Source organism: Ixodes scapularis, unplaced genomic scaffold (genome assembly GCF_016920785.2).
Source record: "Ixodes scapularis isolate PalLabHiFi unplaced genomic scaffold, ASM1692078v2 PGA_scaffold0__279_contigs__length_252992795, whole genome shotgun sequence".
NCBI lineage: Eukaryota > Metazoa > Arthropoda > Arachnida > Ixodida > Ixodidae > Ixodes > Ixodes scapularis.
Window position 1 is genome coordinate 149074920 of NW_024609835.1, and position 72089 is coordinate 149147008.

General features: G+C 45.8%; 2 pseudogenes; both read right to left on the reverse strand.

Annotated features, from left to right (window-relative positions):
• Positions 1-1862: 1862 nt before the first annotated feature.
• On the reverse strand, positions 1863-15948 carry LOC120848826 (annotated as a pseudogene).
• A 2522-nt stretch (positions 15949-18470) lies between these two features.
• On the reverse strand, positions 18471-19806 carry LOC115320442 (annotated as a pseudogene).
• Positions 19807-72089: the final 52283 nt, after the last annotated feature.

The following is a 72089-nucleotide window of genomic DNA, read 5'->3' on the forward strand; positions in this document are numbered from 1 at the left end:
ATGATTAACTTTTTGTCGTTGATTTGTTTTTGTGAAATTTGCTAAAATTATGTGGACATAAAGTATCATGAAGTAGTATTAGCTAAGTATGAAGTTTTAAGGCAAGTTCCGTAATTGTCCATTCTCTTCCCTTTCCGGCTTTTGTTATTGCCGAATCTCCTGGGGAAACTCAGAAGTCGGTGAAAGGATACCAGCAAAGGAAGTGCAGAAATACTCCCTACACTCACAAGAAAGCATCGAACACGCAGAAGAAAACTACAAAATGAGAGCAAGAATTAGCTTTCATTTTCATTTATTTTGTGCATTGGCTTTTTTTTCTCTTCAACCTGATTAGCGATTATTATTTTAGATTTTATTTAACAAGTGCATTAAATTTTTATTAATTTTACTTCAGTCATGTAGGTGATGTTACTTCAGTCATGGTAGATGATAAATATTTTCGGTTTTATTTTAACAGGCGCCATACTGTTTTTACTCGTTTTTTTGAGCATGATAGTTTGTAATTTTTTTTACTTCTAATAAGAACATGTTTAAAGCTTTAAGTGCATCTGTGATATTTGTATGCCAGTTAAAGTCATATGTTTTTTGTTCCATCGTAAGTGTGTTCGTTGGAGGCAACATGTGTCTGTTTTTTTCAAAAATATATTTGTTTAATAAAAACTTCTTACTTTAATTTGTCGTCACATTGAAGTCTTCGTCCACATTAAAGCCTGTAACGTAATGCATTTTAGTTTCGATACGTGCAAACTACGGCAATTGCTAAGACAATATAATTTTCTATATATCCTATCTGGAATTTGTCAGGAATAAATTGGTGAAATGCTTTAAAAGTTCTACTAAGTGTACCCCGGATTATATTTGAAAGCCTTCTTCCAAGCTTAATCTGGGGTACACTTCATAATATTAAAGGCCTGCGTAAAAAGCATACTAAAATTCTGCTCAGAAGTGTGCTGAAAGATTGCCTAAATGGATACTAAAACGCCGCTTACAAGAATGCTAGAAGTATCCTAAAAGGATGGCAAAATGTTACTTTCGAAGTGCGTAGGAAGTATACTAAAACGCCTCTTACAGGTGTGCTTCGAAGTATCCTGAAAGGATGGTGAAATGTTACTTTTCAAGTGTGTCAGAAGTATGCTAAAATCCGGCCAATTTAGAGCATCAAGCATACTTTTGGAAGTGCAAAAAAAAGTATACTTTAAGAACCATGTTGAATTAACCTGAGACTGGGGTAGAGAAGAAACATCAAAACGTAGAAGGGACAGAAAATAGACAGGACGACGTCTCAAACTCAGATAACTCGTTTATTTAGTCCACATCCTTATAGAGTCTTATATTATATTCAACATGGTTAATATTCACCAACTCGCCTGCATCCTTACGAGTTTTTCTATACTTTAAGAGCCGCGGATTTTGCTAAGGGGTCTCTTTACGCTTTCCCGCCAAAAAGCTCTCTCTGCTTCTCGTAAATTCAAACGAGCTGACGCTACAAACACGAACGTATTTCCTGAACGACGCTTTCATTTCAGGTGCCTGCCTGCATTACATGTTCGTTTAAAGCGTCGAGCTCGCTCGCGTGAATCTCATTTGCTCGCACTTACGGTGGTGCGAGCAAAGGAAGCCTGCAAAGCGGTTACTTTTGTTCATGCTGTTTTTGTGCTTACAATAGGTGTTCATTACTCAATCATCTTGTTAACTTTTTTTTTAATTTCAAATACTGCCAACCCTTTCGGGTTATTGCAGGAGGGGGTAGAAATAAAATACACAAAGACACGTACACAGTCATATACATTTGATAATCATAAATGCACTGCTGCTGAGAGTGACAATAAAGAGATGGAGCTAATCATCAGTAAACCAATCCATCAACCTTCCCTCAAATGTTTCAACAGAAGAGACGTCGGAAAGATCACTTGATGCAGCGTATTCAATTCTTCAATGGTCTTCACAAGGAACAAGCATTTATAGATGTCAGTTCTGTGTATACAAGGATCAACTGAAAATTCATTGTTTAAGCGTCGGGACCGTCTACCAGGAGGTCTTATGTAGTTTTGCGTGGCGATAATACAATGGTTAAAATACCGCAAATAAAACAAATTTTAGTCGTGCAATTTTCCGCCTTAATGCTAAAGGGGATAACTGGGCATCTCTTAACAGTGCCGAAACAGACTCGTGTCTATTATATCTAGAAAATATAAACCTGTCAGCAAGCCTTTGAATACGCTCCAACTTGTTTATTTGGGTTCGTGTGTCTTCCGCACGAAACCAAATAAACAATTTGGGCGCATTAAGGTTTTATAAACTTTGGTTCTGACATCGGAGTTTCAAAAACAGTTGCTGACACAAAGTTTCAAAAACACTGTTTTTTGAAACTTTGTTTTAAAAAACAAAGTATTCTATACGCAGAATCACATACATTTCCAATGTGCGTGTTCCAGTTGAGATCACCTTATATTGTAACACCGAGATACTTAAAAATGTTAGAACGCTGCAGGTTTATACCACTTATCTCGTACAAACACCTTAAAGGAGACTTCATTTTAGTTATACTTGCGGCAGTTTCTTATCAAAATTGATGCGCAAATTTTACCTCTCACACCATCGCAAAATAGTCAACAAGAACAAGAAACGACTGAACAAGATTTGATCGTCCGCACTTTCCACAATAATGTAAACCAAACAATCGTACTTCCACAGCCGAATCAATATTTTGAGCGATATCGTTAACATAAATTAAAAACAAAACCGACCCCAAAACAAAACCCTGGGGTACGCCAGACAAGACAGTCAAAATAGATGACGCATGACCGTCTATTTCAACATACTGCCTCCGATCACAAAGATATGACCTGATCCAAGAAACGAAGTTCTTATCAACACCGAGACGCAGTAATTTCTCCAGTAACTTGCTATTTATGACTCTGTCGAATGCCTTAGATATGTCGATAGACACAACATCGACTTGGCCACGTGCGTTTAGTACATCACCAAACTGATGCGTTGATTCAAATAGCTGAGTAATAGTCGAGAGCTTCCTGCAGAAACCGTGCTGTTTGTTGTAGAAAAGATTTTTGTTTTCAATGAAATCTACGAGCCGTTTACAAATAATGTGCCCGAGCAATTTGCATGAATTTGATGTCCACGATATCGTTCTGTAGTTTTCGACGCTAAGAAGGTTGCCCGATTTGTGAATTGGTACAACTTTGGCGGTTAGCCATTCATTTTGTCTCCTTTCTTTGTTTAGTGACGCGGTTTTTATTTTATATTACATTTTGTGCGGGCTTCCCATTTGCTCTAGTTACGAATTTACACGTGCGTTTGAGCAATGAATTACTAGCTGAAATATATATACTTCTTAGTCATTGCAGACTAGGTGGCGCAAAAATACCGCATAATAAGAACGGAATCACTGATATTAATCATCCACCGATTCCAATAGCAGACACCTCCGTCTCTAGACATGTAATGACATGTAAAAACTTAAACTCGACTATCAACTCTGTTAAGAAATGGTGTGAAAAATGGAGTATGAAAATTAATCCAGATAAAACTGTATCCGCCAGAATCACTAGCAAAAAAGCGAACATCCTACCCTACACATATCGGGTTGGAGACGATCACATAGCCCTAGTTGATCACTTTAAGTACTTAGGAGTTACGATATCAACCGACCTCACATGGAATCGCCACATCGACATTGTGTGCATTACAGCTCGCAAAAAGTTGGGATTTTTGAAGCGAAACCTAGGCAAAACCACAAGTCAGGTGAAATTGACTGCATACACAACATTTATACGGCCCACCTTAGAATATGCCCGCGCGGTGTGGGATCCGTACTGACACAATCTAATAAAACAATTGGAATAAATACAAAGACAGGCTGCTCGCTTCATCCTTTCGAGATACCGTCGAATGGACTCCGTTAGTAACATGCTTGAACAGCTCAGTCTCCAACCTCTTCACACCCGCCGAGAGATAGCAAGGCTAAAGGTTATTTATATGTTTTCAAAGGACTTACTAAATATGGACACATCGGATTTTCGACAACCACATATTACTAGACCAGTAAGGGGGGTACACAATAAGGCTATGCAAGTTCCGCGAATTAATAATGACACATACAAGTATTCATTTTTTGTTAGAACAGTTGAAAGGTGGAACAAGCTTCCTGAAAGTGCTGTGAATTGTGACTCATTAGCTTTATTCGAGAAATGTTTACTTGACTTATAGTAAACTCTCCATTTCTGTTTATGAATGTGTAAAAGAAGTGTTATTTTCTTGGTTAGATTCATTGATAGCTTGTGTAACGTGATGTGTACCATTGCGGTTTTGCAAATTCATATGAAATATAAAATGTGTTAAGGAATGTATACAACATTGCATGATATAAAACTGACGTTCTACTCCTGTAAAGCGCCCAGAAGGGCGCACAGTATTTACAAATAAATAAATAAAATGAACGGAAGCGCCAAAACAGGACCCGAAACAAACTTCACTACAGCTGCTAGGTGCAATAACAGTCCAGTTGGCCGCTGAGGCATATATGGCTGCGGCCACTCTTTACGTTATATTATATTGCCGCGCGCAGCCTCACGGACTTGTAGAAGGCTCTCGTTTATTCTTGCTTAACACATAACTTCTGTCGTATATCCCTGCTTTTGTTGTTCTAGAAAGCGCGTGTTCACTCTCGCCCCGAGCGCGCTACGCGCGAACCTTCCCCGCCGAATCTTCGAGATAGTGACTCACTCTTAGATAAGAGGCCGCCCGCTACCTTGTCGAGTGAGTTTCGCCTCAGCATTCTACTCTGCTGTCACGCCGACTTCGACGCCCGCGACGCTTTGCTTTCTTCTGTCCCCTTTTTATTTTTGGGCGCAAGTTCGTCCCATTAAACATTTGTTTTCCCCAGTTATTCGTTGTTTCGGCTTGTCATTCGTGACAATATTACCCTATTAGCCTAGGACATAGGTGCCGTTGTTGCCTGGTCGGATGCGGCGCGTCAGCTTCGCAACGCTGTCCGTGCCCAGCTGAACTGCAAGAGATACGGTCGAAGTTGAAATTGAAGTGAGAGAAGTAGCAGTGACCCACCAAACATATCTTCCGGCCGTAGATCGTTTAACTTTCACTACCGATCGCGACAAACTCGAACCGACGCTGCCCACTGCCGATGCTACCGATTGCCGCTTCCGCAGACGGAGCAGTTGCTATAACGGCTAGATAAGCAAGGCTGCTCTGGAGCCTCTCTCGGTTGGTCGGTCTCGGTTAGGTGGGTGGTGCGGCCGGTGCTGCTCCGACTCTGGATTTCAACTCGACGGCGTATCCCGAACTGCATGCAACGGTGTCGACAGGTAAGCCATAACAGGCACAGAAGCAACGATTTGGGACCATAATTTGTCACCAAACTGAGTGGAGCTGAAGCTGATAAGAACAATCTGGATGGACTCAAGGTATGCCAGAACCGTTTGGAAAATATTTGACAGGAATTCCAGGTACACCGAGACCAACCAAGATTGCTGGAGGCAGTAGGGGACTGCATTTGCTTCAAACCAATCGATAAATAAACTTGTTTCCACTCTAATCAACAAACCATGTGCCTGTCAGAGTTAATTCATAGTTGTGTTTTAGTGTCGCACGCATGCACCAAAGTTGTCTGCGCTCGTGTTAAGACCGACATAAAATTTTCACCTGGTGAGCTTTTGTCCAGGATTCAAGTCTAATATATGTCAAGAGTAGACTTAGCATTTGTTCCTGTTAAGTTTGATTGCAATTGTGCTTGCCATTTCTTTTTTTACCGCAATTTACTCACTTATCAAGTCCTTAACTCCCTCTTTAGGAAGCTTTCCCTTCATTGCCGACCCAGTAAGGCAGCAGTTTGTCAGGGCCTCGGTTCAAAACACCATGACTGCATGTTCCTGGGCATAAATGGACGGCTGCTTCGTGTCGACATGCTTCAACTGCAGTTCAGGAACCGCAGTGTCATCAAAGGTTATCTGAAACATAATAATGGAACCAAATATAGTGAATATATCAATGTGAACGCCTTTTAGATGGGCGCATGCGCACGAAGGGCCGTGACATGCTGGTGATAAGGAAGTGTTTGATGAACATAGCTAGCTAATAGTAAAGTGGTTCATTAGGATAGTTCGTTAATTTTATTAAAGGCTTAAAGGCACCAAAAACAACAACGACAAAGACGAAGGTAGACAACACAAGGTACATTCGCAACTGTTGTTTATTTGGAAAGCACATTCACTATATAGGGTCCATCAGCCAGCCCAACCATCATCACTTCGGCGCAAAGCATTTTTGTTTAATAGGGCGATTGATGCCTCACTTACACACTCTTTCTTTTTTTCCGAATTTCATATGCCTCATGCAGTTCTTTGCTTGTTTTGTCAATGTATCTGCGGGAATCTGAACATAATGGTTACAAAAGCCCAGCTGACAAAAAAAAAAGTTTCTGAAGCAACAAAAGAGTTGTGGCAATGTGCCACATGCACCATCGCGAAAACAAGAGGAAGTAACTCAAGTAAGTCAACGAATCTAGAAGAAGAAAAGCGAGGTGGTCAGATGGATGAAATCATAAAAAAGCTAGACTTAATCATGTCAATCAGGGAGAAAGTAGACTCTCTTCTTTTCATGATGGAAACAGTATATAAGATTGAGCAGTCCTTGCAAAGCATGTCCGATAGCTACGATGAAGTGCTTGCGGAGATAAAGAAACAAGATAAAGACATAAAAGAACTGAAGAAACGTGTAGAAAAGAAAACAGCGGAACGCAAAAAGAAATTGGGGACCTAAAACATGAAATAAATGAACTGCAACAGTACAGCCGAAGGCAGAACCCAGAGGTGCATGATCTTCCATGTTTCGCAAACGAAAACCTGCTGAACAGATTGAAGGAGGTGGCGAACCTGCTGGGTGTTACTGAGCTAACCGAGGGAGACATTGAGGCCTTACATAGACTGCCTGGCAAACGAGACAAGGTTCCTTCTGTGTGATTAGGTTTACTTCCCGACTCACAAGAGGTCGGTGGTTCGAGAAGAGGGCTGTGCTTAAGGAAAGCCCGTCGCATATCCGGATAATGGAGAACCTGACACCCCAAACGAAAAGGCTACTGTGGCTGACCAAAACAAAGGTGGCGAAGAAGCACTACCAGTTTGTTTGGCAGAAGGACAGAAAGACTTTTGTTAGGAAGCAAACGAATGACCGTCCCATCCGTATCAAGAATGAAAGTGACCTGGAAAAATCGAGTAAGCACTTGTAGCTACCCGGAGTATAATCATGGTGTGCGATTGTTATCCCACCACTTCTTTCAAACGTTGTCTACGTGATGTCATATCAGTTAAAAAACTTAAAATGTTTAACTTAAGCGCACCAAGTCTTCTAACTAACACTGAAAATACATGTCCACATCTTAATTTATTTTGTTGCATGTTCTACATTGTTTTATTACTGATACCTGGTATCCGAGAGAGCCAAACAATGTTCTGTTACAAAGTTATGAATGTGACCCGTGACGTACGTGCGGCGGGTTCCCCCTGCTTTTCCAGGACAAAAAATCTGTCACGCACTTCCTGCTTGTATTGTACAAAATAGACCAATAGCTAAGACTATTTTGCAGAGATACACTGAAGGTTTCAAACCAATCGGGATGTGTTATCTACGAAATGGAAGGATCCTCTATTGATAACTGTTATTATAACTGTGAATCCTTTAATAAACTAAAACGATGCGAAATCTTGATGAACAAATCAAACACATCTCTGTTTCATTTAAATGCGAGAAGCATTAGAAATAAAAGTGATGAGATTGAAATATCTTTAAGTTTACTAACTCATAGCTTTGATATTTTGGCATTCACGGAGACGTCTTTTACCGGAGACTGTGATGTTATTAACTTCAAAATTTCAAGAGCGAACAAATCTATCGTACAAACCGGAAAGGAAGTGGAGTGTCACTTTATTTGCGCAAAGGTCTGAAATATAAAATTATTCCAGACTTCACGGGTGTTGATTATATTTATGAATCATTAGTAGTTCAAAGTTCTAGAACCGTTATTGCTGCAATATACAGGCCACCGAACGGATCCTTTAGTATATTTTTTAGTTTCATTACAGGCTTACTGGAGTATGTTACTTCCATGAATTTTCAGATTGTCCTAGAAGGCGATTTTAATATAGACTTACTGTCTCATGAACCGCTGAAAGTTGAATTTCTTGAAAAAATACAGTCTTTTGGTTGTACAAACTTAGTCAACATGCGTTAGTCAACATAACGGAACTTAGTCAACATAACGGAACACATTCAAGCTTTCATTGATCTTTGTATAACCAATTATGAAACTCATGGCACAAAAGCAGGCGTGTTTTCGGTGGATCTAAGCAATCATTTTCCTATATTTTGTTTTATCTGCTGGAAGAACTCGGACAGTAAGCAAACTAGCGCACATGAAAAGCTGACTTATCGCCATACTAGTCACCAAAAAAATATTGAACAGTTTACCATACTCATTTCGAACGATAACTGGAGCGATGTTCTAACCGAACTAGACCCTGATAAAGCGTATGATAAGTTCGTGGAAAGAATAGGAGAATGTTATGACTCAGCTTTTCCTTGGGTTCAATGTAAAAAGCACAACAAATCAAAGAAACCATGGGTTACTGCAGAGTTATACAAAAGAATAAAAGCAAGGAATAAGCTGTTCGATAAATTTATCAAAACTAGAGACCTTAACATATTGACTGCATACAAAAAGCAACGTAATAAACTGGCTGTGGATTTAAAAAAAAACGAAAGTTAGATATTATACAAATAAATTTGTATCTATAAAAAACAGCACAGAAAAAGTATGGAAGACTGGTAAAGACGTACAGTCGCCGGCCATATGAGCACCCCCGGCCGAACGCCGACTGAATCAGCGAAAATCCCCCACGCGGCGCGTCGAGCGTTGCCGCGTTTTGGGAGCCAGGCTATTGGGACCAAACCATTCCGTTATCAAAGGGGTGGACGCATAGCTTTTATCGTGATTCCAGCCTTTAGAAGTGTGAATCACAAAAGCATGGCCAATTAGAATTGCCGTCTTCGGGTGTTGGCCCCAAGTGTTCGGAGATGATATTACAACTGCTGATAAACTGGAGCTTGCTTTAGGCGTAGATAAAGCAGCAGTCTTCGATCGATGCTTACAAATGTAGAATTCCCTTTGTTTGATATGATATTAGGAATGAAAACAATGATCCCTCGGCCAGCGAGAAGTGGCCGACCAGGAAGCCATCTGCAAAATCATCGTGTAGAGAGTCACCCATGGCGAAGCAACACGCTACTGAGCGCAGAACAATAGGTTCTCCTCGATAAAACGCGTTCAAGAAAAGTGCCTGAATCTTCATTCTGCTTTGACACAAATCTTTTTTTTTATTTATAGCATATCCTTATAGATTAACAAAATTATTTCTAAATCGCTTGTCATTGTCTAGTCAAGGTTTAAGAAAGATTGTAAGAAAGGGGTGGCTTGTGCGGACGCTTACTCTTCGGGTAGGAACTATTTAAAATGACAAAACGGTTTCGAAAAAAAAATAGCATATAACACGTCAGAGATATTATGCAGTGAAGAATTTCGATAGGCCGTCTGCGTTTATCTTCAACCGGAAGGGGGATTGTAATCGGCCGTGCTTCAGATTCACGTTCCAAAACGCGGAATGCTATTAAACTTCCTGCGTCCACCCCTTTGATAGCGGAATAGTTTGGTCCCAATAGCCCGGCTCCCAGAACGCGGCAACGCTCGACGCGCCGCATGCGGGATTTGCGCTGCTCCGGTCGGCGTTCGGCCGGGGGAGCTCATATGGCCGGCGACTGTACTATCCCCTGTCCCTAATGTCATACCAAATGAACTCACAATAGACGATCAGACATATTCTCACGTGTCACTGGCCGAGAGGTTCAACTTGCATTTTTTGAATGCAGGTGGCAGCGTTCCCACATTAATGGACTACAGCAACCATGAAACGTACATAACCATTAACTTAGCTAACTCTATATTTTTTACTCACACCAATGAAACAGAAATTAATGATATAATTGCCTCGTTGAAGTGCAGCAGCGCCTCTGGATATGATGAATTGAAGGTAGCCCCCATCAAAGCAGTAAAAGACTGGATTTGTTCTCCTCTAGCTCATATAGTCAATAGAATTCTTGAAACATGTACATTTCCTAATAAAATAAAATTAGCTAGAGTTTCTATTATACACAAAGGCGGTACATTAACTAACCTAAACAACTACAGGCCCATATCAGTGCTTCCATTATTTTCAGAAATAGCAGAAAAGGTAATCAACAGTAGGTTTTCCAAATATGTTCTTTACAATAATGTTATAACATCTTGTCAGAATGGGTTTCAGAAAGGAAAATCTACAGAAAAAGCTCTGCTATGCATAAAAAACAAAATAATAAGTAACATAGAAAATCGACTTTACACACTCGGTATATTCCTAGATTTTCGGAAAGCTTTTGACTCTATGAAGCATGATATTCTTCTTGGAAAACTACAGCGATATGGTATAAGGGGTTAGCTCTCGCACTTATCAAGAATTACTTATCATCTCGACGATAATTCACATCTCTAAACGGTTTTAAATTACAAACTTCCCTGATACAATACGGCGTTCCTCAGGGTTCAATCCTCGGACCTTTCTTATTTTTGGCATATATAAATGACATAGTTAAAATACCGCGAACCCCCGATATTGCCCTGTACGCGGACGGCAACAACGTTTTCTTTTCCGGGACAAATCTCGATGAAATTGAACAGTGTGCAAATTGCTGGCTTAATGAGCTATCTCAGTGGTTGCGGTCTAACCAACTAGAGTTAAACACAGCGAAGAGAAAATATGTTATATTCAGGTCCAGAAATAAACTTGTTCAGCGTAAGCTGAATGTTACATTTTTAAACTCTAAGATAGAAAGCACTTCGGCTCATAAGTTCCTTGGGGTTTGGTTTGAGGAGTTCTTAAGTTGGACGAACCATGTAAATAAAATTAGATGTGATTTATCACGTTCAATTGGTATGCTGAATAAATCAAACATTTGTTACCAAACTGGCTTAAACTGCAGCTTTACTAAGCTCTTGTGTATTTCCGCCTACAGTATTGTCTTTTAGTTTGGGGAACCACGACAAAAACAAACATAGAAAAAGTTTTTCTTTTACAAAAGAAGGCCGTCAGGTTCATAGATAATTTAAGTTATATTCAATACATCGCCGACATTCGAAAAATACAAGCTATTACCCATCGGACATGTTTTTTCTATTAAATTAGCGAACATTATATTTGACGAGATAAAGCGGGATGGGACCTTTTCTTCAACGCCTACCATCATAAGCCTGCCGATTACACTCTTAGACACACCTTTTACTTCAAACAAAACGTCAGAACAAACTATGGAACTCAAACACTTCCTTATCAAATTGCTGACTAACTGAATAATCACGCAAATATAGTTCAAACGGTACACAACTCTAGCAATGTACAGATGTTTTGGAAAATGGTCAAATTATATTTTCAGTCAATCTAACAATACGCACCTGCCACTTGTGCCATTAGTTCAAATGTGCAAATGTGATCAATTATATTATGTGTAACAGTGTTTGTTCTTTTTCACTCAACTTTGCGACTCTTCAAATGTTTTCATCCGTAAACTTATTTTGATGTAAATTAGGTAATTGATGTTCATTTTTTTCGGTATCCTTAGAGGTACGTGCCGAGTGCGGTAATGGGAGCTGGTGGCCACGTCACAGGACTTCGCGTCTTCTTTTTCCGCAGCCTCCCAGACATATGCAAGTCGAAATAAACTTATTATTATTATTATTTTTATTATTATTAATACTATACCGGGGAACAGGGGCATTTGTTGCAGTGAATGGCGAGGTGGCCAAACAGGCTAGCTCGCGTGGCAGCCGCGTGCTCACGGCCACGGTCATTCACACACCTGCCCATCTGGCCAATATACACTGCTCCTCACAATAGTGGTATCTGATACACAACCCGCAAGGCACACCCAGCAATTTTATCCTTGTGTTTTATGCTGCAAGGCTAAGACGGCGTCCAGGGCCTGTCGGCTCTGTGGCAGAGCCGAGCTATCTTATTGTGTGCCGAGAACACCACAGTAATGCGGTACCACCGACCGGCTTCCTTGAATTGTGTGACACTAAGTATAACTATGGTGACACTAAGTATAAGATAAAATGACAAAACAAGCAGATAACTGCATAAGGAATATGATATTTGGGAAAAATGGAAAGAGTGTGTAAGTGAGGCATCAATCGCCCTAATAAACAAAAATAATTTGCGCCAAGTGATGATGGGCTGGCCGATGGGGCCTATATAGTAAATGTTCTATCCAAATAAACAACAGTTGCGAGTGGGCCAAGAACTAAGACGAAGGTAGACAATTGTCTAGCTTTGCCTTAGTTTTTGTGTTTTTTGGCGCTTTTACGCCTTTAATGGCTAATAGTTATGAATATCCCCAACAGCCATGCAAGTGTCCCCTTAAGAGAGCTTGCAAGTGGCCTGTAGTATGGGCCCCCAACTATAATTACGCTTCTCCACTCTGTGATTGCAGCCTCCGGAAGTTCTGAATTGATAATCTTGCAGCATGCAGCAGTCGACTGGGGAAGTATTATTGAAGCTGAACAAAACATCCGCTGTAGAGCACATTCCAGGCTTGATCTGCGACGTTTATTGAAGCAGTTTTCTGTTTATTTTTTTTTATTTCTGAAATGCCAGCACTCAAAGGCAACGCCCAGATTATCGGCTTAAAGGCTATTTAGAAGTCCTGCATATTATTATCCCATGAGGCTGAGCACCGTAATAGACCCATCTGACCAGCCAGTTCGACTACGCCACCGCTGCCGCAATGCATTGAGGGAACTTTAGTCTTTCTGCACGTGCGGAAACCTCCCTAAAACTCTGCGCGTGCGGAGCACGAGGCAGCACGAGCTTTCTCATGCACTGCCTTCGGCGTCATGGCGGCGTGACGCATGCGCCGAATGCCTAGTGAGATCAGTGTATTGTTGTTTTTCGGATAATCCAATGTTTTCGCGCAGTCTCCTGAAAGTCTTATAATTGAGGCACCACTATATCCTCGGGCTTTGAAAACGCCTCACCCAGTTAATTGCTACATGCCCTAAAGTGGCTGAATGAGAACTTCCGGTGGCCACATTCATGGAGTACGGCAGCATCACTCGGAAAAACATCGAAAGATAGTGAACCCAATACACTGGTTTCATCCAGTTCTCAGAATTCATAAGAGCAATGAGGGATATCTAAGTTGCAGAAATTGTTCACTGAGTTCTAACAGAATTTGATTAGGTTATGAAAATGATCAGCAGAAAGCATTCCTGACATTGTCGGGATGGCCTAAACTAGGATGAACAGACATATACAGTATTTAAGGGGGTACACTGGTCTTGGAGCTTTTTTTCTTATTCTCTGACCAAACCCAGTGAAACTGCATAAGCTTGTTCAGCTTTCTGTGCTGATTTCATATATCTGGTCGTTTTCTCAGTCAGGAGAATTGTCCTTAAGGTAATTAAAACTTGCCTGCCTTTGTTTGGAGGAACGATAGGAAAAAAACTGCTCAACAAAATATCCTTTTTGACACATGGCTAGATTACTAGAAAGTGTTGAGCCTACAATGTTGTAAGTACTTTTAAGATAAACCCACCATTAGTGATTGTACCACACATTGAAGTTCAGTGCTCAATGCATGGCTAACAAGTAATAAAACAAAAGATCAAATAGAAAATTTTCTAGACTTTTATTAAAAAATTTGCTCTCAACATTGTATCCTTCACACATTTAGCTACACATTTCCGGAAAGGTTATATTTCTATCTGCTCTGGATGCTGAGATTTTTCTGCAAATTTTTCACGAGTCCAAAAATTGTGTCTTGTGAAAGCAATGTTTTAGAGTCAACTTCAACTCACATTCAGCCTGCATAGACATTATTAGTTGATTTATAGCCCAAATATTCACCCACAAAATTAAAAGCCTGGGAATTTCAGAAGAACGTCAGCCATCGCCATTTTCAAAAGAATACAGTTTTAGGACGTTTTTGGCTCCAAGGACCCATGTTCCCCCTTAATAAAAAGAGAGGATCTTTTAAAGATCAAGGACGGGTCTGCTGAAACCTTGCAAACTATGAACAAAGCAAATCACTGAGATTTAAGAACACGACAGAAACAGACAACAAGGCACAAATCAGAAATAAAACCAACAATGCAGTTAGCACTGTTTCAAGAACCATTATCTATCCATGCATTAACATTGCTAAGCTTCTTCCATAAATTCCAATGCCTACCTCTTGGCACATCCTAGTGGAATATAGACGCTTAGACCTCACATTATAAGGGCAGTAAGTATATCTATGGTTCTAATAGTTGAACCTCTCTAAAAGACACATTTTTTACTAGAACTTGTGGCTCGTTCATACTTCTAAAAAGCAGACTCGCTGCCCACCGAATTTCCTCGCCAAAAAAAAAAGACTGAACTGTTCGGGCTTACTACCTCCTGCCGTGCCCGTATGATGTACCTGGGAAATCAGTTTCCCTAGTACAATCCTGCCGTGCCAATGCTCGTCGGCGGGAGAAGTTAGAGGTCAGCTTTTAACAAACACCATCAATTATTTCGAGTAGGTTACCTATGCGCATTGATTGCTCAGTGACAACCAAGAAATATGCGAGCATGGAACGGAAGCTGTCCACAGCACTGGGGTCCCATTTTCGTCTTGGCGAGAGTGAAAGAGCTAAAAGACTGTTTGCAAACATGTCGCCTGCCACTGCGAGAAAAAGAGTTTGCGGAGTCGACGCGCTGGATTTTCTGTGACCAAAAGGGGGACCGAGCAGAGCACAGATTTGAAGATTAAACATTAGTGAAGCATTATCGTTCAGGTGCGACTTGTGTTCTCACCCAATGGGCAGTCAGGGCTGACATGACACTCGTGTCCAATCCGCGCTTCGCACCGACTCATTTTAGGTGACATGGAAAATCGGAGCTAAGGCATCGAGTTCGTCTAGATTGTGTTGGTTTCGCTTGCCATGAAGTATCAATCAATGACGAAAACACAACAAAACAGACATTGATGTGTCGTCTGCTAAGCGAGTTTTAAAACGATTTGTGAACGTCTGCTACGTCACAAAGGATGCAATAGACATTTTTTTGAAGCTGCACCCGCCTCCCTTGGCACCAAAAGGCAGTGAGCTGTCGCAAACCGGCTGTGACTGACGACAGAAAAAGGTCGAGCAAGATAAGGGGGGCAAACGGCAAGGCCATTGCAAGCTGTGGAGGCACTAGACAGAGCCTTGCACGAGATTTCTTCGGGTCGCCGAAATCCGTTGTCCTGCTGAACATAAGCTGGCATTCCCTGGTGTGACATCTTGCACTACAATTCCTGCCTTCTGTTATAAATGAATAGTTTTCTCCTTCACAAAAAAAGGGAGAAAAGTCTGACCGATTTGCCACCGGATATTCCACAGATTTCAGACGCCCAGCGTCAAAAATCTGCGATTGTGCTTCGAGCATCAAAATAATCTGCTGAAAATTGGACGCCCGGCGTCAAAATTTGGTGTGAATAAGCCATTATAGGGTTAGGAAAAAGACAAGATAAAAAATTCACACCTTTAACCGCGATTTGAAGAAAAACAACTTACGCACCGTGTTCTCCACAACATCCTCTTGAACCACGGGGCCTGCCACTCCACGAGTCTCCGTAGCCGCAACAAGATGTGGCAGAACTGCCGGTAGGAAGCATTAAATTGTAGGAAAACAACTGGTTAACAACAGTCAACAAGACAAGATAAAAAATTCACACCTTTAACCGCGATGTGAAAAAAAAAATACTTACGTACCATGTTCTCCATAACATCCTCTTGAACCACGGGGCCTGCCACTCAGAGGTCGGCATTTTAGATCGCCCTCACTCACCCTCACCCTCACAGCCACACTCACCTAAACCCCTCACTCACCCTCACCCTCACAGCTACACTCACCTTCAGCCCCTCACTCACCCTCACCCTCACAGTCATACTCACCTTCAGCCCTTCACTCACCCTCACTGAACCTCATGGCCTTCACGCACTCACCGCCCTCACGGCCCTCACGCCCCTCACCGCCCTCACGGCCCTCTCGCCTCTCAGTCACTCATGTCCCTCACGCCACTCACCGCCCTCACGCCACTCGCCGCCCTCACGGCCCTCACGGCCCTCACCGCCCTCACGGCCCTCACGCACTCATTGCCCTCACGCACTCATAGCCCTCACGCCACTCACCGCCCTCACGCCCCTTACCGCCCTTGCGGCCCTCACACCCCTCACGCAGTCATGGCCCTCACGCCACTCAGGCCAGCTTTAGATGGGTCAATTTCGCCCAGAAACTTTACGTCGCAACACCAGCAACACGGGCCGCCCGCGATCACATGCAGCAACCAATTGCTGCAATTTGCCATCGTCATCATAAAATCTTATTTTTCTTGCACTATTTAGACGCAATTACGCGTTATAAACGTGTTTTTATGCATTTAAGTCTCGTGATGAATACTAATGCACCTTTCTGAAACAGGTTATTTCCAAAAAAATGATCGATTTCAAACCAGAACCAAGTCTTTCTGTGTCATCATCACCGGCACAAGGTATCACGTGAAAATTTTGCGTCCCTAATTGGATGCAGCCGCTTCAAACGTATTCGAATTGCTCCGAGTTGCTTGCTTATTTCGAGCCGAACCCGATCTCAGCAATTCGTGTCGATCTAGGGAAAGCTAGAGAACCCGCCACTAACACCAAAATTGCTGAGAAAGATGCTCGATCTGAAGGGGGCTTCACGCACTCACCGCCCTCACGCACTTATGACCCTCACACACCTCATGCACTCACCGCCCTCACGGCCATCACGCCTCTCATGCCACTGACTGCCCTCACGCACTCATGGCCCTCACACCCCTCACGCTCTCACCGCCCTCACACCAGTCACGCACTTATGGCCCTCACGCCACTCACCGCCCTCACGCCCCTCACGCACTCATGGCCCTCATACCCCTTACCGCCCTCACCGCCCTCATGGCCCTCATGGCCCTCACGGCCCTCACGGCCCTCACCTCCCTCACGGCCCTCACGGCCCTCACCGCCCTCACGGCCCTCACCGCCCTCACAGCCCTCACGGCCCTCACCGCCTTCGCGGCCCTCACTCACATTCACACTCATGAATTTTCCTGGTTCAGAAACTCACTCGCCCTCACCTCACCTGTGAAGATGAGGGTGAGTGAGGGCCCTCATGAGTGAGGTTTGCCGAGGTATGCTGCCACTGTACGAGTCTCCATAGCCGCAACAAGGGGTGGCAGACCTGCCGGTAGGAAGCATTAAATTGTAGGAAAACTACTGGTTAACAACAGACAACACTAGCATCATAGTGCTGGACATGTGTATGCTCACCATAAAGACACCGTTTGTGAAATTATTCGAGCCCTTTAACTTGCACGAGAAATATTTTTCTCCCTTCAGACTGCTTCGCACCCCAATACCCCTCAAATCTCATTCCCTGACGTTAGTCAGCTCAGTTCAGTGACTGCCACTTTTGCTTTCGAAATTGCTCCTCTAGAGCACATTCAGTGTTTCTGTGCATATTTTACTGCTTTCGACACGGGCACTTACTGTCAACATGCCGCTTCGCAAACAGCTCCCAAATCGAAACAGACTGCTGCTGCCACTCTTATCATACAATGAGTGGCCTTATTTCACCTATGTAGAGCTGCAACTTTAAAGAGCCATGCACATGCTATTTCTGTAAGCAAAACACCAAATTGAGGCATGAAAATTGACACTCTGTGTCAACATAGAGACAGTAAACCTCCAAACCCAAGCAGGGTCGGCTCTCGCACCGCAATTCAGTGTTTCACCGTCACAGATGTTGCCTACCCTGATTTCAAAAAAGCCTTTTCTGTATCAGCATTCATTTTAATTTAAAAAGAAAAAACTTATGGAATCACAAAGAATGGTAGTAGCAGTAGTACTTATTTCGGGATACGGAGAAGCTTGTTAACAATTTAACGCAAAAAATGAAAGCAATGTGTCCCTAAAAAAAATAATAATATTTTTTTTGTATACATCTTTCTAAGTACGGCCTATGGACGCAGCCATCTTGCTTGCCGTGGGGTACTTAGGTGCGCTGTGGGTCGCGCCATGATCAGACTACAACGCCGTCTCAAGGCATCGTAATTGGATTATGGTGCAGCTCGCGCACTCTCCAGCTAGGAAGATGGCGGCACCCAGAGGATGTACCTGCAAACCTGTATATAAAATCGATTACTAAAGTTATTTTTGGTGCAAATGATATCCTAAGTAAAAAATCTGTTATGTCTTGAATGTGCGACATCGAGCAGTTAGGCCTTGTCAAATAGGTTATACTGTTTCATCTTACGTCCGAATGCAAAGGACGCTACGTTACAGCCTCGACCTCCTGTGCTCTGGCCTCGGCAACCCTAGCGTCAGCGTCCCCCTGTCAGGTCCGTCCTGGTCTCAACCTGCTTCATCCTGCCTTCAGCCTCGGTGCCCTGGCTTCGGCCTCGTTGGCCCTGACTTCCACCTCATTGTCATGGCCCTGGCTTTAGCCTCGTTGACCCTGGCTTTGACCTTATCGGCACTGGCTTCGGCCCCAATCTCAGGCTCAGGCTCGCTGGCCCTAGTCTCGACATCGTTGACCCAGGTCTGGCCGTCCCTGGTCTTGCCCTCCTTTATCCGGGCCTCCTTGGACCTAGCTTTGGCCTCACCAGCAGAGGCCTGGGCGAGTACAGCGAAGAAGGGCCCTTGAGCTTGTGATGCAACGTCCTCAGGGTCCCCAGAAGATGCACCAAGCTACAAACAGCAAATATAAGCAGTAATGATAGATTATCAGGGTTGTACAACAAAGTGGGACATTGGAAGTCCAAAGCAACTGGTTAACAGCAGTGACCTCTGACAAACCTGCAAAGTTGCATTCCCGCTGTCCACCAACTTTGTCTAATGCTGACGAATATAACATATGTCATCTGCCCTCACAGTGCAACGGTTACTGAAGCAGTGTACCTAGTCTCCAATTACTTCAGTGGTATGAACAGCTTGCAGTTGATATGAATGAATAAATGATAAGTACACTTGAAAAATCAATGACATCGATAAAAAGATATCTACCCAAGCACCAAAATGGCAACATTATATGAATAATGATATGCTCTCCATAAAACTAACACTTTCTAACAAAAATGCTTTTATACACACCCTGTGACCTTTCAGCTCCTGGCAAAGCTTTTTGAGTCACTTGTCCTTCATAGTTTCTTGTTTTTTTTCTTGCGGACTGCTTCTTCTGCAACGAGTGATTTCAAGAAAAAAAATTAGGAAGTTTTTGCAAAATATCGCAAGACGTTGCGAGCGTCGCTGCTTGAAGCCGCGGGATCACAGCGTGGTTCATGTTCCGAAGTTCCTCAATTATAAGACTGCGCCATTGTGAGCTTTCCTTGACGTCACACTCGAGCAGAGGAAGTTCTTGTCGAAAAAATAATCAGCAACGGACTCACCCGGTTTGTGTCTGCCGGAGCATCATCTCGTAGAGTGCGAATTGTCGTCATCGGGGAACACCATCTGTAGTTCTGTTCATTTTGACCAGGTTTCCAGTCGCTTCCCGGTCCTTGGATGCCACTCGAGCCGTCCCGCTGGCCTTCGATGACGCAACAGCGAGTGTTATTCCACCGCTCCACTCGGACTGCACTGCGCCGCCACCGTGTTGATATGCGACACCCAGTCCCGCGCCGGTGGCAATCAGTTCGTCGAACGACGTTTCATGGACAAATCGTTTCGTCGACACTGCGACGTTTCATCGACAGGTCGTTTCATGGAGACGAGCACCCACTCATTTCATTGATAGACGTTGCGAGGTTTGGTCGACAGCTCGCTGTGCCAGCTCCGCCAGCTGCACATCCTCGCGGCCTCTGCGCCTGCGCGGCGCGCGGCCTTGTGCTGGATGGATGGATGAATGGATGAAACATGGCCGACTGGGCCAAGTAGGGCGAACAAGTGCGCAGCCATCTTACCTCACCGACTTGAACCACTTCAATTTTTTTCTTCTGCTTATTTTTTTTGTTTTTTGAGGGGGGGTGGGGGGGGCGGGGGGGGGGGATTGATTGCATCGATGTCGGAACTTCCGATTTGTATGGTTTCGCTCGTGTCTTTGCCCGAACCTTTAGGGAAGCGTTGTCAAAGCCGGAAAGTTTTGCTGTTGACCTCTGTCCTTTCTCAAATTTGATTCTTAAAAGATTCAACAATATGCGCTGCTCTTGAGGGCTTCGCGTTCGGCAGCATACATGATCGAGGTACCTGTACGTCATCGAATGCAACCCTTCACGGGCAAGCCGCCGACTGTTTTGACGAAGTGGCAGGGTCGTTTCCAGAGCAAGTGTATCTTTCCGCGCGTCGCATCTTTTGGTGGAGTCCCCATACTAGGCCTCTTCGCGGTGCACAAAGCCATTCTAGCGTTGAAAATGGCATAAAATCGGTTTTTAAGCTAATTGGCATCTGGTCTTGGCCGCTAGCACTAAACTTTAGAGGAGACTGAGCATTCGATTACGCGTAGTTTACTTTTACGGTGATGAAACACTGTTCTTTTTTCCTCCAAACACCGGGTATTCAGTGCACTGTACTTACCAGACCGCATACAATTTTTAGACTTTAGCATATTTAGATTCTGGATATTAAATAACACAATAGTTCTGCACATGTTATGTCTGTGCTGAAAATTTGCATGAACATAAACCAATGTGTGACCAAAGAACATTAGATTTGGAAACCGCTCTTTTATGCAAAGAGCTGGGTCACACACTCGTCCCTTGTATACGTCTGCTCGCATCGATAAAAAACAATTGAATGTCGCGCGTGGGGACCAGTCGGCTGCTGCTGACAGATCTCGTCTAGTGGTACTACCGCCTCCAAGGCGTTGGATGCGGCGGCTGCTTGAGAGAAGCTATATAATGCACTAAGTTTCAAATTTGATATCAACTATGGTTTATTTTGTGGAATAAGACTAAACTTGGGGTAATGTTTTATTTATCTATTACCGATTCTCGCGTGCTTTTTTTTTTGCGCTTTAGTATAGCGTTTTCTAGGTTTACTCGCGGGCACCGTGCTTGTGGGAGTGCGAGTGTCAATGTTTTCCGTGCTTTTGTTATTTATTTTTATTTGACTACGTTTAAAGCCCCCTTCTTATGCACTGTCCTTTTTAAACTGCCCTTAAGGATAGATGACGATGAAACGAATTCGAGTGAACAGTTACTTTCGCGTACAAGTCGTAGTAGCCAGTAAAACTTTGCATCACTTTTCCTTTTGCATAATTGAGGGTAATGTACATGTTTAATTTAAATTGACCTATTAGGATTGTAATGTAGCAATAAAATGCTGCAAGTTGTATTTCTTTCTAAAACTAACCAATTTGGAAAAAAAATTAGTGTCCACACCCTTTTTCGGAATCCACCATTGAATCAAAGTTTTGATTTGCGCCTACGCATATTTCTCTCGGCCACTTTTCTTCTTTCAGTAACTTTCGGTTGCATGAAAGGGCATCGGAATTTGCAAATATCCGAAAAGGCCGCGCGCGAAGTCCTGCGCGCTCTTGCTTATCCCACGTGACACGGATGAGACGAGAGGGCAGCGCAGTTGCTCACCTAAACGCTCCGCTCCTTGGAGAGCAACTGCGCTAGGGATCGTCTTTGTCATCTGTTACAACCGCTTCTAGCTTGAGTTTCCAACATTCCTTTCGCAGCCGCGGAAAAAAAAAAGAGAAAGAAAAAAAAAAGTTTGTCGACTAAACGTTTTAGGGTGGTGCTGTCCACGATACGATTTTCGACGAAACGTCACTAGGTTACTACCGCCTGCAAGGCCCCAGTCATCTAACATTTGTTTTATTGCGTTCAAGCCTACTAATAATTTTGGAAACTTGGATATTAACGGTGAATTATTTCTAATGTTGCGAATATGTCAAGTCTAAAAATAAGTAGGCTCCACTCCGTCAACAGTTGTGACTCCTGAAAGCTGGGCCGCGATGAAGCTTTAGTGGCCAGCCACCACTGATATCAACTATTAGCAACTCCAGCCCGCCGCTCGCCCTCTCGCGGACGAACGGAGAACCAATGGAGCGGGGACTCAGTGGCGGCGGCGGCGCGGCAACGGTGGCAGGGACTGGCGGCCATGATGAGTAAAGCCGTTTAACCGAAAAAACGTGAGCACGTTAAAATAGGAATTTCTGTGCTCCGTCTTGCAACAGCGTTGCACGAAGGTCCGGGATGTCTAATTTCATTAAGGACTTTTCGTATATCGCATACGCTGAGGACTTGTGATCTTGTGCATGGCCGCAAGCTCAATCTGTGCTCACCGTGACGGCAAACGCTCCCGCTAATAATGTAGAGCTCTATAGTGCGGTCTACAAAAAACCTATTCTTCGCCATAAGTAGGAGAAAACTCGTCGCGCATCGGCTATGTCGTGCAATACACATTGTGAATGGATTCGCGTTTTAAGGCCGTTACAAGAAACATAGCCATTTTTTCCAAACACTTTAAAAATACAGAATACCCGTACTTGATTTCAGGTAATTACAAAGCAAATAAAAAAATGCTCGAAGCATTTTAAGCACGTCTGTGTTAGATGGCCGTTCGTGAAGACAGCTTAGAACTGGCAGTTTCGGCGAGGGGGGCCGCAACACTGCAAATAACACTGTACAAAAATGTACGGTATATTAACATATTTATTTTTGATAGATCAATAAATAAAACCTTTAAACACACCGATTATGTTAATAGGCAGTTTTAGCATAGCATTCGACAGCCCTAAACTTCGGTTGGACGTACAGCGCACTGACGTTCAACCGACGCTACCAGCTTTCACGAGCGGCTTAATATTCGAGTTGTACAACTTATTAAGAAAGCTTAAGTAAGTATAAATGACTAAAAAAAAGTAATCGGGGTTTTCTTGGCCCTACTGAAAAACCTCGGTGTCTTTTCTCTTTTCTGTACTTTTTGATGCGTACTTTAGCTGTTTATATCTTATATCGCGCCTTCATCAAGTCTCTGGTAAAAGCTGGGGCCGTCAATTTGACGTAAGTGCGCTGCACGGTGAACTTAAGTTTTGTTGTGTCGTATATGTAAAAACGGATAAAAAATAGCTACTACCTTTTTTTCTTTTTTGAGTTTAGCACGGCAACGCTCTAGGCGCGCGCTGAAAATTGTGCTTCAAAGGCGCAGCGCGAGCTTCTGGTTGTAGTACGACACCGCACGCTAACCCGCGGTAACAAACTTTCTATCAAAAACCATAGAGAATCTTGATCACGTGTTGCAATACACTAAAATCGAGACAGTCAGCAGCGAGTTGTGAGTCTTTGACATGAAGTTATCAATACTGTGAACGCAGTTCTTCCGAAGCTTGACAGTCACTGCGCTCGGCTCACTTTCTAGAGCATGGCCAGGCAAAGCGAAAACATCATATCTTCATCACCCTCAAAAATATTCTGCGACAAACAGTGACGTTCCCGGTGCCTAACACGCACTCGCCCACCACAAAGCTCTGCAAATTGAGGTTTCTGCAACCTTAAAAAATCAGCATGCTCGTTTTCCTAAGGTGCATCAACATCTTTGTTACCTGTAATATGAAGCCTCCCAAAGCGCTCCGCATTTGTAGACAAATAAATCATTTTTAGCGCGCTGAATGGCATCAGCGAGTAGGCGCACTGGAAATCCTGGAGAAACTATCCCCGTCTCTTCCGCCATCTTGGAACTACCACCCCGCCACTTGTAGGCGTTGGAGTTGCGAATACGGGGGCTGGATGGTCGCATAGCTGCTCTCCGAGCATGGCTCAAGTGAAGCCACAGGAAGTTCGATGCTGTTCCCGGAAGTCGGGCGTATGCTGGGCTTCCTAGTGCATTTAGTCGATATTTTGGTCCATGTTTTTGTGTCTATTATTGGGTTTGAATACTCCCGTTCAGGAGAATATCCCGAGAATCATGCATTTGAACGGGGGACATACGCACACCTCATCAACTAGAATCTCGAAGTGTTCACATCGAATGGATTTCCAGGACACGTCTTGGGTCCGCATGCGCTGTTACTCCGCAACAAGCAGGCTCTCTTGGGATTACAAGAAAAAATCCAGCGCCCTGAGCGCTGTTCGATCTAGCACTCGGAATATTTGAAAATCCTGTCAAACGCTCACTTCCGGGACAAGCCGCTTACTTACGGTGGCTTCACACCAGTGTGCTCAATGCGCGATCTCTTCTCCTGTAGTGGATATCAGTGGTGGCCACTCTTTACGAATCACAACTTAAGTGTATGCTAGGCGTATACGCTCTTCACCGAACCGAAGACATCGAAGGGCCGAAGGCGACTTTCCCTAAAGTGGTAAGCGAGCTGCGTCCTTTTCGTTCTACTGTTACGTTAAGTAGACTTCAATATGAACAATTGCGTCAAGTGTTCGTGTCAAATTTGAGCTAGAATGGTTCTATTAAATCACAGTTTTTGTCCAAACAGACCGTAACGATATCATGAAATGAACTGAAACTACTGGTTATACTCGCAGAACCGAGGACCGGTGCTCGCAAGATTTGTGAAGGCTTTTTTTCTTCTTTCTCTTGACTACAATTAGACCTTTGTAGATAAAATAAGGCTTGATCGTAATCTTTATTTGCACGAGGAACGCGGAATCTGAGGGTGCACGTGGCTGGCGAAGCGCACTCTCACATGGGTAGACCCGGTGCGGCGGCCGATGCAAGGGAGCCCATCGTCGTTGGTAACGACGCGAAGTTTCGCAACTGTTGTTTGGCGCAATTTCGACGTTTTTGCAAAACAGTCGCTGTATTCGCCGAGGAGGTCTTTAAGTTGTCGTCGTTCCGTGGCACCGAGTTAGGTGTTAATGTCAAGATACGGCGGCGGCGCACTGTACTGAGATGGCGTTGGCTTATTGGAGATCGCGGCGTTTTCAAGGGCGTTCCGGATTTCCTCGACGTGGCCTGCTACAGCGGCACCTCTTGTGAGGTGCTGCGCCTCCTGTCTAAACTTAGTTACGAGGACAACAGCGCACCCATCCTGCAGCTCTGTTACGCCCCTTACGCCTCGCATTCTTCTTCCAGAAGCAGCTGGAAGTTTTCTCCAGCATATCTTCTACGAAGGCGACTGCATCAGTCACGACGGAAACAAGCACTCGACCGCGGCGGCAGGGGCATGTGGTTCGCAATGACTCGGACGGCTGCTGGCGTCATTTTGGATCCCTCCGGAGTTAGGACGGTCTTTCGAAGTGTCAATCTGTTCGACCCAAGGTCAATCACAACACCTAATCAACACAAAGAATCCACGCCAAGGGTGACGTCTCTCGAATAGTCCTTGAGTACGACAAATTGCACTCGACAAGTCTCCCGTGGATGTCCACGGGTGCAGTACAGGTTCCCACTGGTGTGATGAGATGTCCGCCGGTGGTCCGTATTTTTGGGCCATCTCACAACGTCACCACATTCCGGAGGCGACGAGGCAGCTTCCCACTCAAAACGGAATAATCTGCTCCGGTGTCGATGAGTGCCGTCGCGTCGCGGCCGTCGATGGTAACGTGGAGGTTATTCGACAAAGTCAGCGCTTCTCGGGGGATCTCGGACCCCCCAACCATTTTTATGGGGGTCTGAGACCCCCGTCATACCTTTGGCGTTGAGAAATGCAGAATCTAGCTATTGAGTCTTATAGTAAAACATGATATGATTGCCCCCTCATGATACATCACGTTGTCAAGCGTTCTTGTTTTCTACAAGAAATGGCGAGTGACACTTAAACACTAGTCAAGTCGGTTTTGCGTGTGTATAATATGACCGCCCGCCCCCTCCCGCCAAACACACACTTAAGTCAGCGTTTTTATAGACTTTCCGAAAATTACTGGAGACTTTAAGCACCGGACACAGTCGCAGAAGCGTCCCTCCGATGTGTATCGTTGCTAATGTGAGGGCCCTCCAGTGTTCGCGAAGCATTTTTTGACGCTCGTCTTCGGTAACTCCACCTAATGTGGCTGTCGCGCTTAGTTTCCCCGACGTGGTTGGGAAGACAGGCTTTCTCGGCGGGGCCTACGAAGTGGCGACGCCAGAACACCGAACTGGTTTCCCGGGGGGAAGCGGGTGCTGGTGACGACGGACGATGGAAGTACTCCTCGATGTCCCGTGGTCGTTCTCTGCTCTTTGGGCAGGGGGCGCTTGGTGCGGACCCACATAGTCCACGCTGCCGGTAGGGGCATCGCCGGTACACGTGTTTGGGCGTCGGTCGGCCGTTCGCTACACGTCGTTTTTTCTCGGCGAGGGTTTCTCTGGCCGGAAGTACCCTACTTGTTCTTCCCGGCGTCGAGGATATTGCGGCGTTACACTGTACAGTCGAAATGGCGCCTGGTATTCACGGGTAGCAGGCGACGGTCGTCGGGTCATGGCGGCGTAAGCCAGTCGGTTCCTCTGGCGCCACCGCGGTGACGGGAACCTTTGCTTGGAGCGCACAACGAACATCTTGGCGGACAGCCTCGGTGATGGAGAGGGGTGCCGGAGGACTGGCGGCAGGTAGCAACGTTAGGAGCTCCTACTGGATGACATCGCGGATGATCTGGCGCAGGTTTTCGATACCGGCCTCGTCGATGTGAAAACGAGATGTTGATGAGGCGGGAAGAGTCGATACGCCGGCGTATCTTTTATAATATCCGGTTCTGGCCGAGAGCGCTCGCTCGACGTTGGTTGCCTCGGTCACAAATGGTTCAACGGTCGTCGGGGGGTTGCGAATAAGTCCGCCGAAGATTTCGCACTTCACGCCTTTCATGAGAAACAACAACTTATTCTCGTCGGCGGCATCACGGTCGGCGTGTGCACTTAGGCTTAGCACATCTTCAGCGAAGCTGGCTACTCTTTGATCGGGGGCCTGAATCAGTGTTTGAAGCAGACCCTTGCCCGCTGTCGTCGGTGTTGACTCGTTAAGGTCCGCTTCAACTCGGTCACGCAGATGTCCCAAGACGTGAGCGAAGCCTCGTGGTTCTCGAACCAGTGCCTCGCAGTACCCTCAAGGGAAAAGTAGAGGTTGTGCAGGTATTGCTCGGCAGTCCATCCGTTACGGTGTGCCACGCGCTCCTAGTATAGGGAGTATTCACTGGCTACACCCGTGCTCCCACTGTACCGTTTTTTTCAGCTCCTACAAGTGACACAGCTTTCTGAACACAAATGTGACTGGACTGCTGATAGGCATACACCAAAGTGCGATTTGACGTCTCGTCGCTGCGGTGACGCCGCCGTCGGGGTAGTTCATGCATAGCCGCTTCAATAGAACCTTTCCGAAATTTAATGCCGTCTGGTGGCTCGTATAGCAGTATAAATTTTGCCATACCAATGGCGATAATGAACGTGTATTTTATCGGGCACCGCCACTTTCCCAAGTCATCGGCAGTCGAGGAATTCTGCATTGTGCATTTTTTCTCGATGGTCACAAAGAATGTGTTGTCAGAATATAACTTCAACCCACACAGGCGCGTCGTTAAACGTTTATGCACCAGAGGCTTTAAAGTTAATTGTATGCCGCCCACAGACTTACTGAGTCTGAGTTAGATATGAATGCTTACATAGCTCTTCTATTCCATTCGTACGTCGCATGGTATCGACCCCCAAATGCACAGGCCTCGAATCATTCGCTTAGGAGCATCTTCAACGTCTTCCTTTATCAGTTTTTAGGAGGCCGCCATTGGTACGGCACAGACGCCGTTCCACAGATGATGATAGTGTTGACCACTCTCATGGCCAGACTGAATTACGGAAAGGGTCTATCTTTTTATTGTGTGTTGGTGCTTGCGCAGTATTATACCCACACCTTATCTGGGCAAACATGAACTTGTTTGCAAACAGCGCATTTTTGTGCAGCATGCATAAATGGGATAACACAACAAACGTTTTTGATAACGCTTGTTATGGCATCAATCCAACATTGTTCGAAAAAGGCAGGCTATCAAATGGCTTTTTTATTATTCAGATAGTGGTTGACACTCTGCCAGGTTCTGCATGTTGACAGCTGCAATGTTTTTGTTTTTTTATGACGAATAAGATTGTTTTACATGCAGCTTAGACAGCTAGATGTCTTCATTTGCAAGAAGTCGCGGTATAGAACGGACATGCTATAGCAACTTAAGGTGACTGACGTATACAAATGTGCAAATATTTAGGTGGTGGCCACAAGACACTGATATTACAGAGTATTTTTGTTGTGCAGCTTTTATCATAATGAGATCTTTCATTGTACCATGCCTAACTCCTTACGGGCGCACACACTGACGAAGGGTTGATATATTATCACTCGAACAGCATGCGTTACACAGGGGACACTAAACACGCTGAGCACTTGTCTGTACAGGCTCAACAAGTAGGCACTCGACCTCTCGCACGAAGTGACCTTGGAGAAAGGCGTCATTGAGGAACGACATCCCCCACATAAAAGAGTCATGAACTGAGCCAGGAAATGTGGCATCTACGTTCTGAATCCGCAGGTCAGCATCACGGACTTGGGAAGGAAGGCTCACAGCTGTAAATCTCATCACCACCAAAATAGAGCTTTGCGCGGTCGGCAGGTACACGATAGTAATTTCTGTCGCAAACTTACGACAGCCAATTGTACTCGAGCTAACCGAACCAGACACTGATGTGTTCCGGAGCCAGGTTAGACGAACAGCAGTGAAACTCGGTACTTACGATCATTACGTTAAAGGCGTAGTAGTTTTTCCTACACCAGTTTGCCGCCTTCATGAGTCGCGTTTTCATTTTTAGAAGGATACATGGTGGCAATAGGAATGTTGTCAACGCATCCTGTGCCATGATGAGGTTATCATTTCAAAGTATAGATAATTCTGTCATAAAAAGTAAAAGACGGTGGCGCGTGCTTGCCTCTTTTGGTAAGCTTAGGGACCAGCGCAAAACCCGATCCTTCCACGAGCATGTCGCGACCACTCCGCGAGCCGAAGGTCACTCTCGAATGCGCGTACCTTTTGCCGCAATCTCTGAAACGTCAAAGCAACAAAATAGTCTATGACGTACCCATAATGCTGCCGATCTTCGCGGCTTTTCAGAAGCCATCTTTTCCTTCGGCTTTCTTGTCCTCCGTTGTGGGGACGCGAACCCTGCGATCATCTAGGAGTCCTGGGCGCTCGGCGATCGCGGTCGTGACGGTGTGGAGCGCCCGAGACACCGTATTTTGTTGCATCGCCAGGCGTTCCTCGCTGGCTAGAGACCTTTGAAATCCGCCGGCCGCGTATAGTCGCAGGGCACCAAGCACTTGTCGTTCTACACCGATCACACGCAGTTGTGTGATCCGGTTGAAAAACGAAGCGGAGCTGATTGCACAGCCTCCTCGTCGCGCTCTTGGTGAGCCGGTATTTTGCGACAAACGTCTCCTCGGAGACCAGGAAAGCGTCGCGGTACTGCCGAAAAATTATCTCTGCACGTTTAGAGACGAGCAGGGTGCACCGAGGTTCCATCATCTTTAGCGGAAGGGCTTTCCAACTTTCAGGTTCCATGTGGTAAAAATTCTCTTCCCAAAAAAACACTTTATCGCGACGAGATTGTGACCTCACGCAGACTTTACGATTTCGATGAGCATGCGCCAAACTTTATCGCCAGAAATACTGTAACGTCACAGCTCATCCCGAGGAGCAGCAGCCAATGGGCGACTGATGAAGTTTTCCTTACAGTGATGTTTGCGCCACAAGCATAAACAAACATAGCTACAGCTGAAGCTAATAGTATTTTGTACGCGAGATATGACGATAGAGAAGACGAATCCCCTTTATACGTTAACATAAACATCCGCGATCATCTCAATACTAGTACGTCTACTGAATCCGCAAGCGAGCGAAGAGTAACCTGATAATAAGACGAGTAAAGATAAGTTTCATGCAGATTTTAATTGTTACTAGAACTGGTGAATGGCGCTCCGTAGCGACTTCCGATCCGTCGGACACACAAAAGCTTCGATACAGGTAATGCGAGCACAGACAAACGCAAAACATGGTGGTGTGTTGCCGTCGTTTCCGCTTACAGCTTCTAGGGACACATTTGGATACAGGCGCTGCGCTACACCTGCGGGTCGAATGATGCGAGAGCAACGCTCGGCGCGGATAAGTTTTTTAATGTCAAGGTGCGAAACCTTTACTTCGGAGCGAAAACAAGAAACAGCCGCGGGAAGTTGCGCAAGCGGCCAAGATGTTGCGGGCGCATTAGAAGTCGGAGCGAGCAGCGCTTCACTATGCGGCGAAACATGGACGCTATCACTGGTGCACTGTCAAGCCAACCAGCTCCCAAAGCGGAGCGGTGCGCCGACTTTCGGGGACGCACCCTCCCAATAGGAGGCTATGGTACAACCCAGCGTCATGCTTTCCAGCCTAGCGCGCGCGTGATCTTTGCATTGGAATGCAAGCAATGCAAGTGCTCTACGCAGGAACACTTAACATGGCACCTGCTAGACACCTTTTTGGTGGACCATTTTATAATCAATGCCAGAACAAGAACCAGTTGGCACCCAGTTCGGTCAGTGTCGGAAGTATAGCTTTACAAACAACGACGTTGCTGGTAACGCATATATATTTTGTCAGTTGCAAACTAACGTAGTCGTTACAATAGTAATTGACTAACTAGTAAAGTATTTCCGTTGCGTTTTTACCGAAACGCTTAAAAAGATATGCTACACTTTGCTTTTGCTTTGAATTAACGTTTCCGCTTGAAGACGCAACTTTTATTCTTACATTGATAACCTGCTCCTTTTCTTTTTCGTTTTTAAACCCCGAAGCCAAATATCAAGATTGTATCTACAATTATATTTAAAATCTCTTAATTATATTTTATTTGCTCTCTGGGTATGCCAACGGTCAAAAAAATTTAGATACATTCCAGTGACTCATTTTCACTGCGAGTGAATACATGGCTTGAAACCTTTATTATGCGTATACTATCTTTTGAAAAAGCTCTTCGTTGGATGGAATGAAGCCTAGCTTTATATTACCCTTTCCATTTGGCTCAACAACCATGCAGTTGGCTTGGTGTGCGCATTAATACTAAAGAAATTTACGTGTTTATAGCATTATTTTAGGCAAGAGATGACATCAGACTTGAGGAAACAGACAGACCCATCACCGGAGGCATTGCTTCAAGCAACAACACCCAGTGTTCATTGAGTTTATCAACTCCAGTGCCCCTGACTGTGGGGGAAGAATCGTAGACTCAGGAATGTAACTGATAACACCCATTTCCGCGATCTTGAAAACAAGTAGTATTACGGTTTGTATGACCTAGTCACTCCAAGAAATATAACGAGAGAGGTGTGTATTGGAAAATACAGTCGGAGTGCATACATATAAACAAACATTAGATAACTCCCTACATATACATTACATTTACATATACATTCGATAAATCCATAGATATATATTCAATAACTCCATACATAACTCCATACATATACATTACATATACATATACATTCGATAATTCTATACATACATATAAACAAATTTCGGTAATGCTGTGCTGCTTGTTTTTGAGAGATACATTTTGAATATATGGATTCTGTGTTCTCATATTTGTGAAATGTTAATATTTTCGTGAACCCTTTTAGTATCGTTTAACAAAAATTCAGGTACCTAATTCTGACGTCAAATTTTGTAATTGTTATGGCCATTCAATATGTTAACGTTCAGTCTATTTTTAGGGGCTGAGTTTTGTGGTCGCGTGATGATAAGGTCGGAGTAACTTTAAACAAATTGCACTTCATTGCCTTGTCCGACTAAACAAGGTTTATGGCTTCAAGCTTAACTTAGTGCGTATATTTATTAGCTCAATTTAGAGAATAAATCTTATCTGCCAAATTTAGCGTGACAAGTATGTCAATATTGCATCCCAGTGCCTCCTGGCGTCACCATCTTTTTCAATACATTTAGCGGGTAAATTATGACGTGAAGTTATGTTAGGTGAATTGTTTCCCCACTAATTTAAGCGAATAACTATGTTCGCCCAATATACAGGGAAAGTTATAATGTCATCTGACATGAAGTAACATGAGCTTCCGTGACTATGTGATGTCACATTGTGATTTGAGAGCGGATTCCGCTTTAAATTTAGCAAGAAACGTTTTCTGCCAAATTAAGTGTGAGTGTCTTTCCGCTTCGCTTTTCGAGAGGCGCTCCCACTTAATAATGCCGGAGAAGTGTGATGTCAAGTGACGACGTAACGTGAGACTCATTCACCGCTGATTTCAGCGGGAAGCCTTTCCCGCTAACTTTTGTGGGTCACGAGCCTGCACGATAGAGGAAACCCCCCATTGTGGGATACCCTGTAAAACCTCCCCAATAGCGGCTCTCACATTGAAACCGCATGGCAGAAGGAGAATGGGGGGCCATTCAAAATATTGGTTTAAAAAAAATTTCGCACAATCTTCACTTACTAAATTATTTTGAAATTGATGATTTTAAGTGAAATATAAGCTATTACTGCTTATAATCATGACTGCAGTTGTATAACATACGCGACAATGTATGCTTTTACAATATTCTTTTTTCCTTTTGGTAATATCAAAGGGACTTGAAAAGCGTATTTACTATGTGAGATTTTTAATACTCATTTTTTCCTCAAGTGCTCTTAGCGATGCCAATATGAAAAAAAAAAAAAACACTTTAGCGCCGCATTTTACTTAGTTGTGGAGTGCGGTTTTCGTCCACCGAATCGAGTATAACTGCTAAGCTTAACCATTCGGCTATACACATGCAATCTTTCTGAGAATAAGGCCTGAGTTTATCCCTCTGTAGGGGATAAAATGTCCTCTTTTAATCGTATTCAGCGTAATACATTCTCACGATTTTTTGTGGATGAAATAAACTTCGCTGGATTTTCTCTCTTTATTGTGCCTGTGCTGTAGGCGATAATTATATTATGCAATTCACTGTGTTCAAACTTTATAATTAAAGTGTAGCTGCATTAAGGGGAAAAACGTAGGGTTAAGTCGTAACAAAGCTAAATAATGACGAAGTTAATGCACTATTCCTATCATCTAAGAAACAATGTATAAAGTCAATTGCGTTCATTGGCTTTACTCACCTGCCTGAGACTAACACGGAAGACAAATAGGAGCACGGAAGTAAACATTGTAACATTCCTCCCCAGGAATGCTTAAAAAATATTATTGTTTTTTTTTAGCAAGTTTATTCTCACAAGGCGATAAATATCGTGGAATCTCTAGTGTGGATGTGCTTCAGTTGTTGCTGACTGGACGGAGAGTGACGACACCAAGTGTTAAAGATACGTGTTCCAGAATACTGGTCGTATGTATACTCATGCTCTTTATTATTAGTAGTTTGGTTTTACCTTTTAGTAATATTGCGAACTTTTGACGTCAATTCTAGATATTTGTCCTGTACAATTAGTTCCCGAAGGAAAAATCCATCAGTGTAACCCTGTTTGGCAGTCAATGTTTTCTAGTGGACCCCTGACTGTGCCTGACTGTACGTTAAGCATGTCTGATTGGCCAACAAGTTACTCTGACCGACAGTCAAACTCCAGTCAGACTCCGCTTGTCGGCTTTCTGATGGTTTCCTGGTGGCAGTCGGCCGCCGCGAAATGCCATCAGGATGTCTTGGTGGCGATTCTGACTGTACATCGATTGTCTCTGACTTTACGTCAAAAAGCTTTGACGTGCAGACAGACGTACGGTCAGAGGACGTAAAGTTCGTTCGGATACCACTATTTCGTCAAGTCTATGAATACGAAAAGTAATCTATGCACGAGAAAACGATTTCGGGACGTGAGCCCATAAACCCGCTGACGTTAGAGATATGACACGCAACCGACCGACAACCTTGATCAGAAGCCCGCCGAAGCGCCGAACACAAGGGCCGAACACGACACTTCGCTGACTTCGCTTAGCCCATAGAGGCTTCGCCGAGCTTTCATGAACGATCGCTCTCGACTCGTTTTGTTTGCCCGCTTGCTCCAACCTGTCGATCCTGCCCGGGCTCTACAATGTGTTATGTTTTAGTAGAATTTCTACTCGACAAGACCCAGCCTGTTGTGAGTTCCGACGATGTAAGGGACTTTAGCGGTGTAGTTGAAGACAAGGTGTACCAGGTCTACTCGGCCGGTGACGCGCGAACAGAAGGATCGTTCTACGACGCGAAAGTACTTTACAGGGCAGGTGAGTAGAACTGAAGTACGGCGAGTGATGTACGAGTGCTTTGCATAACATGCTGACGGCTGAACTGCATTTGCAGCCGAAGCATCACGTATAAAACGACTAGTCAAAGCGAGTATCCGAAGCGGTGGCATAGCATAGTGGTTAGGGTTCCCGATATGTACGCAAGTGGTCGCGGGTTTGATGCCCAATAGTCCTGCTTTTTTTTTTTTTTCTCTCGAACATTTTGTTTTATCGAGGCATTTGGCGATATTTATGAGTGCGTATAGCTTTACTCTTATATAAATGCTGCCCTTGTTGATGAAATTCCCTTGTCAGTGGCAGTCAGACGTCATCTGATGGACCATCAGATGGCGTCTGATGGTCCATCACGTTCCACCAAGGCTGCTGACTGGCAGTCAGTGTCCCAAATTACGTAGCTTGATGGAATTTTCAATAGGGTTGATAATGTGGCTACTCTGAAGAACCTGTATTTTTAGAGTTGATTGCTGGTTTGGTTGGCCTGGTAAAAAACAGCATTCCAGAAGGAGAACCCGGAGGAAGTTCAAATATTGGTTGAAAAATTAAACACTTTTTGTCCTTGCCATACTTGCAAATGCCATGGACACAATGGAAGAAGTAGATGAGAGGGCTGAGAACGGAACGAAATATGTACTACACCATTTTAGTAACGTCAGACAGCAAACCGAATACAATTTAATTAATTGAAAAATGTAATGCATAAAAAAGAACGCAAATAAGGTTAATTGTTTTCCAGGCGGGCGATACAAAAGCGTTTTGCCGATACTATTAATCGTTTCCTTACAGTTTGTTTAGGACGCTTGGCTTCAAAAGGTCTTGAGTGCACTTTAAAACACAGTTTCAAAAAAAAAAAAAATAAAAGAAAACCTTGCGGTTACGTATTTGGAAACCATGGCTTCTTTAAAAATCAGAAGTCTCACCAGTTATTAATTCTTGGTGCTCACATCGACAGCGACAAAAATCATGCCCGTGACCACAAAAACAAACGGTTTGCCGCCTAGTAGATAAAAAAATTAGGCGTCCATTAAAACCTTAATTTATCCAGCGTGTCCTGTGTTGTTTGTGACTCCAAAGGGGTTCGCAATCGATTCCGCGGGAGGTCTCTGAATGGCTGGAGAATTTGAAAAAAAAAAAATTCATTTAGCCATTTTTGTGTTAATTCCTAGTGCAGTCACAGCGATAGCTGCGACACGTCACGGCGAAGTCGTTGGGAATCGACTTTGCGTTCCTGCACCATGGAAGGCGCGAAGAAAAGCGTTCGGAGCTAAATAGACATCCGACCATTTTCTTCGCTCGCTTTTGTTATATTTTTCTTCCGGAGCGCGTGAAAGCTCGTCTCTCGACACGAGCTCTTGGCATTGACAGTGCTACAATAATATTCCGTACCGGCTTTTTTTTTCTTTTTTCTTCTTAGAAAGCACGTGCGGTGTGGTATCGGGCGCTATGAACAAAACCGAAAATGTATAGGTGGTTGTAATCAATGAACCGCAGCTCTAAGGCAATAAAAAAACAAACAAAAAAAAAAAAGCTGTCGCGTAGGTGTGCGGTAACGCCTCCGCTCCGCACGCAGCGGACCGAGGTTCGATTCCCGCCGGGTGGTCGGCGATCTTTCAAAGGGATTTGGCAAAATAGACGACGGGCACTCTACAACGCCAAGCAAAACATCAACAACGGAAGCCATTTCCATTGGAGAGAAGAGCCCATCACAGCTGTCGCTGCAAACACGAACTTGGCTTTCGTGTGGTGGCGTCGAAGTAAACAAAGTATAAGTGGCAGCTCAACATTGAGTCGGAACTGAGAGCTGCAGTATTCAAATTCTGTCCCCGGGTTAAGAAAGAAAAGAAAACTGCTTTATACTTCGTGTTACTAGTTGTGTGCAGTGCATGCGAAGACAACGCAAGGCGAACAAAAAAAAAAAAAGGGCGAACACTAGGAGGGTGAGAGGTAAGACGAGGGCAGGGGAGGCTGAATTGAGAAAGGGAGCACTAGGGACGTTAGAGAGGAGAAATTTCTCAGCACCTCCCCAACCTTCCCTTTCTCCCCTCGCCAGGCTTTGCCTTCGCTTTTACTGTACACAACTAGTGACACGGAGTATAACAAGCTACAAGCTCACTTTTTGATTGATACACGAGTGGCCGTGACTGTCACGTGCGATGAGAGGAAAAGAGAGAAAGTTAACTGACACTTCCTGTTTGAAGTCGTCCAAATAGGCAGGAAGTGTGCCATTTTGCCATCTACGTCATGGATTCGGGAGGGAAAGTCGAATCGGGCTTTATGAACATATTTTTGTCTTGGCATATACGCAGTTTTCAAGCTTGAAATGTTCGGTACGATCCCTAGGGATCATTGTTTCAAATATCGATGCCGGGGTTGCCGCTGGCATTTAAAACCATACCGAGTGCAATAGCGCACTGCTTGTCATATTTCTAGCCGTCGTTTCATGTTGCTCTCAATATTCTTGCCATGTACAAATCTGTTTGCATTTTTATCTTACTTTACTGTCTGAGGCCTCGTGATTAAGCTGAACGGAATGTCGTGCAACGCCTGGTGCTCTGATGATTCGCTGCTGACGTGCTGAGGATGTACCTGATGTCGCATTGACTTAGTCAAAAATGAGTGGTGACGGCTCTAGGGGTGCCGTATATGAAAGTGCGGTGCGGTGATATTTACAGGCACGCGCAAACACACGTAGCAGCCTTCGGCGGAGGTGCAGTGTTGCATTCCCCACAATATTTTGTCTTTCCAATGCGCCCCTACATCTCAAGTAGAACACCTCTTAAGGCACGTTCTCACACGTCCAACCGAGTATGCCTGAGAGAGACAAGACCGGTTTTTCAGCCTCTTGCGACCGCATAGGACCAGATGCGCTTCGGCGGGACAGGTCCTAAGCGGTTGCAAGAGGCTTAAAAACCGGTCTTGTCTTTCTTGGTCTCACTCGGTTGCAAGTGTGTGAACGGCGCTTTAAGGCTCGCTCACACTTGTAACTGAGAATGACCGAAAGAGACAAGACCGGTTTCTAAGCCTCTTACAACGTCTTAGGACCAGCTCCGCAGCAGCGCACCCAGTCCTAAGACGGCACAAGCGCCCTAAAAACCGGTCTTGTCTCTCTCCGTCCTACTCGGTTCCAGATGTGTGAATGGCGCTTTTCGAGACGGAGGTCAGGACAGAAGGACGGGTTCTTTGCCTCACAGCCTTTTCTTTCCGCTCGGCTGTCTCCAACGTTTTCTCACGTTCCGAACGCACATGACTTCTTTATTTTTCCGCAGTTGTAATACGCACGCGCTCACTATGTGATGCGCAAGTGGCACGTGAAAATGGGGAATCGCGTACATCGCAAGATAATAATTTTCTGTGACCTTTAGTTTCCTGAAACATATCCTAGTTATAAACAACCTATTCTCCGCACAAAAAAAAAAAAAAAATCCGCAAGACGGTTGAAAAACAAACGATGTGCAAATCTAGATACAAAGTAATCTATAATTGCAGAGCTCTGAATACGGTTCATCTGTACGATCCGTACCCAGTTTTTTTTAATATTGTACGTGCTAAAGAAAAAACAATAATGCAGTAACGTTAATTTCCAAAGCAAAAAAAAAAATTGCAGCGATCTCTATCTCCGAAGTCCCAGAATGCACGCATTGCAAATAGGATACCGTGTTTTTGAAGTTTGTTTTTCATTGAATTCGGAGGTTGTTTAATGGAGTTTATTTTTTGCCTAAAGTTCTGAGTTTCTTAGTTTATTTCTGTTTGATTCTATATTCTTCGAAATTCTGAGTTAAATTTCGGAGTGTTTCCTCTTAAAATAAACAAACATCAAGTATGCGAGATAAAAATAAATCGCGCTTGAATCAATTAATATTTCTTCAGCCAGATAAGGCCTTGGTGACCATTGCCATTGGCAATACTGATTTGCCCCTGGACTAGGGCTGCACACAAGTGTTGCTTCGATAAGCGCCGATAACTTCAAGTAAAATAAAAACTCCTGTAAGTAGTCGCTGGGAAGCTGGTATTCGTCCCCTCCTGTTCCACCAACCTACCCCGCGGCCGCGCGAGGTGGAGTGGTAAATGATCAAATAGAGAAGTGTCAACTGCCTCTCTTCCCTGTTTTATGCACCCTGTATGGTCCATTGTTTTTAATGTTACAAAAACAAAAGCTCTTCTACCTCCAAAGCGCAAATAGTTTGGCCTTAACTGGAAATCGAAACAGTGGCTTTGTGGTGACACGAAGGTGCAATGACCTGTTTTCCTGAATGAACCTTGACGGAATAAGCGATAAGAACGCTTTTGACAGTGGTCCGAGACTTGGAAGATAACTGTGGTAACACTTTTTTTAGGACCATTGACTCTGCGCTGAACATTCGTAATTGTAAAACACAGTCTTTTCTTCTTATATTTTTTTTTTGTTGCGAGTTCGAGTTGACCAAAATATTACCGGCGGGTGTCTGTCGAAGTTTCTCGGATTTATCCGAAAACACAAACTCCAAAAATAGGAAAATGGTGGGGGAATTGGTGGGATAATTGCTGTGTCATGTGACATAAATTTCCCAGCCATATTTAGCAGAGAAACTGAACGGTTGTATAGGTCACGTGACGTCAGGTCACGCGTCGTCGATTTCCCCCGGTAAATCTAGCGGGTAACTGTAGCGATACCGCGTACTAGGCGTATGCGTGCCGGAAAGAGGTCAGACGACGAACTGCGCTATAGGTCATGAAGGAACCAAAAAGCCTCTGTTTATTGAGCGGGCCGATAATATACCCTGCCGGGAACATCACGTGGTCATGACGCTGGGCGAACGGGCCAGCGATAACAACATGGGCAAGCGACAACAGGCAACAGGCAACAGGCAACAACACATCCCTCTTTTTTCGAGAACAAAGGAAACCGTCGCACATACAAGACAATGAATATACGTTGCCCAGAACTTCAAAACAAAACATAGTCATCAATACCCAGCCTTATGGGTTTCTTCACTACTCTTCCAAACCGCGTTACAGTGCGAGTAGGGTCACCATTGGCTACCGCGCGAGATGGAGGTGCCGAATCGGTAGCCGCAGAGTCGTCCATAATATGACCCAACTGTGCAGTACTCGGCTGCTGTTTATTGTCCGGAAACTCGTATGCCTCCGTGTTTTCACCTTCTTTTGGGAGACGGTTAAGCATTTTTCTGTTTCGGCGGAGATCAACGCCGTCGTCTGTCCGCACCACATATGACCGCGGTTTCGGCGCCAGTGCAAGGACTGTGGCCTTGGACTGCATGTCTGTCACTCAGACCGAGTCACCTGCTTCCAGCTCGGGAAGCCGTCTGGCCCGATGGCGTCTGTTGTAGTAGCGGCACTGCTGCCTCCTAACCTTCTGGTCACTGGCCACTACTTCTTTCGGACGGCTTTCTCCCGGATTTCGATGACGTGGCAGCAATGGGACCCTGGTCCTCAGTCGCCTACCCATAAGTATTTCAGCAGGGCTGACCCCAGAATGCCGGGCGTTGCCCTGTAAGCCAACAGTGCCAAGTAAGGGTCCTTGGACTTTAAAACGAGATGCTTAACCGTCTGGATCATTCGCTCTACTTCTCCGTTCCCCTGCGGGTGTCTCGAACTCACGGTGACATGGCGGGACCCGTACGACCCAGCGAACTGTTCAAACTCGTTACACGCGAACTAAGGCCCATTATCGGTAACAACGCACTCAGGGATTCCATGTCTAGCAAAAATACTTTTCAGTCTTTCAATGACAGTTCCCGACCTTGTGGAAGGCAGGATAGCAACCTCAGGGTAACGTGAAAGACAATCAACCGCGACAAGGTATGCCTGGCCGTTGATTACACACAGATCAACTCCCACTCTCTCCCAAGGAAACGATGGTGTTGCGGTTGCCATCATCGGTTCGGCTTGTTGCGGAGCATGTTGTGCGCAAACAGTGCACCGATTCACGGACAGTGCCAGTTCGGTGCTCAATCCTGGCCACCAGACAGAACCTTTAGCAACACTGCGACAACGGCCGATGCCCTGGTGCCCATCGTGCAGTTTGTGCAGCCCTTCTGTTCTTAGAAACTGTGGGATTACGAGCCTTGTTCCTTTCAACAAGAGACCATCAACCACGCTAAGGCATGCTCTATCTTACCAGTATGGTGTGAGAAACGAAGGAACATTTGGTTGTTTTGGCCAACCGGTTTTACACAGTCTGATGAGGTGTTTACAAATGTGATCATTAATTTGACATTCTCTCACTGTAGACAAAAAATTGTCCCCCGTTTCCAAGTCAAGCAAACACGCCTTAAAATATGCTGTGACCTCCGACACACACAACCCCTTTTCGGAATCGCCGCATTTGACAGGGGACCGCGAAAGAGTGTCGGTCGTGGCTAGCGATTTGCCGGGAGCATACTGGACACTGTAAAGATAGCGCATTACTCGTTGCCAGAACCGTTGAATTCGGGGTGGCATATCATCAATGGCCATCTGACCCAGCAACGACACTAGAGGCTTGTGATCCGTTTCGAAAATAACATTTAGGCCACGTATGTATTCATCAAACCTTTCAGCCCCTACGTCAGTGCCAGCGCTCCTTTTTCTATCTGGGAGTATCGTCGCTCTGTGTTCGTGAGGGAACGAGATACGAAAGCTATCGGCCTGCGGTGATCGTCTTTCTGCGCTTGATAAAGGACAGCTCCCAGCCCGAAAGAGGATGCGTCAGCTGAAAGGACTGTTGCAAGCGTTGCCTCGTACATGGCCATACACTGCGCAGAACAAATGAGCCCTTTCGGCTCGTTCAGTGCTTTTTCTTGGTCACACCCCCAGAGCCATTCGCTATCTTTGTGCAAAAGAGCACGCATCGGGGCCGTAATTTGCGCAAGATGAGGCAAAAAGCGACCTAGATGATTGGCCATGCCGAGACAGCTTCTTAGTTCGGTGACATTTTTCGGTGCGTTTAGATTCTTAATCGCGCTGACATTCGCTGGATCAGGCTCAATGCCATTCTCATTCAGAATATGGTCCAAGAATCGCATTTGATTAACCCCAAACAGACCCTTTTCTTTGTTCAGAGTCACGTTTGCGCTAGCAAGGCACGACATAACCTCAACTAGACGCTCATCATGCTGGGTTTTCGTTTCGCCAAACACTAAAACGTCATCCATGACGTCGACAACTCCTGGCAGGCCACATAGGATTTCGGACATTCTTTTTTGGAAATACTCCGGAGCGGACGTAATCCCGAATGGTAGTCTGGTAAAACAGTACCTTCCGAATGGAATCAAGAACGTAGTCAGTTCTTCGGAGTCCTTACTTAGACGAACTTGGTGGAAGCCCGAAAAAGTGTCAAGCTTCGAAAACCATTTCGCCCTGCCAGAGAGCTTAAAGCTTGGTTGACCGTAGGTAGCGTGAAGCGCTCGCGAACAACGCACTTATTTAGCTTCGTGAGGTCTACGCATACTCTTAGTTCCCCCGACCGTGTCGTGACCAGCACGATTCCTGCGCACCACTCTGTGGGGCCGTCTACTTTTCTAATTATTTCCATGCGCACGAGTCTCTCAATCTCGTGTTTTAGTCTTTCCATAAGCGGAATCGGCACTCGCCGCGGAGCGGTCATGGCATGGGGAATTGCACCAGGTTGTAGCCTGATAGTATATTCTCCTGGCATAGTTCCTAGGCTACGACTCATGTGCGGAAAAAGTGTCTCGTACCGCTCTTTATCTGCAGTAAGTGAGTCGGCAAATTTAACGACACCTAGTTCCTCCAAGGCTGGCAGCCCGAGAAGTACGTCGCTGAGAGGGCTAACTACGTAGCACGTTTGACGGGCAGTTTTTTCTTTCCACGCGATCTCGGCTACAAATTTGCCTAATACATTGAGCTTGTTGCCGCCAGCCCCCTCCAGTACCTCGTCTGCTTATCAAGGTGGGTGGGCAATCCTGGAAAAGTAGACGGTAAAACTGACACTTCCGCGCCCGAATCAACCTTAGCGAGGATGGGCACCGAGTTTATCCGAACCTGCACATAGCGCGCTTTCCCATCCGCGTCAATCGCGCCAATGAAAGCTTCCCCGGTGTCGCGTTGGACAGCCGAGACGCGTACCTTTCTTTGCGCTGACTCAACTTTCTTGAGGCATGCTTTCGCAAAGTGTCCTTTCTTGCCGCAGTTGTGGCACTTGGAAGTTTTGGCCGGGCACGCCAACCTCGGGTGGGCGTCGCCATCGCAGTACAGGCACCGCCCCCTGTTGCGTTGTGGACGTCTCTGGTGGTCCACAGCGTCCACGTTGGCGCCCTGGTCCTGAAGTTCCGGCGAACTCCCGGAGTGTAGACCTTCCGGTCGGAGGCTCTGCTGCTGCTGTCGCACGGTTTCTTTGAGGCGAGCCTTGGCCAGTGCTGTAGCCAATAACAGCTGCGGATCCATCTGCTGGGCCTCGGATAGTTTCGCGTCACGAAGCCCGACGACAAACTTGTCCCGGGTTCCTTCATATCCGCGAAGTCGCAGCGGTCTGCAAGAACGTGAAGTGCAGTTGCTAACTGATCCACCGATTCTTCTGGCCATTGCTGGCGTCTGTGAAAGTACGCACTTTTGTAAATGATGTTCAGCTCTTTGACGAAGTGACTGTCGAACTTCTGCTTGACTACATCGTACTTCTTTGCTTCTTCGTCGGTCAGCCCAAATGTAGCAAAGATTTCGCGGGCTTGGCGACCGATTGTGTAAAGTAGCGTGCGTACCTGGGCCTCTTCCGAGCGTTCGTTGAGCGCTGTTGCGAAGCGGTAGTCATCGAAGTGGTCGATCCACGCCGGCCACTCTGACGTCTTGTCAAAGTCCAGCGGTGGCGGTTGCTGGAGGGCCGGGATTACCGTTGCGGGCTTGTTTTCCATTTTCCAGGAATGCTGCCGTCCGCGGCCTCCAGCGCGATAGATGACCACACCCCACTCCTGGCATCATGTAGCGATACCGCATACTAGGCGTATGCGTGCCGGAAAGAGGTCAGACGACGAACTGCCGCTCTAGGTCATGAAGGAACCAAAAAGCCTCCGTTTATTGAGCGGGCCTATAATACACCCCACCGGAAACATCACGTAGTCATGACGCTGGGCGGACGGGCCAGCGATAACAACATAGGCAAGCGACAACAGGCAACAACACATTGGTATGTAGGTCACGTGAAGTGAATTTTCCGCTAAATTTATAGGTAAAAATGAATTAAATTTTTTCCACAAAACGACAATTTTCTTTCTAAATTTAGCAGGGAAACTCAGTTGACATTTGTCACGTGCCGCCAACTTCCCCAATATATATATATGTCCCGTTACGTCATATCAGGTTACATCAATTTCCCTACAAAGTTTAGCTGAGAAACAGAATTCGTATATATGGTCCGTGCAGGAACTAGACATTGGAGGGAGTCTCTGTAGTCGCTGCTAGGGGATGGTTCGGGTTCGCAGAGTACGCTCGATGGGCGTGGGGTCAGTCACAATTCTGTCAACTGTTGTCACAAAGTTGCGGACAAAGGCGTCAAAACTGTCAAGCATCATTAAACGCATGACGTCCCGCAGCTTCTTCTTATTTGTGGCCTGAGAGGCGGCGTCGCGCTCGGGCACAAAACATCATCAAAGAAGCTGATGTCATTTTGGTTGGGACATTAAGTTCTCTTTCGGAGTAGGTTTTTGATTCTCGCCTGTCGGTGTTGCGTGACGAACATCAGCGTGGGCGCGCACTTGAAAACATCTCACGAGGTCAAAGAAGCTCCGTTATTTCTACACCAGTACCTCGTCATTCCTTCTAATTTTATGCATAAGTTCTACAGGCCCTGCTCGTCTGCCCAACAGGTATGGCGGGAAACATGGTCGTACAGGTAAATCCGGGCCACGATCCTTTTTGCGAACTCGCCGTGAAATGTCATAGTCGTCCGAGGTTCGAAGCCAGGCGGACATAGGCGGAAGCTGCCGAGCTCTGCAGCAACTTGGTCTGCATCGTCGTGATTTCTTCGGCTTTTTCGACAGGACAAAGCCCTGTCCTCAGTAAAACACCCAGTACAGGAGTGGAAAATAAATTACAACTTTAGTCCTAATTTAAGTCGTGATTTAAATAGTGATTTAAATCACAGTTGTTTCGCTACCACTATTTTAACCTAATCTTTCCAGGAAACATAATCCCGGAGCTTTAATTTTTACCTTTATATCGTTTTATGGTTTCTATAGGATATTTTTTGTACTACAATCAAAGCATCATCAAGGTAAAAAAGCTGAATATGAGCAGAAAGCATTGCTCCTTTGAGCAAATTGGAGCATTCAGCTTTCTTTCTACCTTATACTTCGTTCTTCAGTTGCGAAACGCACGTCAGAACGCAAAAGAAACCAAAACTAGAAAAGTAATGGCGTATTGAAAGCAAATCAAAAGGTGAAAGAACAAGTAATGATTTCCCTAGCTAAAAAAGGCAGCTGTTTTTTTTTTCTTTTTTTCTGGTATGATGGGGTTACATCAATAAAACGTTGTTAAACTGCTCTTTAAAAGTGCAGTAACTATTTTTCCGCATTCGCAATATTCAGTGATCACGAAAATGGATGAAACATGCTTTCTTGTTTAAATATACAATATTTGTTAAAGACTCACTATTTTCTAGTTAGTCATGTAAATCAAATTCATATGATTTAAATAAAATGAACAAATTTATATTATAAAAAGTCATAACTTTTCCCACCCTGCGCGGTACAGAGATAAACAAAGATAACTAAAAACCTGTTTTTACGAAACCTTCTAGTTCTACAAATGTTTTCACTACCACTAGCGAAATAATAACTAGTATATCTGAACCAATCCAGAGATATAGTAATCGCCCAACCTGCAAACAAAGGAATATTGCGACATCTACGTGAAAATCTCACAACGCTCAATTGCGTCATCCTTAAGTAAAATAAATTTAACCGTAAACATTTTCGGATTACCCAAAAACAATATACGCCTCTCAAGTGAGCATTTCTTTGATTTGAGAAGTTAAGGGAAGGGGCAAGCAATTACTATAGCTCTTTCTTTTCCTTTCTTTTTGCTACTGCAAGGCGTTGAGTGAAAAGCGAACGCGCATTCGAATGTCGTGCACTTGAGGAACTTATCACAATCAGTATTCATAAAAAATTAAAAAGTATAAATTAACCCCTTTCGAATGACCGCATAGTGCAGGCGCCATGTTTCTAGAACCAAGTTCGGTATTCTGCGTAGAAAATCGATGGGAAGTATTTTCCGGAGCCTCGATATTACGTCACTCTCTGCACATTGTGATAACACGATCCTAATATTGACTCTGAGTAAGCGTCCACCGGCATCGTGACAATAGAAAATAAGTTTAAATTAATGATGAAGCTATACAACTACGTCGGTTTTGTTGTCGTTTTTTTTTTACTTTTCAGAGTTTCTAACTCTGCAAGCAATGAAACCAGCTTATGGATTCTGTCTGATGGCTGCGTTTGGCGTTGCTTCTCCAGCCGCTTCATTTCTTCACAACGTCAAGAAAGAAAATGCTGGGGGTCAGAACATTACAAAGGTTAGAGACTGTAATTCTATGTTGAAATAGAGCAGAAATCAACGAAAGCAGCTTTTCTCATTAATGTACAGGAACGCATGCAGTTAGATTGTTAGGTTTATAGATTACATCAATATTTATTCATATCTTGTTTCTACCTTCAAATTATCTAAGGGGTAGACTGTATAGTTCACTATGGCACTAAAATCGAAGGTAAAGTGCGAACAGCGATTATAGGGATAAAGCTTAAATGGAAATTTTGCAGAATGAGTAGTGGGCTTGTTGGTTTATTTCCTGAGGTACCTATTGTCTCTATGCGACCTCAAGTATTTACCTCCTCCATCATACAATGTTTTCTATACCTCGGGTTTAACCAGCAGGTCTGCAGAAATGTTTCTTTTCCCTAGTTGCTGTTTTTTTGTGATGCGTTTGTGTGCCCGAAATGCAAACCCCGTTAAGCGTTTTTTTTTTTTAGCATGAAATTGCAGAGTTTAAAATGTCGAACGTCAAAAGCGTTGGCGAGTGTGCGGTAAACGATTGTGAAGCTGGTGAAAACGTTGTCTGAACGCTACCCAAAAATATTATTGTGTTTAAGAAATTCTTAAATAAATGTTAAGATATATTTTTGTTGCTAGATGACAGCTGTTTTGGTTTATATTTTCTTAATAATTAATCATGTAATATTAGTTAAGAGGAGAAAAGAGTTCTTTAATATTGTTTGTACCAACCTGGAAATTATTGATCTGCTATCAAAACTAAACATTTGTTATGGGTGGTCAGGGTATTTTCTTACTACTAGTTTCCTTCTTCCAACTACACATTTCGATTTCAAGAATCTGCGATGAATCCTAAAGCTAATATAATATTTATAATGCGGAGTTATATAATACAAATCAATTACAGTTTTCAAAAGAACATAGGTGGGCCCAAACTTACCTTAAGTTGCAACTAATTCCTTTTCCTCTATGAGTATACGGCAAAAAGTAGAGCTTTAGGGTGCAGTTAGTCATTACAGAAAACAATCATATGTATGTATACTACGAGCCTGTTGGTTGAGTTGAGGAACACTCGAAGGATAAGACAAGGGTGGGACGACGTATGAAGTGCACTTTCACTTTAAAGAAAGTGTACGTCGCCTCCTCGTACAACCTGTATCTTATCCCTTAGGTGTTCCTCAGTAACGCAAAGTTTACTAAAATCTACCCGGAAAAATATCGTCAGAACCACCGTAGACAGCAGCGCTTTTTTTATTATTTTACTTTAAATGTCTAGGCGGCGACAATTTAAGAGTTGAGGGAAAACTTCTGCCACTTGCTCTCCACTTTAGCGGAGCGAACGCTGGAGAGGAGGCAACCTCCTCTCCAGCGTTGGCTCCGCTAAAGTGGAAAGAGGTAGAAGGAGCTTCTAATTTACCATTAACCTGTCACCTACTATAGTTGTTTTAGATTTAAAGGGATGGTGAACCGAAATTTGGATTTCAAGAAAACAATGCTGGAGATCTAGGCGGGACGCTACAATCCCTACAACACTACTAGTATGGCGATATCTCAAATGGACGGCCGTATTTTTGGAAAAAGGAGTCGAGATTGAACCAGGCCGACGAGGCGCGTGACGTCAAAGTACCTCGTTTCCTCCTCTCTTTGCTTCGCTTCCTCAAGGGCGCAAGGTGGAGAAGACGCGAAGCCCTACCCTCTCCCTGTCGGAGAAACATGACGTGAACATTCCTGCCAAATGCGCCTCTTTTAAAAAATACGTTCATCCGTTCAAGATATCGCTGTATGAGTGATGTTTTGGTGTTTGTGGCATCCCGTTGCACGCTTTTGCCGCGTGTTTTGGGGAATCTAGATTTCGGTTCAGCATCCATTTAAAACTTTATTGTCTTTAGAAGAGCTAGATATTGAATTTAGCACTCATGTCTTGGGGTGGAGAGTCTCTGGGCCATGAATATATTCAAACCGAGATTTTAGAAAAAAATTGTTTTGGCTTAGCTCGGCTATGCCAGGATATACGTAGCGTGAGCCTATGCGCACAAAATGAGAGGCGCTATCAAGCAGCTCCAGTGTAGCGTCAGACTTGGCTACTGCGCAACGGAGGCACACAGCTGGGCACGCGGCGGCGCCAGTGCGTCTGCCGCAGCTATGACGTCACTCCTCTGGAATGGGACGACCGGCGAGGCGCGCGCGGTGGCGGCGGAGCCCGCGGCGACGGCGGCTCCGCCTCGCCAGCTGTGCGCCGTGTGACGTCGCTGCTCCTTGCGCTTGCGCAGCACGGAGCACGGCTTATTGTGCGAGAAACGGGAAACTGCTCAACCTCGGCCAGTTTAGTTCGCGCTACAAAGAAAAACAATTATTATGTTAATGATTGGCTATTTAACCGCCCTAATTCCCGCTTAATGTTTTGCGTTTAATTCGCTGAAAGTTGTTTTTGCTTTTGGGAGCTTCCATAATGTTGATTCCAAAAGATGGGTCTACATTTCTTAAACGCGGGAACGCGCTACAATTTATTAAAGATATGTTGTTGTTTTTTTCTTCTTTGCTGACATTTTTCGGGCAACGAAAATGTTGTATAGTGAGTTTGAATCCAAGTCAAACGTACGAATGTTATTAACTAGCCCTTATTTCTGTATGTCTGCGAGCGACTGTACATTTAGGTGTACGGATCGTAAATGACAACCCAAAATGCAAGGGTCCCTAAATAAGTTGCCGCTTATTTACCGAAAGTGCTCTTAAAATATAACTGTGTTGCATTGTCGTGATTACAACCTCTTTCAGATACTCAATAGACTTGACAAGACCTACTACATTTTGAGGGGTACTTATTCCTCCGAAGAAAGTCCTATGATACGATACTCGTACTACCGATTTAGGTGCGGAAAAATAACAATATTGGAACGTATTTCACCCACAAACTTCACGGCACTCGTGTCGTTCGAAAACCCACGCAGTACGGCTGAGTAAGCTCTTTTTTATATTGAAAAATGTGGACTAAATTAATCGCTCTTGTCGCCAGTACACAAATAATATTTATTAAAAGTTTAGTATTTAGCTAAAATGTTGAGGTATTTGTTCTTCTGGTGCCTAGCATTATTTTTGCAGTGATTCAAAATGTTTGAATAGGAAAAGTGTTATCATCAGAAAATATTAGTTGTTCCATTAAAACTAATAATTGATTTAAAAATGCACTGCCTTTAATAACTGAGAAAATAAATAAAAGGGAGATATTCGCTGCTACTATAACCACGCCAGCTGAAATTTCAATGTTTGCATATATATATATATATTTTTTTTTTTTTTTTGCTGGACTTTGAGGTAAATGCAGAAAGCTAACTCAGCATGAGCAATAAATGTATCTTAAAACTTCGACAAATTTACTAAAAGCCATAATTAAAATATGACACCTAGCTTTCGATATATAAATGAAATATACGGCTCCAAAGAACGCAATCAGTAATAGCGGTCTTCCATATTAGTTTTATTTTAGTGCGGGTTTCGAAATGCAATGAATAATAGCAATCATGCGTCCACATTTTGTGTTTGTACGAGTCGGAAATTGGTGAAAATTTCGCATACATGCCGATCCCTAAAGATTTCGAATTTCCATTTATGCTAAACAAAAATTCAAGGAAGCACCTCCGGGCCGGGAAGGGGGGAGGGTGGAGGGGGGGGGGGGGGGGGCCGAGGGGCGGAGGGGGGGGAGGGGGGGGGGGACCAATTGATTTTGAATTATCGTTTGGTTCTTTATAAAACATTGAACTGTTCTAAACATACTTTATTACGGAATTTATGTGTTTTTTGTGTGTGTCGCTCGCACGTTGCTAGGTACTTCTCAACAACTAATTTCCTCCGGGCAATCGAAGCCTATTAAGCACTCCGAATCTTTTGAAAAAAATATTGTCAGAATTAACAAGACAACAAGTGCATTTAAAGTTTTAAACATTGGAGTTTTTTTTTTTTTCCGAGATTAAGTTCATATTGTAGATATTTCAAGTGCACCGGGCTCCCGCAGCAGAGGTATGACCCAATATTTCACCCATTATTTCAGCCTAGACATTTGCGTGTGGGTGTGACCAAGCACATTGTCCCCACTGGTGATCCCTTTTTTTGTTGTATTACAAGCACACTGGTACCACCTTTTAGCTAGCACTGGTACACTTTCGGTATGAGTGTATGTACAGAATGTTTACCAGCATTATCGAGATAACGTCTTCCCACAATCTACAAGAAATTGTAACGTATATGAGTGTCAGAAATTTATGAATGACACCAAAAATAATTAAGAACCACTTGCACAAACTGTATGTGTTCCAGGGCCACCTCGTAGTTGGTGCCAGCATGCCAGTGTGCTACATTTGAGGACCTATATTACAAAGAGTTTCCAACTGCCTGATCCAGGGCACGAGCTTTAAGGGCCGCGCTTGCAACACGAGCTGCGAGGGAGTGCCGAAAGTGGGGATCGTCTGCAGATGTATCCGTTTCTACACCTGCTTTCCTCCTCGCCACGCGAAAGCGCAGCGCATGCGCACTTGGGGTCAATCTCCGCACGAGGCGTCTTCCATTAAATTGCAAACGCTCCCCACGGCTTGAGATGGACCCTTTCTTCCAATTTGGTTCCCTGTTTCCTCCTCCTCAGCGGTTGCAAGCGAACAAAATGCACTCGGTCACACTCAGACGCATATGTGTGAACTAGCTTCTACTTGCGTAATTTTAACGCGATAGATTCAAGGTTTAAACTTGGAAAATGCCTCTTCTTAAAAGTAAAGGAAGCAAATTTACACGGCGCACGATATTTTGTGAGAAGTCTGTACCCCTCTTACAGTTTATTCTAACTCCACGCCGCTCTTTTCTTTCTTAAACCTGCGCTGTCACTCTACTGGCACGCAAAAAGCTGTCACGTCTTTTAAAAAGCATGGCGTTGACAGTTACCATCGAAATTTAAATAATATGTACGGCTTACGCTCATCTACTGGGTATTTTAGGAAAGGTTAAAAACTTCGCACAAAAAGGTGGTTAAAAAACAAAATTCGGAAACAAGGTGCCTGCTACAACGGACGTCAGAGATTGAAGAGAGTAGCTATTTTAATGTACGAAATATTACTTATTAGCTTCTTAACTATTGAAAGTAAGCATATTGTTCCGATTAAAAACTTGCCGAACGTCATAGAAGACCCCTAAATCAATAAATTTTAGAAAGAGTTAAAAAACGTGTTAATCGAGGGCGTGACCTAAGGTTTCCAATGGTGCAGCAGGCAGAAATCTGACAATGCGAATACATAAATGACATTCTTATCATCCGCGTTTGCATACCGCCAGCCTTTTGCCTGCTACACTATAGTGTTAACTTTAGCACTCTCCGCCGCTCCACGTGTTCTTTAAGTAGGTAAACAAATTAAGTTAAGGTTTTTCGATAGCGCTCAGTAAGTTTCGTATTGAAACCATTAGTTTAGTTTCAGTAATTATAAAACTTAGTATGTATTTTTATCTTCGTTACTCAGCTGATATCTTTCCCTTTCGCAATGACTGACACCGACCGCGGCTGGCAGTTTGTTCCCAAAAAAATTTTTTTTTCCCTCAACCATCCTTTTTTTTTAAGCTTTCATTGAAACCTTTTACATAACCCACGAAGAACCACGTCTCAAAACTTAGGTTGTCACGTGGAGCATGGTAGCCGAGGCTTCGTGGTGGGCTACTCGGAGTTCTTGTTCGTCGTAGGACCACTTCCAGTGGGTGGCACTATACTCACCTCTGAAACAGGCGCTTTTTTGAAACGATAAATGCGGCCATAAAGGAGTAGCTATATTGAAGCTGCTCGTATCACTGTTGCTTTCTCTAATTTTCCATCCAAGTACAAGCACGGCCAATGCTGCACAATCCGAATGAGCCAATCAGGCTGTGCCACTAGTGCATGGTAACCGCGTTCGTTATATTTTTGCATTTGGTCCCACCGGGGAAGCAATTAGGCGCAGCGAGTGCGTCGCAATCCTTCGCATTTTTGTGCCTGAGCCGCTTTTAACCCGTCATAGAGAACACGCTAACAAGACGAGTGCCGTGATGATGCACTTTTGGAGGCTGCTTGATTGGTGCCATCGGACCATTGACTGCTCTAGGGCTTTGTGCGAATGGGGAAAAAGACGCCTATACTTCGTTTCACCTTAGGTCCGAGCGTGGCCGATGTTATGAGCCGAAGGGCCAATAAAACAGCGCAATAAGCACAACGTCATGGCGTGCTCTTTACGCTTGATAGGACTAGCCGGCGGAGGAGCACGCACAGAGAGACAGCGAATACCGGCTAGTCCTATAAACTGCAGAGAGCAAGCCATGGCTTTGTGGTTCTTTCGCTGTCTGATTGGCCCTTTTGCTCATAAGATCGGCCACGCTTGCACTTAGGGTGAAACGAAGTATAGTAGAGAGTTTCCGAGAGCGTTTTTTGAGCAGCCTACACGGTACGATAGGCCCTCCGGACCGCACTGCGCATATGCGAGTCTTCTGCGGTAGCGCATGCGCAGTTCGTACCGGAGGGCCCATAGTACGGTATCGGATGTGCAAAAACGGTTCCCTAAAACCCACCAGAATACGGTCTGCCACAGCCGCCGCAAGTAATGCACGGTGTGCGCTTAATATAACTCTTCGTATGTACGGGTTTCTGGCTCTGCAGATATGGCTTACGCGCTTTGCTTTTGAAACGGCCAAAATGTGCGTCGGACTACAATTCGACACAATAAACCTTTTTTCGAGTAGCGAGCGCCGTGTGTTGGTTTTCCCCGAACTAAAAATGAAGGTCGACCCAACGGGACTCCGCCCGTCAAGACACATTGACATCGTGCCGTTGTATCGGTTTTCATTGCGTTTTATGCCCCAATATACCCGTACCTGTTTGAAAGAATTGCCAAAAAGACGAAATACTCTGAAAGTTAGGCCCTGGCAATGTTGGTCGTGCGGGATGGTGCCCAGTGGAAACGGAGACAGCGGGACGTAATGCTAGAAGAGAATCTATGCGCATCCGCAGTATACACCTTTCTAAAAAACGCTCCTAGGCAGCCGCCATGTTGCTGATGCTGATGCGGCTTGTGCGACTCTAACGCCCTCTATCAGCTAGAAATTTTCTGCGACTCTCTGGGACTGTGACGACCCGCTCAGCGCGGTTCTCTATCTGCGTTTTTGCGGTTTTGCATTTGACGTTTTCTCACACCTCTTGAAAGTTTCGACTTAATTGTTTTTTTATGCGTGCTCCGTACCCTTTTTGTGTTATCTTCCATTGTGAGAAATAAGGCTGGTAAGTGCCTGCCACTCAAGCTTTTCTGCTCGACATTCACGGAAACGAAGGAGGTGAAGGACGTCGAACGACCCTCGACGCGAATTTGCGAACATTGTTCTCCCCCCGCTCAGAGATAATCCGCGTAGAATCCTCAGTCATCTCCAAAAATAGTCGTCCGGGTTGGTGTGAGAAGCGGGTCAGCCACGTTTTTGTTTTTTTGTTTTTTTTCCTTGGTGCGGTTGTGAAAAAACGAAGCTCTCCTCAAAAGTAAGGTGACTTCATGTGAGCAAAGCGCACATGAAGTCACCCTAGTGACTTCATGTGCCTACCGTGACTACACAAAACGTGCCCCAAAACGAAGTCATCTCGGATTCCGTCCGATCGTCAAGATATGACTATCGTCGACTGTGATTGTGTTATTTCAGATCTTTCTCAAATAGATTTTTTTTTGGATAACGCTGCATCGTGTGCGTGTCCGTATCCTGTCTATGTCCGTATCCTGCATGTCCGTATGTCCGTATCCTGTCCGTATCCTGCATGTCCGTATCCTGTCCATCGGTAAACACGTTATTTGCGAGCGTGAAAAATGCATGCCTTTCGGCCCTCTTCTGTTGTAATTTATTTTTGACAGCAAAGCGCTTTGTCGTTTCACATGCGGCGAATCCCGCGGCGCCATCAAAACTTATCGTAAGAAAAAAACAAATAACTAGAACTATACATTCCAGTCGCATTCGTTCTGTCGCGTACGTACCCAACAAAAATAGTTTACAGTTTTTTTGTGTTTTTTTGCGTTTTTTGTTTTTCAACAATGTGGCACAATGCTTTCCCAATGTCCTCGGGAAAATACATGTACCATGAAACACAAGATATAGCGTGTAAAGACGAGAATTTAGCCGTCAGCAGCGTTTGAAACTGCGCCTACGCAGGCTGCGCCTGTTGAAATCACAGTCGACTCGGTTAGGGTTAGGAGGGACGCCGGTGAGAGTCTAGCCTCAAACTGAGTGACTCGGCTCAAAAACGGTTTGTTGCCACTGGGGTCGAGTGTGTTTGGGAAGGTGTATAGAACTAAAAATTTACGTTGTAAAAGCAAAGTCAATGAAACCTGAATATTAAAAGAGACACCTAAAGTGGAAGTCCCTTTGGTTGCCAATTTTCCTATTTTTGGAGCTTCAAATGACGGCAGGTGGACCGAAGGGGGTAAGAGGCGGGTAGGCCCCTCTGCTGTATAGTTCAAAAACTCAGCAATTATAACTAGTAACGTTGCCACGCACCACCTCGGACGACGGAGCTCGCGGAGCACGATTAACCACCGTGCACCAAGCGAAGACGATGTCGTTTAATTTCGCTGGAGTTTACTTTTACCGCTGGTGCGCGCTCGGCCGCCTTCCCTTGACATGCCCATTGGTTTAACCGGTGAGAACAAACCGACGAAGAACACGACTGCCCTGACATTGCCCTTCTGCCACTGCTTGATCTACTTCTTCAGATGGATGCCTGGGCTACAGTCGGACTCAAAGTGAAACGGAGTACAGCCGACATAAATAATGATCATATCTATTTGTGAAAGTGCAAAGATTTACATTTTTGGCCTTTTTTACCGAAGATGCAAAGGTGCCACGAGAAGTTAGGCACATTTAAGCTAATTACCTACGATTTCTTTTAGTGTCACAGCAAAGTACCTGTTAAGGGCATTTTCTTCAAAAGGAATGTGGCCAACGAGAAACTTTATGGCAGTCTACAAATATTACCCGGCGCCCCGAGAGCATAGTAAGTATTAAACATAATTGTATTTAAGATTAATTCTAAATACACAATCCTAACCGTTCTTTTAGTTTTCGTTGATTTGATGTTTCTACTTCACTCGGATTACGAAACTTGCGCACTGTTTGGACACCAACCTTCGGAAGGTAAGCGAAAAATCTTTAGATTACAAACTTTTAACTAACGTTTTCTTATTCAAAGAGACAAAGCAACAGGATGTTTGATAAATCTACTGACCATCCAGGATGTTTTTTTTTTTTTTTTTTTCTGTTTACAGGGTGGTTGATAACTCTGCTAATCATCCGGGGTGTTTATCAACTGATCATATAAACTGAACGAGCACTTTAAGTTTTAAACTTCCATTTCTTCGGGATTATGTAATCGAGAATGGCTGGTGTTATAAACTAGTGTAAAGTGATAAATAATGATTCAATTATCTAATATCCACTAATCATCTATTGAAATGCTTGCCTTAGCAGAAGCATTTTAATTAGCCATTTCTTGCTAATTATAAAATTATGTCATATGTGCTAGAATTAAGACAAATTCTGATCCGCGCTATTCCCTGGCAATGTTTAGTCCGAATGGGACTTAGATACCACAACCTACATGCAAGACCCAACCGGACATCCATTTCCGCAGCGAGCGCAGGGAGCGATTCATCGCGGGGCAATCCGAGAGTGACGTGTTACGTAAGGGTCAAGTGGTCGAAAGATAGGCGCACCGCCCCACTCATGTCTCCTCGGTTTTCGGCGCTTTTTTTCCTTGCTTACTTTTTGTATGACGGGCTCGCAGCCTAACGTCCTCGTTGAATAGCGCAGGGAATTTTGTCCTCTGGCATACCTAACAGCTGGTATTGTCCATTTAGTTGGCGAGCAAGCAGGGTTTGATATGTAAAATAGTGCGCATATATATATAGACGGGGAAAAAACATCGTAAGTAATTTGTTATCACACATACTCACACACAGGCACACAAACAAACAAACACACACACACGCACGGACACACACACACACACACACACACACACACACACACACACATATATATATATATGTATATATATATATATATACATGGTGGACGGAACATTTAAATGAATAAAGCAAAGTTTGGATTATCGGGAGTTTCCTTCCATAGGAGACACATAGGATTGGACCTGCATGTCAGTTTGAATTAAGAGTGTCTGAATTAACGAGATTCGACTGTATGTAATATATTGTTAAGAAGCCGGAGAAAGTACGACGACAAGGACACTGAAGTGGGGAGGCTCGCGCCCTTACTGTGGACTGCAAAGATTCGATCACCGATCATATCCCTTGTACCTAAACATCCCTCATTACATATCCGTGTATTCCTATCCTCACATATGGTGGAGGTTGCTTAACAGTCCCCGCCCTCTTCTCTGGATCCCCTTTTGTCGTCACGGAGCTCTGCAGCGGCCGCTTGACCCTCACCCAGATGCCCGACGAACCAGACAGGTAGCCGCACCTGAACAATGGCCCCGTGTCAAGAACCAGCAACGGGATCCCCACGACTTCGCAGGTACTCCTGATGCCGACGTTCATGACTGGCTCAAAACCTTCGACCGAGTAAGCGAGCACAACCGCTGGGATGACACCTTAAAACTAGCCAACGCCGTGTTTTACCTTAAGGGCACCCCTTTCCATTGGTTTGAAAACCACGAAGATGAAATTAATTCGTAAGACGCCTTTAAAGCCGCCTTCGTATACATTTTTGCCACACTTGAGCGCCGTGGGCAACCAGCTCGCGACACGCTTTCGTGCAGATACCAAGCCTTTACTGAATCCTACACAACGTGCATCGAGGCCGTCCTACGCCTTTGCGGTCGTGTCGATTGGAATATGCTAGAGGACGACAAAATCCGCCACCTTTTTAAGGGCTTGTTTTAAGAACTGTTTTCAGTCGTGGCCCCTAAGTCTCCTACGACTGTTCAGCAACTCATATCCGAGTGTAAGCACTACGAGGACCTTCAGAGTGGACGAATCCTAAAGCCACCCTTTGCTCGCCTCCCAGAAGTTTCAAGTCCGACTTCTGCCACCGACCTTCCGACGCTGATTCGCACCAACATTCGCGAAGAACTACGTGAGTTTTTATCCTCACTGCCCGGTTCAAGAACGCCTGTCGACTCGTTTGCCAAACCCGACGAGGTGCCCGTGTCCAACATACAACAGATCATCAAGGACGAGCTTCGATCCGCACTCCATCCCATCGGGAGTCTCCTTTACCCTGCACATACGCCTCAGCAGCTGCTTCGTCGCCACCTTTCTGTGCTCTCTAGCATGTACCGCCATTATGTGCTCCAGTGCAACCAAAAAATATGATGCAGACGCCACCCCAACCCTATGCACAACCACGATGAACAGAAGTGTGGCTAACGACAGACCGCAGACCAGTTTGCTTCTACTGTTATAACCCCGGTCACGTCATCCGCTACTGTCATCGCCGCATCGACACCGAAACTTACGGCCGTTCCTCAGCCAATAATCCTAGGACCTCTGACCACACTAATGCCAGTCGAAACGTCGATTACCCTCCCCTCCCATGCTCCTCTGGTTTCCAGCCGCGCCAAGCTCGATCACCTTCTCCATACCCAAGACGTCAGCGCTCCGTGTCGCCGTTCAACAACACATCCGTCGCCAACCAGCCGTCAAACTAAAAACTGCAGCCTGTCTTGGCGCCGCAGGTCAGGCTGCATCAGCACGAACTGTCGCCAATACTTTTCGTCCTTATCCAACAACTATATTGGTAACAGTGGATCAACAGCTAATCCCAGCATTAGTCAATGCAGGGGCCGCAAAATCCTGCATGTCTAACCACCTTCGCCGCCGCTTAAACGAGGTGTTGACTCCACCAAGTTCTGGACATTTCTTGCGTTTGGGTAATGGTGAGCTCACACAACCTCTTGGATGCTGCACCATGACGATATATATTAGTAGCATCACTCATATTATTGTGTCCACTGTCCTCTTCAGTAGTGTGGCCGACCTTATTTTAAGATGGGATTTTTTTTCAGCCGCCGATGCCCTCATCGATTGTGCTAGCCGCGAACTGCACTTGAGTTCTGCTGACAATGCATCATAGACGGCTCCTCACTCTCTTGTTCCGTTCCCCTCAACACCGATGACGCCTTCATCGTTCCCCCTCACCCCGCTCTCTCCATTGCCCTTGTGCCGGGTCGTTCGCTTTCAGCCCCAAGCTGCATCGTTGAACCCCGGTCAAATGCTTTCACGAAAAAGATCTTTATTATTCCGTACAGCCTTGTCGCACCAACAGATGACAAAGGTTTTTAGAGCGCAGCTCTTAGGGACCCGTTCCCGGCTTGAGCGGCGTCGGCGTCGCCGTCGCCGTCGCCGTCGGCGTAACCAAGGTCATCCCAAGGTCACGTGACCCCTCCCAAGGTCATCTCAAGGTCACGTGACCCCCTCAAGGTCATCTCAAGGTCACGTGACCCTTTGAAGGTCACGTGGCCCCCAAGGTCACGTGACCCCCAAAGGTCACGTGTCCCCTCTGAGGTCACTTGACCCCCGAGGTCATGTGGTCTCCTCCCCAAGGTCACGTGACCCCTCCCAAGGTCATCTCAAGGTCACGTGACCCCAAGGTGACCCCCATGTGACCCCTCTGAGGTCACGTGACCCCCCGAGGTCACGTGACCCCCAAGGTCACGTGACCCCCTGAGGTCACGTGACCTTGAGGGGACCCCCATGAGACACCCAAGGTGACGTGACCCCAGGTCACGCCTCCCCGAGGTCACGTGACCCCCCTCCCCGAAGTCATGTGACACCCCCCCCCCCGAGGTCACGTGACCAACCCGGAGCATATTAAAGAATGAGGGGAGGAGGAGGAGAAGGAGGAGGGGTCTACCCTCCCCTCAGTACCCTTCACTCCTCCTCCTCAAGAGCTGCGCTCCAATTCGGCGTTACAGGGAGTTGTAAACGGCTTTCACTTTTTTTTTTCGCCCCCAATCCCTCTCCCCAACCACAGGTTTTACCCCGCGGTACTCATTTGGCTACGATCACCGCACATATGAGCACAACTTCGCTACTTTGTCTAAAGCAACGACACATGTCGCTTTCCCACTTTCAACAGATGTTCCTGAAAATGTAGGAAAAAAGTGAAAGCCGCTTACAACTCCCTGTAACGCCGAATTAGAGCGCAGCTCTTGAGGAGGAGGAGGGAAGGGCATTGGGGGGGTTAAACTAACCAGGGGGGCTCACGTGACCTTGGGGGTCCCCCAATGCCGATGATGTCATCACTGACGTCACTGATGACGTCATCAGTGACGATGACGATGTGGGTACCGATGACGTCATTAGTGACGTCACTGATGACTTCACCAGTGATGATGACGATGACAATGCGAATGTCGGTGACGTCATCAGTGACGTCGCTGATGACGTCGTCAGTGATGATGACGATGACGATGCGGATGCTGATGACGACATCAGGGACGTCACTGATGACGTCATCAGTGATGATGACGATGATGATGCGGATGTCGGTAACGTCATCAGTGATGATGACGATGACGATGCGGATGCCGGTGACGTCATCAGTGATGATGACGATGTGGATGCCGGTGACGTCATCAGTGATGATGACGATGACGATGTCGATGCCGGTGACGTCATCAGTGATGATGACGATGACGATGTGGATGCCGGTGACGTCATTAGTGACGATGACGTCATCGGGGGTCGCGTGACCTCGAGGAGGGGGTCACGTGACCTCAGGGGAGTCACGTGACTTCGGGGGGTCACATGCCCCCCACGAGGTCACGTGACCCCGGTGGGGGGCTCGCGCGGTGCATTATGGGACGTTTCCCATGATGCACCGCGCGGTTACGCCGACGGCGACGGCGACGCCGACGCCGCTCAAGCCGGAAACGGGCCCCTAAGAGCTGCGCTCTAAAATAATAGACCCTTCTCTGACCGCCGCGCAGCATGAAGCTTTGACCAACCTACTTACGACCTACCACAACCTTTTCCATTTTAACCGACGTCAACTCGCGCAGATGACGCATGTCCAGCATCACATCGATACTGGAGCATCTTCACCTATTCACAGTCGTCCGCACAGAGTTTCGACAGTCGAGCGTCGACAAATTCATGAACACGTCCAAGATATGTTAGACAAGTGGGTTATCGAGTTATCCCAAAGTCCTTGGTCGTCACCGGTAGTACTTGTGAAGAAAAAAGATGGCACCTCGCGTTTTTGTGGAGACTACCGTCGCCTCAAGAACATAACCAAGAAAGACGTCTATCCCCTGCCGCGCATTGGCGGCACCCTCGACATTTACCAAGGATCTACTTTTTTCTCCGCCACGGAGCTTCGCAGTGGATGCTGGCAAATCCCCGTTGCTCATGCTGACAGACCTAAAACAGCTTTTATCACACCTGATGGGCTCTACCAGTTCAGTGTCATGCCACTTGGTCTGTGCAACCCGCCAGCAACATTCGAGGGAATGATGGATACGTTACTCTGCGGCCTCACTTGCAAAACATGTATTTGTTATCTTGACGATGTCGCTGTGTTCGCACAAAACTTCGAACAACATTTACACCGTCTAAGACAAGTCCTTGATTGTTTTCAATCCGCTGGCTTGCAGCTCACCTCACTAAAGTGCATCTTTGTAGCTCGCGAAATTAAAGTTCTCGGACATATCGTCAACAATGATGGAGTTCGTCCCAATCCCCAGAAAACAGCCGCCGTCCCCAGTTTCCCCAGTCGAAGAACTTGAAAGACGTACGCTCATTCTTTGGCCTCTGTACGTACTTTTGCAGATTTATACAAGGATTCTCTCCTCTCGCTGAACCATTGAACATACTGCTTCGGAACAACGCATCTTTCCACTGGAGTACGGAGCAAACCAACGCTTTCAAACGACTCAAAACATCCCCAACAATCGTCCCAGTACTCGGCTATTTTGCCCCGGGCGCCGACACCGAGATTCGTACAGACGCTAGCGGCTATGGAATGGGTGCAGTGTTTCCACAAAACATATCTGGCACTCAGCACGTCATCGCCTACGCCAGCCGCACACTTACCAAATGCGAATGTAATTATCCCATAACCGAACGCGAGTGCTTAGCCGTCGTATGGGTAATATCCAAATTACGCCGTTACCTCTGCGGCACCCACTTTTTCTATTGTCACTGACCACCATGCCCTATGTTGGTTAACCACTCACAAAGATTCTTCAGGACGCCTTGGACGTTGGTCGCTCAAACTACATGACTATGAATTTACCGTCTTGTACAAATCTGGAAAACGCCACCTCGACGTTGACAGCCTCTCCAGGTGTCCTTTGCCTGTTTCTCCGTGTACATTCAACCCTGTCACTGACCCGGATACCACCACAGCCTTCGAAACCGTTGACATCGCCGCCGCCCAATCCTCCGACGTAACGTTGCGGCCTATTATTGACCATCTGAACGGAACGCTGCACCGCCCCACAATACGAGCGCAACGTCGCTCCCGCCTCTTCGTACTTCGCAAAGGAATTCTTTACCGGCGTAACTACGAGCCCCAAGAACGCCCATGGCTTCTTATTGTCCCGTCCAACCTACAGCGAGAAATCATTTAAGCTCATCACGACGTTCCTGCAGCCGGCCACTTGGGATTTTCCAAAACCTACTTGAAATTTGAAGAAAACTACATTTGGACCGCAATGTCCCGCACTATCTGTAAATACGTTCGAGCATGCCATCAGTGTCACACAAAAAAAAACTCCGACCACAAAGCCACCAGGCTTTTTACAACCTCTTGTGCCACCTGATCGGCCATTTCAACGCATTGGCATTGGCATTCTCGGCCCCTTCCCTCGATCGGCAATGAAAAACAAATGGGTCATAGTAGCCATCGATCATCTGCCGTGGTTCCTTTCGCCAATGCCCAAGAAGTCGCTAATTTCTTTCTACACAACTTTTGATTATGCCACGGTGCACCTCAACAGATTATCAGCGATCGAGGGTGACAGAACATAAGCGATCGATCTGTCACTGTAGCAGCACGGAGGAGCCCACTCTTATTTACGCCACGATGGTCCGACGAACGCCACCAGCCCCGAGCCCGTACATGGCGGCCCCCCGACGTGAGCCTCCCGAGCCGCAGCATCCCCGACGCCAGAAAGATCAGGATCTGCGTAAAAAAAAAAAAAAAAAAAAAAAAAAAAAACAATTCGTGGCGAACGGCCGAGCGACGCCGGCTGTGCTCCCATTGCGGGGAAGCCAACCACACCGCCGACTTGGGCTGCGTGGGTTCCACTCAAACCACCCACGCCCGCGGTACGGCGAACGCCCTCACGACATGGCGGAGTACCTTCGACGTTCGCAATCCTCAGCATTGCCTCCCCGCCGTGCACCTCGCTCACCATCATCCTGATGTGACGCGTCTGGAGTGCCCCGACCACGGCGAGAGAGCTTGTCTCGCCTGCTTCGCCGGGAAAACGAATTGCGGCAGCGCCTTGAGGGGGTGTTGCCGAAGACGACGAAAGTAAGGAGCCTCCAAGAACGACGAATCACTCCCACTCCTCCGACGCCACGCATCGTAGCGACGCCCCTGCAAAGGTGCACAACAACGACACATCCACGGTGCCACGACACATCGGCACTCGTGCACACCGGAGCAGACTACTCAGTCTTCAGTGGGAGGCTCTCTCGCCGCCTGAGAAAAGTTACAACGCCGTGGGATGAACCTCAAATACTAACCGCTGATGGGCACCTTATCACACCCGTCGGGATATGCACTACTCGCGTCGAGATCCACGGTAAGACGTGTCTTGTGAAATTCGGCGTTCTAAAAGACTGTGCAACAGACGTCATACTCGGCATGAACTGTCTGTGTAAATAAGGCGGCATCATCGACCTTGGACAGAACAGATTGACGCTGCGGACACCTGTTCTGCCTCCAACGTCAGTTGCTGTACGAGTCGCTGCCGACCACGTGAACCCGCCGCCGCGGTCAAGTGTTGTACCCGTCGTGACAGACGCAGCTACCTGCAGCGAAGTTGTCCTGGAAGACAAAGTTCAGTTGCCCCTGGGAAGAGGGATAGGTGTCGCATGGGGGTAACTGAACGTCAGAATGGAGGCACTGTGGTCATTGGGACGAACTTCCGACAAGTAGCCCAACACCTCACGAAATTCGGCACCCTGGGCTATGTCCAGGAACTCCGAAACTCCGCCTAAATCGCCGCGATTTCTTAAGTATCCTCGCCACCTCAGCAAGACAGCACGCCGCCAGCGCAGCTCGACATTGGCCCCAAGCTTCCAGGCTTGAAACGACGGCAGCTGATTAACCTGCTCGCCGGACACACCGACTGCTTCGCGACGTCGTCGAAGGTGCACGAACCGCTGTGGCGAAGCACCGCATCGTTACCGAGGACGACGCGCGCCCTGTGCATTGATCGCCGTACAGAGTCTTCGTTAAAGAAACGGAGGTGATCCAGGAGAAATTTGAAGAGTTGCTGGATGGAACGCTTAGGTTCTGCGTGGACTACCGGCAGCTGAACGCGGTGATGAAGAAAAAGGTTTATCCACTCCCCGGCATCGACGACACGCTAGACCGGCTGCGACACTCTCGATATTGTTCATCGACGGACTTGAAGAGCTGCTACTTGCGGATCGAAGTCGACTAACGGGACCGAAGAAAGACAGCCTTCGTCACGCCGGATAGTCTGTACGAGTTCAAAGTGATGACTTTCGGTCTATGCACGGCGCCAGCAACTTTCCAGCGTGTCGTGGACACTGTACTTGCAGGACTGAAGGGGCGGAGCTGTCTCGTCTACCCTGATGACGTCCTAGTGTTTTCAAGCAACTTCGACGCGCCTTGCGACGACTCCGAGGTGTTCTCCAAGCCATACAGACCGCCGGACTCCCACTCAAGCCGTCAAAGTGTCGGTTCGCCTATGACGAACTGAAGTTCCTAGGTCACGGGTTAGTAACGAAGGCCTCCGCCTAGACCCCGAGAAGACTCGCGCCGTTGCGGCATTTCCAGCGCCGACAAACAAGAAGGCCGTGCAAAGATTCCTTGGACTTTGCGCCTACTATCGACGCTTCGTCCGGGATTTTGCGAGAATTTCCGCACCGCTCACAAACCTCACGAAGGACACCGAGACGTTTGAATGAGTAGTAGCAAAAGTGCACCAACTCGGCAACCTGTCAATCATAGCCCCAGGTGGGCAGGGCCAATCCTGACCAAACACAGATCCGCGGGGTCGTGGCCTCTTCCCTCTCTCCCACCCCAGGGACCAATGACAGGGCATGGGCGTTGGCCAGTGACCAATCGGAGCTCATCAAGGTCCCGCCCTCGAGTCACGTACGTGGTATAGATGTGAGGTCACGTACGCGGCACTTAGCATGTGTTAACAGCCGATGTTAGCGCATGCTTAACAAAGTGTTAACAGCCGATGTTACCAGTCACGTACGCGGCGCGTGTCAGAAGCGTGGGAAAGACACGTATCAGAGACGTCGTCACCACCGCTGTCATGACAACCACGTGATTTTCTCCGGGTTCGAGTTGCGTCCGACAGAGGGTGCTCACGTGATGTCACACAGGTTCTGTGTGTGGAAAGGGAGATAAGTCTAATATTAGGAAGTATCGTCCCATAACCGTGAAACCAGTTATTTACAGGTTGGTAATGCAGATTATAAAGAACAGACTGGACAGCTGCGAGCGGCTGATGGCGCAAGCCAGGCTCTGATGTCTTAGAAACTGTACCAATGGCTATTCGGGCTGTAGTGATTACAACGCGGATGCGACATCTTTGATCACCAAACAAACGTTCCGAGCAGCGTGGTCAAAAAGGCCTCCGGAATTTACAGACGATAACATCGTTCTGCGTTCCTGGTCCGGGGAAGGCATCGAATCTCTGGGAATAATTCACATCATGGTTTAGTTCAAGAAACTGAAAGTGAACTTGCCTCTTCTTGTGATGAAGCACCCGGGATGTAACCTCCTTGAACGGAATTGGTTTGCTGCCCCGGAAATTGGCCTCAGCGGCGTGCACCAGGTGGTGTTGGATGGAAGCCTGACAGCCACTATCGAAAGGTACGGGTCAGTTTTTGACGGGAAACCGAACGGCGACAACGGGCCAGCGGTAACCCTGGAACTGGAAGACAACGCGTCGCCCAAGTTCCTACAAGCTAGCAGCACTGTGCCGTTCGCGCTCAAACCAGCGGTGGAAGCCGAGCTGCAACGTTTTACAGATCAAGGCATTTTTGATCAAACTCACCACCCGAATTGGGCAAAACTCGTTGTAGGTAGTGAGGAAGAAAAACGATAGCATCAGACTTTGTGTTGAGTACCGCAGCACCGTTAATGTTGTGATGCTCATTGCGTCATATCCTTTGCCGACAGTGACAGAGGTGCTCGCAAAGCTGCGGGGAGGGAAAATTTTCTACCCTATTGACCTGGCTTAAGCTTATTAACACTTATGAGTCAACGAGAACACAGCTGAAGTTGTTACCATCATCACGATAAAGGGCATTTGTCCTGTCAAGCGACTTAATAATAATGATAATAGGTCTATTTTCCAACAAAAGGTACAGTGTTCGGGGGGGCTTTGTAAAAAAGCTGTTGATACAGCTTCACTAGTCCTAAGCCCCTATAACTCCAGTAGCGACAAGCAGCGTGCATGGAAAAAAGGAAATACACTGATAACACTAAACAAAAAAGAGACTGAACAGTCGGCAAAGAGATATGTAAAACTAAAGAAAACAAGCAGACATAGCAAATAGTCACTTGCATACATCATTCGAGGCACTAAAACGAACCCAGGCAGCACCGAGTTCTGGGCCAAAACTTTGCTTGCGTCTGGGAGCTTAGGGCATTAAAAAGCCCGAAGAAGCCAAAGTAGAGCCAAAGCTGACCTTCCTTGGCAACAGTCTGAGTATTTTGGCCCTAATTCGCCAAACTAGTGCCAAACTTAAGTTTCACTGCCTGGTAGTTCGGCTGTCATCTGGCATTTTTGGGCCAAAATCGCCAAACTAATGCCACAATTAGGCTTCACTTTTTGATAGTTCGGCTGTCATCTGGTACATTCGAGCCAAAATCGCCACAGATGTGCCAGATTTAGGCTTACTACCTTGTAGTTCGGTTGACATCTGGCATCTTTGGGCCCAAATCGCCAAACGAGTGCGCAAGTTAGGCTTCGCTTCCCGATAGTTCGGCTGTCATCTGGCAGCTACGGGCCAAAGTCGCTAAACAAGTGCCAAAGTTAGGCTTCGCTTCCCGATAGTTCGGCTGTCATCTGGCAGCTACGGGCCAAAGTCGCTAAACAACTGCCAAAGTTAGGCTTCGCTTCCCAATAGTTCGGCTGTCATCTGGCAGCTACGGGCCAAAGTCGCTAAACAAGTGCCAAAGTTAGGCTTCGCTTCCCGATAGTTCGGCTGTCATTTGGCAGCTACGGGCCAAAGTCGCTAAACAAGTGCCAAAGTTAGGCTTCGCTTCCCGATAGTTCGGCTGTCATCTGGCAGCTACGGGCCAAAGTCGCTAAACAACTGCCAAAGTTAGGCTTCGCTTCCCGATAGTTCGGCTGTCATCTGGCAGCTACGGGCCAAAGTCGCTAAACAAGTGCCAAAGTTAGGCTTCGCTTCCCGATAGTTCGGCTGTCATCTGGCAGCTACGGGCCAAAGTCGCTAAACAAGTGCCAAAGTTAGGCTTCGCTTCCCGATAGTTCGGCTGTCATCTGGCAGCTACGGGCCAAAGTCGCTAAACAACTGCCAAAGTTAGGCTTCGCTTCCCAATAGTTCGGCTGTCATCTGGCAGCTACGGGCCAAAGTCGCTAAACAAGTGCCAAAGTTAGGCTTCGCTTCCCGATAGTTCGGCTGTCATCTGGCAGCTACGGGCCAAAGTCGCTAAACAACTGCCAAAGTTAGGCTTCGCTTCCCAATAGTTCGGCTGTCATCTGGCAGCTACGGGCCCAAATCGCCAAACGAGTGCGCAAGTTAGGCTTCGCTTCCCGATAGTTCGGCTGTCATCTGGCAGCTACGGGCCAAAGTCTCTAAACAAGTACCAAAGTTAGGCTTCGCTTCCCGATAGTTCGGCTGTCATCTGGCAGCTACGGGCCAAAGTCGCTAAACAAGTGCCAAAGTTAGGCTTCGCTTCCCGATAGTTCGGCTGTCATCTGGCAGCTACGGGCCAAAGTCGCTAAACAAGTGCCAAAGTTAGGCTTCGCTTCCCGATAGTTCGGCTGTCATCTGGCAGCTACGGGCCAAAGTCGCTAAACAAGTGCCAAAGTTAGGCTTCGCTTCCCGATAGTTCGGCTGTCATCTGGCAGCTACGGGCCAAAGTCGCCAAACAAGTGCCAAAGTTAGGCTTCGCTTCCCGATAGTTCGGCTATCATCTGGCAGCTACGGGCCAAAGTTACCAAACAAGTGCCAGAACTAGGCTTAGTGCCTTGGAGTTCGGCTGATGAGGCATTTGATGCACGCGGGTGGTCGTAATTTTAATTAAATAGAAATCAAGTTTTTTCGACTGGCAACTTTATCTTATTTTGGGTGTCTCTTGATTTCTCCAGTTCAAAGGTATGCTAAATGTTTTGATTCGCCTGGACCAGGCTTTGCAAACGGAAATTGTGCCGGATGTTGTACTCGCGCGTAGGTACACACGCCAATATCGGGACGCGACGTGAGACTGGTTCGACATTAAGGCGCGTTCACACCGGCGATGCGATATAGAAGCGCGATAACTTTCATCGAAAAAGCGACCATCGAGGGCAAAAAGCGACGGGATTTGAGCCATCGCTTGCTGACCTGACCTCTTGCGATGCGCTCTAGTCGCGGAGAGGCCGAGCCAATCCACGGCGTTCGGAGCGAGAATTTTCGAGAAGCGACTCGCCAACGAAGGCGTTGGACTCGCTCATCGCGCACGCCAGATTGACCATCTAATTACTTTTTTTTTTTTTTTTTGCAATGCGATTTAGTCGGATCGCGCGACTGCTTACATCCCCGATGTGAATCCGCCTTTACAGAAAGTTTGCCATTAAGCTAGCACTGCGCGAGACTGATGTGCGCACGTCTCCACAAAAGATGTTATTAGGCGGTGCATTGCAAAAGCGAGTGTGGCTCTCTGCGTGTCTTGCATTGTGATTGAGCGCTGTCAAATCCTAGCGATAACAAAGAGCGGAAACGACCGGGGCTCTGTGGCGCGGTTCCCGCATCACACTTGGGGAAGAAAAATGAAATCCCGGAACTTGTACTATTTTAGCGTGTTGATACTTTTTAAACATTTAGAAAGTGGAGACACAAAAGGGAGGATACAGACAGGACAATCTCTAAACTTTAACAAACATTTATTTTCGGCTTCAAGCTCAAAGACCGCCCGCTCCGTGGAAATACGGGAGAGGAAAATCTCGGGCGAAGGACAGGAAGCGGAGGTAGTGTACGTGATCCCGCAGTCCTGCGGGGCCAGGTACATTGGGCAAACGGGGCGATGCCTCAACAACCGACTCCGAGAACATCAAATGGACGCCGAAAGAGCTGCTTCGGATTCTAAGCACCCGATCGTCATTCACGGGAGAAAATGTCCTGGCTGCGCTCCTAATTTCGCCGGCACGACAGCCATGGGAGGCCACTGCGAGCGAGTCGGGAGAGAAATAATTGAGGCCTATCGGATGGCGACAAGCCCGCAAAACATAAGCACCGAGAAAGGAGATTATCTTTCTGAAACCCAGAATGGAAGCCGAACGCTGACAGATTAGGCAAGGCGACAAGGTCACCGGCAGAAGTGGCCTCGCCTTTCGCAAATCCTCCCCACCTGCTTTTGTGTCTTCGTGTGGTTGTCAGCGAGCGCGACAGCCGCTTTAGGCAAATCAAAAGGGTGGAGCGAAACGCGTGACCCGGCGTGACCTTTCTACGTAGGACGCGTAGGGCAAAAATATTTGGACGAAAATTTGTCACGTGGCTTCCTCTGACACGCTGATGGGATCTCTGGGGTTGTTGTTTTCGCCGTTTGCCTAGTTATAGAATAGGTGGGCCACGTAGGTCCAGTTTTCGAACTGCGCTCTTCAGTGTTCTGTTGGTTTCGTGGGTTGCAGACGCGGCCGTGTTTTTTCGTCGTAAACAGTCGGAATACGTCCATGCCAATTGTTCGGTAACAGGCATTTTTTTTTCACCGGAGTTCGTGGAATTCTTGTGATGTGTTTGTTGGACACGCTTCGGCAAAAGCTGCTCTTCGCCGACGACGAGACGTCAGTTTAGTGTGCACAACCTTCTTTCTCGAATGTGTTTGTGGGGTGCCTCAGTTGGATTATGCATGTATCAAGAATTACATGATATCGCTCTTTTATTAGTAAGTACACTGAAAGCATGCTTCTGATAGTAGTCCTGTTTTCCTCTCAATCTCCGCGTTTTTTTGTGTGATAAGTTTTGCTTGGCATGAGCACAGTGTTAATTATATTTTATAGTTTTCTTCTCGTTTTACAGAGTAAGAGAAGTGTGACCTTTGTAAATATGTCGAGAATACAGTGTGTGTAAAAATAGTGGTTTAATAAACTTCTGAGAGCGATCAAAAAAAATTTGTTTGTCCGTGTATGTGATTGGATATGCAGCAAATGATATACAACGTACACACACTTGCACGACGTTCGGCCAATACGGAGCAGACGCATCGTAGAGTGTTCGCACAGTATTGCGCGAACGCTAGGCCGGGGCAAAACAGTTGTACGGCAATACCTGCCGGATACCAAACGGTGGTGCAAAACTGGACATTTGAGCGATATTGGAACCGACTTTCGGCCGGCACTGGCATGATACTGCAAAGTATTGCCGTGAGCCTTGGGAACGGAGGTGATGACATCATACCATCGTGTTTCCAACGCTTATTTAATTTAGTTCTCTTCTGGGACACGTGAAAGAGCACTTCTGTGACACACCAGACATATTCGAAACTTGGGCAGGCATCTCGGTTTTCTTTGCCACTTTTGGCACTTATTTGGCACTTCACTGGGTAGCCAGAGAAGAGCCAAACTTCGGCATGCCCCTAATCACCAAATTAAGATTAACTGCGGCAGTTATGGCTCAAGTCTGACACTTACTTTGGCAGAACTCTGGATCACCAGAGAAAAGCCAAACTCGGCGTGGCCGAAATATCGAAATTAGGCGTTGCTTTGGTAGTTATGGCTCAAGTATGGCACCAACTTCTCACTCCTTTGGTGGACCAGAGAAATGCCAAACTGTGGCATGTCCGAAATACCCCAATTAGGCGTTGCTCTGGCAGTTATAGCTCAAATATGGCACTGCTTTGGCACTCCTGTGGCGGACCAGAGAAAAGCCAAACTCGGCGTGGCCGAAATACCGAAATTAGCGTCGCTTTGGTAGTTATGGCTCAAGTATGGCGCACTTCGGCACTCCTGTGGCGTGTTCCTTTTTATTTTAATAAGTTACCAGAAGAGCTTCATAACCTGGATTCCCTAAAAAGACTAAAACAAGACCTGAGAGAATGGTGCTGCCAGACGATAGGTGACTGAAATGGACCACGTTTTTCCCTTGTTCTCTTGTCGGGTATAGTTTTCTTTGTTTGGGTTTGTTTAGTTGCATGCAAAAAATGCATGCTTTGTTATAACTATGTAAGCAACCTGTTGGACGCCAGGTCCCGCGGACAAGCATACCCATGCTTTTGCGGGCCGGTATATGTACTGTGTTGAAAAGGGACAATAAAATATTTATTATTATTATTTATTACCAGAGAAACGCCAAACTTTGCGTGTCCGAAATACTGAAATTGGGCGTTGCTCTGGCAGTTATGGCTGAAGTATGGCACCAACTTTGGCGCTCCTCTGGCGGACCAGAGAAAGTCAAACTTTGGCATGATCCGAATTCCCAGATTAGGATTAACTATGGCAGTTATGGCTCAAGTATGGCACCAACTTTGGCACTCCTCTGGCGTACCAGAGAAGAGCCAAACTTTGGCATGCCCTTGGATCGCCCAACTATAATAGGCTATAGTTAGGCACCGTACTTTGGCACTGATGAGTGCCATGGTGCAAAAACCTTACTGCGCCAAAGTTGGGCCTTTATGTTTGCCAGACCTTTGCCCAAGTTGAGCATTCCCCTTTAAGAAAAGACAAAAAAGAGCACTGCCCGGAAACATTCAAGGAAAAAACCATAAAAAATAGTCAACCTTAAATAATTCCACAATATGCAATACACAAGCATATTCGCTTTTACAAAAGAATACAAAAAAAAGAAACGCCGCAAAGTGATTGTTCAATCTTGGCCCATTTGCCCAGAAAGTATTATGTCTCACAAGGCACCCACCGATAGCTTGTCAAGTTATTTGTTGTGCATATGAAGGTGGTTAAGTATTGTCAGTAGCATGTTTGCTGTGGTATAATGGCCGTAATTTCTTCTAAAAGGAGGCACCGATTGCCAGGGTTACAGAATGCGCGTCTGTTACGAGTGTACTTTTTGATGTAAATGATGTAAATGCATGTTTTTTTCCAATGAAAAAATTCTCGCAAAGGCGATATCTATACAAATCAAAAATTTTAATTACACCTAGTTGAGTAAAAAGTGAATCCGTTTAATATTCGAGTGGGACTTTGCAAATACCTCTCAATATCTTTTCTTGCCAAATTAATATTTTTTATTACAGTTAGTAAGAGTAGTTGTGCCCTATACTAGATGACCATAGTCTATATGGGAATAGAATAATGAATTATACATTAGCTACTTTACCTTAAGTGGAAATATGTGTTTATAGCACTATATCAAGCCAAGTGTGCTGTACAATTTGGATGTAATATAATTAACGTGATCCTCCCATGACATTTTCTCTAAAGAAAAAAAAAAAGCCCACCGCTATAAGAGACTAACTCAATTCTAAAATAGTTTACGTGAATGGTCTTTTTTATATCAACATCTTTATTCTTTGGGCAAAATCGAACATCCTCAGTCTTATTTATGTTTAATTTTAAAGCTTTAGATTTACTCATTCTGGCTATTTTTTTTCTAGCGTATCATTCACGGTATTCATAACACTTCCTTTCGGCATCTCGGCAGCACCAGCCATTTTCCTAAAATGCATGGAGACAACACTTGCAGGGATATCAGGTGTCAGCGTGTATCTGGACGACATCATCGTCAGCGGTGCCACAACCGCGGAACACGCCCAGCGTCTGAACTTTGTCCTGTCAAGACTCCAATAAGCTGGCTGGCGAGCAAACCGAGAGAAGGGCCTATTCGGCGTTCCTGAGGTGACATACCTGGCACACAGGATCGATGCGGTTAGTGTTCATCCAACCAAATACAAAATCAAGGCGTTTAAAGAGTTGCCAGGACCAACGTCAAA